Consider the following 60,000-nt stretch of genomic DNA (forward strand, 5'->3'; position numbering starts at 1 on the left):
CAAAACAAACACAGACGCTCAGAGCATCGACCATTTTGACTCACTGCACTCTTTGGTAAAGTTTGGAACAATCAAAATGGACGGAGCGACTGAGTTTGGTGGAAAACAAAGCTCCTCTTGGACTCTCGTTTTCCTGACTTCATTACGTAGCGTTTGACGGAGGATAATGCTGGAGATATGCTCAGAAAGCCACAAGTCTTTAGCCCGATTCATCAGATGGTTTCACTTGGTGTAAACCGTGTGACCTCGCAGCATTAGGATTCGTTCGCTCGACAGTAGGCAGGTTCCATATTTTCCGCACTATTAGTCGCTCTGGATTATAAGGTGCACTGTCATTAAATGGTCTATTTTCAAACTTTTTTCACAAATAAACCGTGTGGGACTTTAAAGGAAACCCAACAGTGTGTGATGGGTGAGTGGTTTTGTTTGTTTGTTCGTTCACGGTGACTCTGGGCTTTGTTCAGTTGTGGCGTGTAGGGAGGGTGCTGTCTGGGACCAACGGATTGTCGGCGTGTTCGCAGTGACTCAGTTGTTCAGTTGTGTCTAGAAGCGGCACGTTGCGCTCGCTTTTTCGGTTTGTTTCTCCGTTCCGTTCCTCGTCGGCGTGGAGTGATGAGTGTGTCTGTGGGTGTGTTTCGCTGTGCGGTCGCTGTCTGCTCCATGTGTGTTTGTGTGTTCTGTGGTTGGTGCAGCTTTGTAGTTTACTGAAGTCGTGCTGGGACACCTGAGTGGATTCGTGTTTAGGCCACTCTGGATTGTGGTGCACGGTCGTTTTTGATGGGGTTGGAGGCTTAAGAGCACGTCTGATAGCCCGGAAAATACGGTACTTTTTTAATTTAACCAATTGCTTGTGTTTGGTCGTGACAAATCGTCTAGTGTATTCTGATTCCTGACGTAGTCGCTGGAGAGAAATTAAATTGAGTGGAGGCACTAGGTGGCGCCAAACTGACTATCAAGTCTTATCTTTCAAAGGAAAAAAGTAAGTTTCTATCTTTTATGTGCTGTTTGGAATCATCTGGAGTTTGGCGCCTCGTCTCTTCTAATGGCATGTACTCGGTGCGCTCTGAGTTGTGTGTCAGTGGGGAAACGATGGAAACTGAGGGGTTGTTGGAAATGTCGATGAACCGAACATAACGGAACGCTACGATGACATGGAGATTCCTGACTTTGTCGCTGGAGAGAAATGAAATTGAGTGGAGGCACTAGGTGACACCAGACTGGCTATCAAGTCTTATCTTTCAAAGGAAAAAAAGTAAGTTTCTGTCTTTTATTCTTGGAAAGTAATGCGCGGTTATTTAAAACATATTTGCCGATCTGTAAGTGTGAGGGGCTGACGTGTTTGAGATGGGATTGAAATAAAAGTATATCATCTCAACGCATTATTATTATTTCTCGTTTTGCTCTCTTTCAGAATCACGTGTACTCGACCGTCTCAGTTCCTCCTCCTCTTCCTCCAGTGACCATCTCTTACTTCAGGGACCCATCGGACCCAGAGAACCAGGGCCCCCCGTCTGTGCTGCAGTGAAGCCGTCGAACAGAGGCTCCGAAAGGGAAGAGACACTCGCACCTCACGCCCCCGCCCGCCTGACCTCCACAAACACTCCGACTGTTCACTATAATGCGCCATGATTTCAGCAATCAACAGCTAAACCGCGTCTCTACAGCTTTCTCTTTCCAAAATCTTAAAAACAGTTTGATTTTATAGAAACTGGAAGCTTAAAAAAAGTGAATAATTAAGTGCTGAATCTGCAGTTTTTGCATCATCGTCTTTTAGCAAACCCAACCTCTCTGCGTCGTCCATTTTCTCTCAAATTAACTTAAAGTGCATATGACAGGTTAGAGTACTTTTTCATTTGAACACAGTTAATGCAAATATATTTTATATTTTATATATTAAGATTTTACAAAAAACGGGCAGCAGATGTGACATAAGTAAAGGTAATTATAACTTTTACCGAGCAAACTTAATGTAAACAAAAGCCAAAATCTCTCTAAATTACGTAATAATTGTGACCAGATTCATACAAATAACTGACAACATCTTTATTTTGTTAAATAAATCGTAAATCTGTCAAAAAATAAAAATAAATCTGTGTGTGTGAATTGACCCTGCAGTTTTTTTATATGAATTTTGAGTGTTGATGACAAAGGCAGGTGGATTTTGTTTTTTAAGTCAGAGCTACTTCATGTTTTAAAGATGCAAAAAAAAAAACAAGGCACTCACTGGTTAAAATAAAATACCTTTATTAATTTACGGCATGTGTCAATGGACAATTTACAAAGTCCCGACACGTTTCAGCCTATGGCCTTTCTGATTCTGAGTGAACCATGTGCGTTAAACACAGGAAACTCACCAACAGGACTCAATCCATGTGTCATTCGTTCATTCATTTTTCAATATAAAACCAAAAATAAAAACAACAGTTTTCTTTATTATTTGTCTCCAAAACCAAACTGAAAAAATGGATAACGGCCGTCTCCTGTTTATGTGACTTCCGTGACTGTGATGCTGGACTTTTGCGCTGCATATGGACTGAACCAGGACTGATCCAGGTCCGGGACCAGACCGGGACCAGACCGAGACTGAGCGACTGAGACCGAGAGACCAGACTGGGACCAGACCGAGACCAGACCGGGACCAGACAGGGATTGAGACCGGGACCAGACCGGGACCAGACCGACACTGAGCCCAGACCGGGACCAGAGCAGGACTGAGACCCAGACCAGACTGGGACCAGACCGAGACCAGACCGGGACCAGACCGGGACCAGACAGGGATTGAGACCCAGACCAGACCGGAGGCTCAGTGCCCACGGCAGGGCCGGAGCTCGAGGCTGAGGCTCAGACCCTGTGGAGGCTCAAAGTCAAAACTCGGAGTCCACTCTGGTCCCGCTCTGGTCCTGGTCTGGTCCTGGTCTGGTCCCGGTCTGGTCCCGGACCTGGATCAGTCCTGGTTCAGTCCGTATGCAGTGCAAAAGTCCAGTATCGCAGTCACGGAAGTCACGTAAACGGGAAACGGTCGTTATCCGTTTTTTTCCATTCTTCATTTAAACACAAAATCAAAAACTGAAAAAACAAATCATTATCTGTTTTTTCATTTTGGTTTTGGAGACAAATAACGAAGAAAACTGTTGTTTTTTTCACTTTCTTATTTTTTTGGTTTTATATTGAAAAACGAATGAACGAATGACACACGGATTGGGACTGCTCCACCTGGAAGAGATTCAGCTGTGGACACGACCTGAGACACACCACAAGAGGGCAGTGTTAGACCCGTGGGAGACAATAGAATATATAAAACACTAATGTTAACTCCAGGGGGTCCCATGGTTGTAACACTGCCCTCTTGTAGCGTGTCTCAGGTCATGTCCACAGGTGAATCTCTTCTTCTTCCAGGTGGAGCAGTTCTGTTGGTGGTTTTCCTGTGTTTAACTCACATGGTTCAGTCAGAATTCGGTTTGTCCCCTGAGGAATTAAGACATGCCGTAAATTAATAAAGGTATTTTATTTTAACCGGTGAGTGCCTTGGGTTTTTTTTGCATCTTTAAATTGACTTCCCTTCCCCAAAGAGCAACAATGAGTTTTATCTACTTTGTATTTTCCTCTTGACCTCGCTCCTTTTGAAATGTTTTTATACTACTTTCTGTTTTTTTTTCCCCACAAACTGCCACTTAACTTATGTGAAATTATGATAAATTTAAAACACAGTTACTCTTCACCAAACCAAGTCAGAATATGAAAATCTGAAAACCTGTCATATGCACTTTAATATGTTTTTAAATGTCTGAACGCTATGCATTTGTTCCTCTAATGTATTCACATTTTTATACATGCATTTAATCTGGATCTGACTTGGATCGTCGTCTCTTCATTCAGAAACAAATAATTCTCTAAAATCTACAAAAATGTGTCTACAGGTTAAATAGCTCATGAGCTAGTCATATAATCTGCCACATCTCGGTGAAAAACATATTTAGGTATTTTCTTAAAGCTGAACTAGAATCTTTCACAAACATATCTACATCCATGGAACTTTTGGAGTTACAGGTAAGAATGCACGGTTTTGTTGTGTTCTTCAGCGCCTGTAATTCAACAAAAGCGAGATAAATATGTTTAATGCTGTACTGAGAAATATTCCAAGCAAAAATAATAACATCTTCATGGAAACAAGGACATGGCAGACCCCAGAAACCAGAAAAGTCACATAGTGGTGGTAGAAAGATGTTCATTGTTCTGAAAGACTTTAAATGTGACTTTTTACCTGGACTCATATCACACTCACACTGTTCACTGTCTGAATGTCACGAAATGTTCAATATCGTCTCGTACGCTGGAATTCATCCTTGTTCAATCTGAGGGATCAGTATGTTTCAGAAATGTTCCCAAAGTTGTTTAAAATAAAAGTTTGTTTACAAAGTTTGACCTGTCTGTGCTCAAACTCACAGCCTAAACAATATTATAAATGTCACTAATCAACACTGTTTTATAATCAACATTTACTTAAAGTTTTACGTGTTTACTCTCTGATACATGGACAGGCCGTTCTGAAGACTTGAGGCAGCACGAGGAGCTGCAGGTCCTTTGGTTTTGGGAGTGAACGTTCAGCTTAGGCAAAAAAAGCTGTCAAACTGGTCACATAACATTATAACATTATATATAGTAATAACAGCCTGTAGCGTAAACTGCTTGTCAAAAATGACCGTTCAGTATTTTTCTAAACTGTACTGGGCCCATATTTAATGAAAGGCCTCTACAATATTTATATTTTGATTAATACATATTTTCACACATATACACATACAGGTACAGAGACAGATACATATTCCATAATTATCAAATTGTATTTACCGTATTTTTCAGATTATAAAGCACACCGGATTTTAAGGCGCATTAAACAAAACAAACGGACGACACTTGAGACTTGAGACTTTTTTATTTCCTACGAGGACGACTCAAATATACATTGAGTAATAATGTGTTTAATGCAGCTTTGCGCACATTTGTTTACATTTTACAGAACTAAAATTTAAAACCACAAGTCTCATTTGCATAAACTATAAGTGATAAAAAAAGAGCTTGCTCTTTGATGTGGTTCAGCTTCTGTCAGACTAAAGATACGACTCAGTGGAATATGTGTGAAAATCTGTTTGAAGTTAGTAAACACAACCAGAATTAATACATAAGGCGCACTGTCTATAATCCAAAAAATACAGTACTGCAATTTTTCAGATCAGACCTGGGCCTTGTCGAGCTCCGGGCCACATTTGGCTCTTTGTTCAACTCTGACTGGCCTGTTTAATCTCATTTGAAATTACAAAATAAACATATTTTATCATTTTACCTCATGCACAGACTAACTCTGTGTTGCTTGTATTTTTTGTAAGATGACCGCTTTTTCATTGTTTAGTCATAAGACAAACTCTTCCCAGTCTGAGCATCTCGTCAAAGCAATATGATTAACTACTTTTTTTAAATAAAGAAATACAATAAATATTATGCAGAATTGAGTTAAACAAGGGGTGTCCAAACTTTTTTCATCAAGGGCCACATCTCTAAACACAGATGAAGCAGAAGGGCGATCGAGGGCTGTAGACTGGCACTCAGTACAGTGAATAATTGAAATATGTGCATGTTTAACACATTAGAATGAGCCGTCAGTCTTTATTCATGCTAAGATCCTTAAAACCACACACTAAATATTAAATATTAGCTTTATCAAGGTAGATTTTGAAAAACCTTGCAGTAAAAAGTACATTTTTAATTGATGTAAGGTAATTTGGGCCAAGTCACCTGGAAGCCTGAGGGCCAAGAAAAAATTGTCAGAGGGCCGCATTTGGCCCACGGGCCATAGTTTGGACATGCCTGAGTTAAACAGTTTGGCCTCCACAATATTTTCTGTTTCTCATGTGGCCCCATGGAAAAAATAATAATAGTATATCCTCTGCAAAAAACAAAATAACAGTAGTTTAGACCTTTGTTCTACAAACATGTTCTGAAATACTTGGGATTCTTATATTAGTTTATGAGTTCATATTTCAGTCTTCAATGAGCTCCGAACAGAATTCTACTAACAAATATCGCAAATCTAATCGAAAAATCACACTATTTGTCAGAAAGATCTCAGTTATATTTTCTTCCCGACTGGTGCAACTCTAGTTTATGATGTAGTTATATTTTCTTCGTGAATGGTGCGGCTCTAGTTTATGATGTAGTTGATGTAAAAGAATCTTACACAAGACTCCCGTGCTCATTCTGACTCATCTTTATTGACAAAGTTCATTCACACATTCACATGATCCTGCGTATGGACCCGACCCTGGGACTGACGCCTCCCCACTCGTTGAAGCGGCGGTACTGGCCCGGGCCCATGAGGTACTGGCGCCCCCTGTAGTGCGGCTGCTCGTAGAAGATCCAGTGGCCCTCGTTCACGGTGCACGAGTGGATGTCGTTGAAGTGGAAGCGGTCGTAGAGGGAGGGGCAGTCGTCCGTCAGCTCCATCATCTGCCCCCCGAACTCAGGACGCTCGTAGATCTGCATCCGGTGAGAGCCCTGGTGCTGTGGAGCAACGGAAATTGTTTGAAATTAGGTTTAGTTATTATTTCAAACTCAATTTCACTACTAAGGAATAGACTTGACACTAGGGCTGAATGATCTATCGTTTTCAACTGAAAATTGCGACCGCAGACAACATGATTTTGGGAGTGTTAAAGCCGCTGTTTTTTGCAGTGCTCCTTACTGACCCAGGTTTTTTTTTCTTCAACATGCATCATCAACACCCCTCTGCCACAGAAAGAACACAAATATTCCACTGAGTCGTGTCCTTTAGTCCAACATCAGCGCACAAGGAAAGAGTTGTTCTTTTCAGCGCTTAAATTCTATGCAAATGAGTCATGAGGTTTTAAGTTTAGTTTGTGTAAAACGTAAACAAAAGTGTCAAAGCTGAATTAAACACATTATAATGTCAAACAGGCTGATGCGGTTCTATGGTGGTGATGGTTTATATGTTGTAAAGTTGAGTTTATTTATGTAGATTACTAATAGTAATAATAATGATTATCATTTTAATATAAAAAATATTAATAATTAATCAAAGACCTGGTTTAGACCTGGTGTAGTCCTGATTCAGTCCTGGTTTAGTCTTGTTTTAGTCCTGGTTTAAGTTTCTGTGATGTTTGCAAATGTTCATGTGCACTGAAACTTGATTTGAGAAAAAAAAAAAAATCATGGATGAAATCGAAATCGCAACATCTGTCAGAAAAATCGCAATTTAATATTTTCTTAAAATCATTCAGCCCTAGTTGATACTCAGTACTGATTCCGATATCACGATGATAATAAAAACACTCTTTCTTTCGACAGTATACTGTGATTTTCCACCTTATATGGTACAACTTTCTTTTCTATTCCCATTTGTCCTTATATCTGTGTGATCCCTCAGTTGTCCAGGGAGGTTCCATATTGGTCTGTGGGCGTGTACTAAACTTTGTGCTCTTAAACTTGTTCTGATTCATCTCCAGATCATTCTAAAACTGTTCAGGAAAGGTTCTGCTCTGTCCTGTCAATGGAACTTTTTTAGTATCAGTTTATCTTTTAGGTCGGTGAAAGTGTTTGGAGTTTAAACACGTGTGAATGAAACAAAACACAACCCTCCTGGATAAATTCTCTATGAAAAATCCCGGTACATTTGCGCTCGTCACTCACGCTGGGGATCATTCTGCAGGAGCGCACGCAGTCGTTGAAGCCCATCCACCTCTGGTAGTCGGGGTACTCCCCTCGGCGCAGGTAGTACTGGTACCCGCTGTAGTTGGGGCGCTCGTAAACCATCCAGGCTCCGGAGTCGACCCTGATGGAGTTACAGCGGCTGAAGTGAGAGTGCAGGTCTGAACACTCGCTGCTGCACTCATAGTTACGCCCCTGGAAGTTCCTGTCCTCGTAAAACGTGATCTGAAAACAAAACAAAAAAAAGCATCAGTAATCAGTTTCATTTTATAATAATTTTTCTAGTGGAGGGACCGTCACCTGCTCATCTCCACGGAAATGTTAAAGCTTTGTCTAGAACAGCAGTTTTCAACAGGTGAAAACAGACTGAACCAGGACTAAACTAGAACTAAAACCAGGGCTAAACTAGGACTAAAATCAGAACTAAAACCAGGTCTAAACCAGGACTAAAATCAGGTCTAAACTAGGACTAAAATCAGAACTAAAACCAGGTCTAAACCAGGACTAAAACCAGGTCTAATCCAGGACTAAATCTAGGTCTAAACCAGGTCTAAACCAGGACTAAAATCATGACTAAAACCAGGTCTAAACCAGCACTAAACCAGGACTAAATCTAGGTCCAAACTGGGTCTAAACCAGAGCTAAAATCAGGACTAAAACCAGGTCTAAACCAAGTCTAAACTACTAAACCAGGACTGAACCAGGACTAAACCAGGTCCGGGACTGAGGCCGGGACCGAGGCCGGGACCAGACCAGAACTGAGACCGGGACTGAGACCAGGAACAGGACTGGGACTGAGACCAGGACTGAGACCGGGACCAGACCAGGACTGAAAATGGTTTATTCCTGGTTTAGTCCATCGCAGTTTAAGTCACGTAAACGGGAAACGGCCTTTATTTGATTTTTCCATTTTTCATTTAAACACAAAATCGAAAACTGAAAAAACAAATCATTATCTGTTTTTTCATTTTGGTTTTGGAGACAAGTAATGAAGAAAATAGTAGTTTTTTTCATTTCCTTATTTTTGGTTTAATATTGAAAAACGAACGAACGACACACGGATTCATCACAAAGTGGAACAGAGCGTTTGGAGCTTTGGAGATTTAAACAGAATAATAATAAAGAGTTACTCAAACGTGAATGAAACAAAACACAACTCCAGCTCTGTTTTTGACGAGGAAATACGAATATAACATGTTTTAAAGCTCACAATCAGTCAATTTTACGTCATGTAGGAGCTTTAACAAAATCAGAGACATGTAATTAAACTAAAAAAACAAATATACGGATAAAAAAACTCGCTTTTTTAGTCTTACCTTGCCCATGTTTGTGTGTGCGCTGCTCCTCTTGCTCGGCCCCTGCGCACCTCCTGCATTTATAATCCTCCTCTGACCTGGGGCCTTTGTGGAGCTCAACAATCAGCGCTCTGGTCAGCTCTTTCTGCCTCTTTCCAAACCGTACTGTACATCTGCCCTCGAATCAGCTCTTTTCAAACGTCCACCATTATCCCACGTGAACTCACTGACTCACCCTATCAGGCTTTGTGAAAAAAAAAAAAAAAAATCATGATATCAGTCCGAAGTTTCAGGCGCTGTACCCGTCGTGAAAACGTGAAAAACTCAACTAGTGGGCAAATGGGCAGATGACAAGAAAGGAATAAAAAATATATATATGGAACATTCTGCTGGTTCCAAGCAAGAAGCAATAACCAAAAAATGGATGAGTGACAAACTACCGAACTTGGAGGACTGGATTAACATTGTCGAAGACGTTTGGGTCCGGTCAAGCGGTAAGGGAGGGAAACAGGGGCAAATTTTTGACATTCAAATAGCTCTTATTCAGAAACTAGAGGGACTATTGAAATAAGTAAAGTATCAGAATGTAGGAAAGAGTGCTTGCTGCCATGGCAACACAATGTAAAAGGGGTGTGGGCGTCAGAGTTTTTTAATCACAAATGTGTATGCCAAATTTTGTGTATCTATGACAAATAAAACATTATTGTTCTATTCAAATTATCTAGGGGGCGCTACTGAACCCATTTTTGTATTATTATAATTTTTTTTCTACATCAGTCTGTTCAGGGTCGAGGTATGAACCCACGATTAAAATTTTAAGTTTGTACGATTTGTTGATTTTCTTTTCAGATGTGAATAATGTATTTTTGAAAAAAAGCCTCATCCAGGCCCAGAGATTTTCACCAAAAAACAAATCTAAACTTCAGAATGATTTCAGAACATTTTCAGTGGAGACAAATGTTTTATACCAGGAGTGTCAGACTCATTTTGGTCCGGGGGCCGTATCCAACCGACTTTGATCCAAAGGGGCCGGATCAGAAAACTCATGTCATATAAACCCCAAAAATAACAATAAGTTCAAATATTTGTGCAGAGAAACACAAATCTATTACAGAACTCTTTTTTAATTGATGAACTCTTTCTTTTACAAAATATTATAATATTATGAACAACCTGAAACTTTAAGAAAAATACAATTTCAACACAAAGTTTTAACATGAACTTGTTTAACATTAACTTGTATAAATAGGAATAAGTCCATTTTTGTTGTAAAATCCTGCACTCGGCTCCACTTTTCTCATGTTGGACATTTTTCTGATGAGGGTGTCACGGTCAACAGTCAAAACGATCGTCCTTTAAGAGCGTTTGGAAAGAGACAAGTCTTCATTTGTGCTGCTCTGGTGGGAGGGGCCACGTACAGAGACGCTGGAGACGCTGCTGTGATAAACACCACAGAAAATTAACAAGATTTTAATAAAAAATTGAATTAAAATATTTGAGTAGAAAATCAGCCAAGGGCCAGATTAAAGGTCTTGGAGGACCGGATCTGTATGTTTGACACCTGTGTTTTATACCATAATGTAGAATATTACAGGCAAAGGAACAACATCCATGAGTCAGGTTTGTGGAGATGCAAGCCCTCTCACAGTAAAGATGCTTAAAGATGCTCTTGATTTGCTTATTTTTGGCTAAACGTTACTGTGACTTTAATCGAACATGATGATAATGTTCCTTTATGTTCCTCTGCATAATTTAAAACTGAATATTGTCTTTATATCAGCAACATCAAAAGATACAACAGGTTTGTATTTCAGCTTTTATTTTTTAATTTTTAATCCACATTTTTACAACGTTTGCTCATTTGTTTTTCTTTGTCTCAGCAGTTGTCGGTGATCCTCCTGATGGAGCTGATCCGGGTCATGTTACCGCCCCCTATGTCCCGGAGGTTGCGGTACTCCCCCGGGCGCACGTACAACTGGCGCCCCCTGTAGTTGGTCTGTTCGAAGAGCAGCCAGTGCCCCTCCATCACGTGGCAGGACTGGCAGTCGGACATGTAGAATCGCTCCTGCAGAGACTCGCAGTCGTCCATCAGCTCGTGCATCTGACCCAGGAGGTTTTCACGCTCGTAAACGCGCATCCGGAACTGACCCCTGTGCTGCAAACGTAACGGGAAAATCACACTAAACAACAGAATCATCCACAAGAATTCTGTTTTATTTACGTCACACAGAAAATTCTCCAAAAGTTAAATTCACAAATGTTGAACCTGATCATTTCTACGAGTGACAACACGTAGAAATCTGAACCATTTTAACCATTTGCTTCCCTCATGTGTTTTAAATGTTATTGTCCTTTAGAATCTTGTGATGTCGTTTGAACCCAGAACACCTGAGCTTGGACAATTTCTGCACAAAACTGAATGTAAATAACTAGAGATGTAACAAAAACTGGAATATTGTGATGTTGTATCATCAAAATTCGCTCAATAACATCGTGGACCATCACAATTTATCGAATCACAAGTCTCTTTGCTTAAATTAAGAGTTATGGTGCAGCAATAGCTACAAAAATACAGAGGGAACTACATAGACCATGATCCTTTGCTCCATTTCAGTGTAGACTATAATACACGCATCACGAACTTTGGACTTCCAGTCATTGCGCAATTCATACTGGGAAGGATTTTCTGAAAAAGTGAGCATCAGACCTCCATGTTTGTTTTCCCAGTGGGATGTGTGGATCTTTTCAAGTCTTTTGAACCATATCACTTTTGTTTCTGGTTCTGATATTGTCATATTTTAGTTTTGGGATTCAGACTTCGTAATTGTGTGGTTGTTGGATCCTAACAGCGGAAAACGACCAGAAATTTGTTTGTGAACTCCATAAATACAAAAGTGAATCAGATGTGTGTGACTCAAACCTCTGTTCAAACTGTTTCTCTTTCCAACGGAATTGAAAAATAGTGAAAGGTGAATTTGATGGGCAGGATTGATCCACAGGAAGGACCAAAAAGGAAAACTTTGCCGTTTCACAAGTTGTTTTCCACTGTTAGGATCCAACAACCACACAATTAACGATGTCCGAATCCCAAAACTAAAATATGACAACATCAGAACCAGAAACAAAAGTGATATGGTTCAAAAGACTAGAAAAGACCATGACATGGAGGTTTGATGCTCACTTTTTCGGAGAATCCTTCCCAGTATGAATTGCGCAATGACCGAAAGTCTGAAATTCGTGATGCATCTATTGATAATAGAAATAACAGTTCTAACACTTTTAAGTCTTAGTTCTTTGGATTAAGTTTTGCCTCCAAAAAATATCAAAATAAATATCGTACTGTGAGATGTATATTGTGAAAATATCCTACTGAGACGTGAGATTTGGACATCATTACACTCCTATAAATAACTCATTGTGCAAAATGTTCAAATATTCTTCTTCAGGTGACTGTAGGAGCTGTTTAACGGGGAGATCAATTCAGTTTAATATCACATTTTACACCGTTTTGCAATTTTCCCATGTATTATCCACCACCTGCTTGTTTCCATGGAGATGTAATTGCATTTTCTGAAAAAAATCCACAGTATTGCATTAAATATGTCACGTTTTCAAGGTAATTTCAAGCCACACTGTGAGTTAATCCATGGAGAACAGCAGAGAAGTTACATTGTGCACCTTTAAGGAGAAAAGTATTGTGAAAAAGTATTTGCTTCAAAATCAGTGTTTTGCAATTGACTTTTGAATTATGACTTTGCTAATTAGACAGTAAAGGAATTTGAAAACTGTCAGTAGAGGTGTAACGATATCCAAGTCTCACGATACGATATTGTCACGGTATGAACCTCACGGCACGATATTTATTATGATGTCGTGGGAAAGCTCATGATATGTTGGGGAGGCTCATGATTAGAGATGTAACAGTATTCAAATCTCACAGTACGATATTTATTCCGATATTTTGTGGAGGCAAAACAGCTAAAACTGTGAATATTCTACTTTTTCCTCTTAAAATGCCTTGACAAGACTTAATCCAAAAAACTAAAACTTAAAAGTGCTTAAAATTGTTATTTCTTCTTGTAGTCTGCACTGAAATGGAGCAAAGGATCATGGTCAATGTAGTTCCCTCTTAAAATAAGTAAAGAGACTTGTAATTCGATATATTGTTATGGTCCATGATATTATTGTGAGAACTTTGACGATACGACATCACGATATTTCAGTTATTGTTACATCCCTACTACATACTACACTACTATAACTGTACTATATACTGCACTACTACAACTGTACTACATACTACACTACTATAACTGTACTATATACTGCACTACTACAACTGTACTACTACTACTACTACACTACTATAACTGTACTATATACTACTGCACTACTACAACTGTACTACATACTACACTACTACAACTGTACTATATACTACACTACTATACTACTGTACTACTACTACTACACTACTACTGTACTATATACTACACTACTACAACTGTACTACATACTACACTACTATAACTGTACTATATACTGCACTACTACAACTGTACTACATACTACACTACTATAACTGTACGATATACTGCACTACTACAACTGTACTACATACTACACTACTATAACTCTACGATATACTACACTACTACAACTGTACTACATACTACACTACTATAACTGTACGATATACTACACTACTACACTGTACTACATACTACACTACTATAACTCTACGATATACTGCACTACTACAACTGTACTACATACTACACTACTATAACTGTACGATATACTGCACTACTACAACTGTACTACATACTACACTACTATAACTGTACGATATACTGCACTACTACAACTGTACTACATACTACACTACTATAACTGTACGATATACTGCACTACTACAACTGTACTACATACTACACTACTACTGTACTACTATACTACTGTACTACTATGTACTACATACTACACTACACTACTATAACTGTACGATATACTGCACTACTACTACTACTACTACTACTACATACTGTACTACTACTATAACTGTACTACTATACTACACTACTACAACTACTACTAACTACTACACACTACTACTACTATAACTGTACTATACTACTACTACTACTGTACTATATACACTACTACACTACTACTACATACTACACTACTACTACGTATATACTGCACTACTACAACTGTACTACATACTACACTACTATAACTGTACTATATACTGCACTACTACAACTGTACTACATACTACACTACTATAACTGTACGATATACTGCACTACTATAACTGTACTATATACTACACTACTATAACTGTACGATATACTGCACTACTACAACTGTACTACATACTACACTACTATAACTGTACGATATACTGCACTACTACAACTGTACTACTATACTACACTACTATAACTGTACTATATACTGCACTACTACAACTGTACTACATACTACACTACTATAACTGTACTACATACTACACTACTATAACTGTACTATATACTGCACTACTACAACTGTACTACATACTACACTACTACAACTGTACTACATACTACACTACTATAACTGTACTATATACTGCACTACTACAACTGTACTACATACTACACTACTACAACTGTACTATATACTGCACTACTACAACTGTACTACATACTACTACTACACTACTACTACTGTACTACTACTACTACTACACTACTACACTGTACTATATACTACACTACTATAACTGTACTATATACTGCACTACTACAACTACTATTACTGCACTACTATAACTGTACTATATACTGCACTACTACAACTGTACTACATACTACACTACTACAGCTGTACTACATACTACACTACTACAACTGTACTATATACTGCACTACTACAACTGTACTACATACTACACTACTACAGCTGTACTACATACTTCACTCCTGTAATGTCCCTGTTTATCCGTTACCATAGGAACGATGCGACAGGAGCGGATCGTGTCCATCTGAGTGGCTCCTCCCATCCCGCTCTGACTCCAGATCCTCTGCACGTCGGGATACTCTCCTCTCCTCAGAAACACCTGCGTCCCGGTGAAGTTGGGTCGGTCGTAAACCACGAAGCAGCCGCTATCCACGCGAACCGAGCTGCAGCGGCTCAGGTGAGAGAGCAGGTCCGAGCTGTCGCCGCTGCTCTCGAACGAACGGCCCTGGAAGTGCCTCTCCTCGTAGAAAATGATCTGGAATTACACCAAAATACTACAGGTAAACATGAGGTAAGTGCGTTTATTATTAAATTATACAAATGTGGAGAATTGACAGAAACGGAAAGTTAAAACCAAAGTTCGGAACGTTCTCCACAGAGCTAGATAAATTTATGCCATACTGTATAAAATATTAAAAAGTTTGAATAAATTACAAAAAATATAAAAAAAATTCGAAATTGGAAGTTTAATTAAAGGACATTATTTTTTAAATTCTAAGGTTTAATTTAGTAAAGAAAATTTGGAGATAAAATAAAAATAAAAATTAGAAGAAGTTACAAAAAATACTAAGATTTAATTTAATAAAGCAAATTTGAAGATAAAATAAAAATTTTAAGAAAAAAAAAATACTAAGGTTTAATTTAGTAAAAAAAAAAATTATACATAAAATAAATATAAAAATTAGAAGAAGTTAAAAAAAATACTGTGGTTTAATTTAGTAAAGAAAATTTGTAGATAAAATAAAATAAAAATTAGAAGTAAAAAAAAAAACAAAAACGGTTTAATTTAGTAAAACAAATTTGGAAATAAAAATAAAAATTAGAAGAAGTTATGAAAAATATTAAGATTTAATTTAGTAAAATAAATTGAGATAAAATAAAAATAAACATTAGAAGAAGTTATGAAAAATACTAAGATTTGATTTAGTTTAAAAACATTGGAAATAAAATAAAAATCTAAATTATAAGAAGTTCCGAAAAATAATAAGATTTAATTTAGTCAAAAAAAAATTGGAGATAAAATAAAAATAAAAATTATAAGAAGTTCCAAAAAATACGAAGGTTTAATTTAGTAAAGAAAATTTGGAAATAAAATAAAAATAAAAATTGGAAGAAGTTAAAAAAAATACTAAGGTTTAATTTGAGGTAAGTTATAATTAGACTAATCAAAGTTCTGTAATATAAAGTTGATATTTAGTACTATTATTACCACTTCTACTAAAATGCAAATGGATATAAAATGATTGAGGCCCGTTTGATTGTTATTACCCTGCCCATGGTGTGAGTTGTTTTAGCCGTTGCCGATGATGCTGCGCGAACCCTGTGTGTCTTTTATATAGACTTTATACAGCTCATGGCTTTGCTAACGTCTGTGCAAAACGACCTGACTCATCACAGACGCACGTGGATCTATTCATTTCTACTGTAGGGCTGTTTGTACAGGGGTCACACCGGGTCACAGCGCCCACTTTTTATACATTCTGCTTAGTAATACAAGGCCGAAGCGATCTAGAAAATACACCGGGAGTCTGTGTGATCATTTGAAATAAACGGGAGAAGCCAGAGTCAGTCAGTTATGAAGGAAAGTTATAAAGAAACACAATTATTGGAGATTTTACAATATACTCATATATAGATGGGGCTGGTGTCGTTAAGAAGCTGCCGATACGATTCATATCTCGATACACACGGTAAACGCAGGGTCTTAAAAGTCTTAAAAAGGTCTTAAATTTCATGTTCCTAAATTAAGGCCTTAGAAAGTCTTAAGTTATGTTGTCCAAGTCTTATTTTTTTCACAAACGTCTTAAATTTTATATTGTTTTGTTTACTCAACCGGTCTGTAGTGCAAAGTTAAATGGAGAGAGGAAAACAACAACGTGAAACAACATAATGTGAATGAACGTCTAATTTGGAGGATGCACAAACAATACTTTGGCTTTTGTGAGTTGGTTTTGAGTGAGTAAACAATCAGTTCCGTCTGCACTGGTTTAGACCTTGTTTAGTCCTGGTTTAGACTTTGTTTAGTCCTGGTTTAGACTTTGTTTAGTCCTGGTTAGACCTTGTTTAGTCCTGGTTTAGTCCTGGTTTAGTCCTTGTTTAGTCCTGGTTTAGACCTTTTTCAGTCGTGGTTTAGTCCTGGTTTAGTCCTGGTTTAGTCCTTGTTTAGTCCTTGTTTAGTCCTGGTTTAGACCTTATTTAGTCCTGGTTTAGTCCTTGTTTAGTCCTGGTTTAGTCCTTGTTTAGTCCTGGTTTAGACCTTGTTTAGTCCTGGTTTAGACCTTGTTTAGTCCTGGTTTAGTCCTTGTTTAGTCCTGTTTTAGTCCTGGTTTAGTCCTTGTTTAGTCCTGGTTTAGTCCTTGTTTAGTCCTGGTTTAGTCCTTGTTTAGTCCTGGTTTAGACCTTTTTCAGTCGTGGTTTAGTCCTGGTTTAGTCCTAGTTTAGTCTGTGTTTACGTGTGGTCCCTGAGAACATTTGGATTTGAATAATATTGGGCCGTGTTCTTCTGTGATCGTAAAAGTCAATGATTGACTCGACTTTACGAGGAAGCAGTGAAACTTGAGAGGGAAGTGTCCGTCTGATTCCGTAAAAATATGTTTCATTTTGGAGAATGATTCAGAACACAACGGATACAACCACTGCTCAAAGGTACGTCAAACCAGGACTGAACCAGGACTAAACCAGGACTAAACCAGGACTAAACCAAACCAGGACTAAAGTTAGACCTAAAGAGGGATGAGGGATAAACAAGGAAGCCAGTGTAGTTCTATAAAAGGTCTAAAATGGGACTTGAATTGGGTTAACAAGGGATGACAAAAGATGGACTAAACCAGGACCAAACCAAGAGCAGGACTCAGGTCTAAGCAAATTCTGTGTCAAAGCTAAAGCAACATTTGTGTAACAGGACCAGGATATTTAAACTTCACTAAACCAAAATAAACAGAAACCTGTCATAAATCTATCAAGAACATCAAGACTTAATCCTGGTTTAGACCTGGTTTAGCTCTTTTTTTTTGGTCCTGATTTAGACCTTGGTGAGTTCTTGGTTTAGTTTCTGTCTGGGGCTTGTTTAGTTCTAGTTTAGATCTGGTTTTGTCCTAGTTTAGTCCTGGTTTAGTCCTGGCTCAGTCCTGTTTTTTTCTTCTTCCTTCCTTTTTTTTTTTTTTTTTTTAAATATAATTTTACTTATAGAATTACACAATAAAACTAAACTTTGCAGTAGTCCTTCTATAGTCCTAGTTTAGTCCCTAGTTCAAACCGGGTTTAGTCCTAGTTTCCCCCTGGTTTAGTCCTTCTTCAGTCCTTAGTTAAGTCTTGGTTTAGTCCTGATTAGTCCTTCTTTAATCCAGGTTCAGTTCTGGTTTAGTCCTGGTTCAGTCTTGGTGTAATCCTGGTTCAGTCTTGGTTTAGTCCTGATTTTATCTTAATTTAGTCTTTGTTTAGTCCTGGTTTAGTCTTAGTTTAGCCTTGGTTTAGTCCTGATTTGGTCCTTCTTTAATGGTGGTTCAGTCCTTGTTAAGTCTTGGTTTAGTCCTTATTTCTTTAATCTTCTTTTATCCGGATTTAGTCCTGATTTAGTTTTAGTTTAGCCTTGGTTTAGTCCTTGGATTAGTCCTTGGTTTAGTCCTGGTTTAGTTCTGTTTTACTCCTGGCTAAGTCTTAATTTAGTCCTGATTTAGTCCTTCTTTAATCCTGGTTCAGTCCTTGGTTCAGTCCTGGTTTAGTCCTTCTTCAGTCTTAGTTTAATCCTGGTTTAATACTTAGTTCAGTCTTGGTTTAGTTCAGTTCAGCCCTGATTAAGTACTGGTTCAGTCCTTGGTTCAGTCCTGGTTTAGTCTTGATTAAGTCTTGGTTTAGTCCTGGTTAAGTCCTGGTTCCTCCCATTCCTCCAGATGCCGTACCTCGTGCACTCAGCTCAGGCCCAGCTCGGAGTCTTCCCCCTGGGCCTGGTGGGCTGGACTCTCCTGGCCATGTCCGTGGGCCTGGTCCAGTGGCGCGTCTGGTTCTTCTCACCCACGTTGCCCGATTCTTCCGGCATCGCTTGGATCGGGATCTGGAGAGTCTGTTTTTACTCGCAGGAAGAACCCTCCCCTGGACTCCTGATCATGCGCTGCTCCTACATCCGCTTCCACGACGCCTTCACGCCTCCGGAAATCGCCGCCGCTCAAATTTTAATGTTTCTCTCTTTGGGATTTGGACTTTTGGGATTCGTATGTGGAATTTACGCTTTACGGAACACCTTTTTCGGGATAAAATCGCTCACACGGTTTGCGTTTTGCCTCGGAGGCGCGTCCACACTTCTGGCGGCCGTTCTGGCGCTAATCCCGCTCCTGTGGAACCTCGCCGCCGTCTTGACCGATCACCCGATACAATTCCCGGGCGAATTCAGGATCCCGGAGTCCCCGAAGGCGCAGCGGGTGGGCGGGGCCGTGTGGGCGGGGCTGGTGGGCGTGGCTCTCCTGGTCGTCACGGCGGCGATCAACATTTCCTACAAATTCCCGAAAGAGGAAATGGGAAGTTTTAAGAAGAAAAGAGAAGGCAAAGACAACCTGGCATTTGAGTTTGATGAAGTGCGGCTTTAAGAAAAGACGCCCGGGGTTGTTTACCTGTCCCTGGCCCCGCCCACAAAACCTCTGAGCCAATCGAAAAGCTCAAAACTTTTCTATAAGCTGTTTACTGAACTGTTTAAAGTGGTTACTGAGGTGAATAAAGCGAAGTTTGATCTGCTGTTTTCTGAAAAATGAGCCACAACCGCAAAGAAAAAAACTTAACTGAGCTCTGGACTGTCTGGAACTTTTTGGATTGACGATGTTTTTTCTTTTCCTTGAATTTTCAAAATGTAAATGATCTAATTTGTATTTATTTAACTGCAGATGTTTACTGAAAAATATGGATGTTTAAGACGAGGGACGTAACAATAACAAAAATATCGTGATGTCAAAAAGTCTCACTATAATATCGTGGGCTGTCACAATATATCGAATCGAGGCCTGTAACGATATTGGCGATATCAGTAAAACTGACACAATATCGTCACGGTCTCGTCTCGTATTAAACTGTGTGTCTTTAGGTAAAAATAAGAATTTTCAGTCGACTCTGGTGGCGTACAGTAAACTACATGGACCATAATCCTTTGCGGCCGCGTCATCGGTCTGTACGCCTTTAGAGGGCAGCCACTGGGTCTTAACAGTCTTAAAAAGGTCTTAAATTTCATGTTCCTTAATGAAGGCCTTAAAAAGTCTTAAATGATGTTGTCCAAGTCTTATTTTTTTCACAAATGTCTTAAATTTCATTCCTTTTTTTGTGTACTCAGTCGGTCTGTAGTGCAAAGTTAAACAGATGGAGGAACAATAACCACATGAATGAACGTCTAATTTGGAGTATGAGCAAACAATATTTTGTTTTCTGGCGCCGGCGGCAAAGAGTAAACAATCAGTAGAGGAAGATGTTGGATGGATCATGGCTCTTGTATTCTCGATATAATAGTTGGTTGGTCATTATTAGAACTGGATGCGATGTTGGTGCGATGTCGGCCTTAGTTTTCGTCTTTAAAAAGTCTTAAATTTGGAGTAGTCAAACCTGGGGACACCCTGTTTTAAGTCTGAGGTCTAGAAGCGTTTTGTTTTTGTCTTGACACAAAACAAGAAAAGAGAAAATGTGACGGACAGAGTGTAGACACAACGCAGTGTGAGGTTCACCTCGAAAAAAAACTACAACATCAGAAGTCACGTGATAAACCGACATGATGAAAATGTTCAAGAATGTGTTCAGAAAATCAAGTCGGGACAAAAAACTCTACGTGAAGCTTTTACAACAGAGAAATAACCAAATACATCACAGAAAATAAAGAGAGTGATTTGCATTTTCCACAGTGACGCCGTCGGGTTTAAAAGGTCAGAGGATAAACTGGAGCTGAAATATAAAATACCATCATGTTTTTTTATTTCTCATGAGGAGCACTCAAATATACATTGAGCAATAATTTGTTTAATGCAGCTTTGACACATTTGTTTACGTTTTACAGAAACAAAACTTTAAAGCACGTGGCGAGGAGAAAATTCAGTTTGTTGACTGGACAAAAGTTAGTTTGGTTGAAGACGTTTTGCAGCAGCTCGTCCAAGCTGCTTCTTCAGTTCTGGAGCTGTTCATGAACTGAAGAAGCAGCCTGGACGACTGAGGGATTCTTCACACTTAAAACCACATGACTCATTTGTATAAACTATAAACTCTGAAAAATAAAAAACAACAGCTCCTCCTTTTGCGCTGATGTGGTTCAGCTTCTGTCGGACTTTCTCCGTGAGGCTCCTGACGACTTTTTTTACAATTGTTTATTTGTTACTTGAATTTTACCCTTCAACTTCAAAGACTTTTCAGTCTGTTCAAAATGTCACTGATATGAAAATGACAATAAATGTTTTACCAAATGATGCTCAAAGTATTTATAATGTCACTCTTGTTATGTAAAATATCATAATATCGTGAGCTCTCCCACAGTATCATATATAAATATCGTACTGTGAGGTTCATACTGTGTCGATATCGTATCGTGAGACTTGGACAGTAGTGAACGAACTTTAAAAACACAGAGGAGCACTTTTGGCTTACCACATGATGATGTCACAAGGTGGGAGGATTGCTCAAACACACATGAGAGAAACAAACCACAACCCCACATAAGTTCTAAGGAGCTGAAGCGACAAAGGTCAGTTTTGAGATGTGTGACAGTCTCCATGGAGACGAGCAGGTGACTCCACCTGACCAGTTATAAAAACGTCTGTAACTGAAAAAATATAAGATAATTTGGTTTATTATCACACACTGGAACATTCAAAGCAATAACAGTTTTATGACACAATAAAGTCGTAATAAAGAAATGTTACGCAAAAAAAAAAAAAAAAAAAAGTCTACTAAAAAACTAAAACTAAACTAAACTAAAATCTGTGTTGTATCTGTATAATTTGATATTTCTTTTCCCTCGTTTCAGTTTGACTTTCAACTGATCTGACTCGTGTTTATTTCATGATTCTCAAAAATACCTCATTTTCAGTTTTTACAATTTGACAATGCTTTTGTTTTTCCCTTTCATGAAATCGTTAAATAAATAAATAAGTAGTAGTAATAACAGCAGTGACATCATCCTGGGGGTGTACAACATTTATATCTAAGGTGGAATCTTGAACAGTTGACTATTGACAAACACTGTTGCTAAAATGTTATAACCGTCTCAAATATAAGACCTTGTGCATATTTTTCACCCTTTTCTAAGAATAACGACTCGAATTTAATCTTATCAGAATAAAATGAAATGTGAATGCACCAGACCAAATGTGGGGCCTTGTTTCTGTCATTTGAATGTAATATCAGTAATATCAGTATAATCCTCATTTGCTCACAGAACTTTACTATGAAATCCTATTTTAAATCATTTTTTCTTGTTCCCCAAGTCCTATTAGCCTCATCCGCCGGTTTCACTTTCTCGCAGCATTAGTATTCGCTGTTTGGTCGTGATGTATGTAATGCTCCAAATCCCATATGAAGAAGGACAATAACATCTTTCCTCTTGATAAAATTCACCATATATTCTCTCTGTTCCGGCTTTAAATCCTCGGGGATCTGGGGAATCGTTGCCGACACAGAATGTCTGTCTTCGTCTACGTCCATCTCCACGCAACGTTTACTGTTGTGCTGAAACACAAAAGGGACACAGACAGACGCCACGACCACCACGTCATGACTTCACAGATCACAGCTGATTGGTCAGTATGAAAGTGGTGTGTGCACGAGTGGTGGTCGGAGGGACCGTTGGCGCCAATTGGCTTGGCAGCCGTGCTTCTGTCAGTCTGCCCCAGGGCAGCTGTGGCTACAACAGTAGTTTACCATCACTAGGTGAATGAATAATGCTCTGTAAAGCGTCTTTGTGACAATATAAATGTTCTAAATAAATAAATAAAGACTAAATTACAGCGGCAGGACCAGAGTGAGCGTCATGTGTGAGACCTTCTCTTTCGCTTTATTCTGTTTTGTAAAAATGTGTGTTCTTTATAAAGGCCATTGACCCTTTTGACAACTACTGCCCTCTAGTGATCAGTGTGGAACAAAAAACAAGCCACTGTGCAGGACTAATGCTCTGAAAAGAACTGTTCTGTACGGAGTTGTTACAGTTTTAATAGATTCTAGTCTTTTCTGTTTCCGTCTTTTGTTGATTATTGAAAATGTTGAAAGCTTTATCAGTATCGTGGCCTGTGTATCGAGGTATCGTATCGGCAACGACACCAGCCCTCGTCTACAGTTCACTTATCATCAAGAACCACTAAAACCCTTTTTTTTTTTTTTTTTTTTTTTGTAGTTTTGCATATTTTATTCCAAAAGAACAAACAGCTCTGTAATTTCAAACCATCTGCACCGACACATGCACAAGTCAGAGTCAAGACAAGCTCATTTAATCTGCAATAAAATCAAAGTTACTCTTTTACTTTTTTACTATTTCAATGGAGCTGGAAAAGTTCCTCATTACACTGTTGTAGAAAGATTAAGAAACGCTGGAGTATTTTTAGAACATTTTGAAAAATCTGGACAAAAACTCAAATTACTGTAGGGGTCTGAAACAACTTTCTACTATAAAATAAATGCGTTTACTTGAGTAATTATGGATTTTTGGCCAATTATTGCTTTGAAATTCATCCACACGCCTCGAAATGTGTCTGAAATTGCAGATTAATAAAAAGTTTTGCTTGGTCCAAGACAGATCTGCGGGTTAACTGTGGTTTTTGAGGCAATTTTTTTCTCCAAAATAAACGTCTAGCTTTAAATAAATGACGACATACAAAGTTACATGAGAAATTCTGTCTAATACTATCACACATATACAGGTAATACAGTTAAAAAGCGACCAGAGTTGAATAGACATTATAAATACACAGATTTGTACAGTTCGATCAATGCAGTGTTGAAATGGAGCGAGATGGCACTTTACAATGTACAAAGTCTCCCGGAAAACCAGCCGATAACGCGAGAAAACCCAACATAAAAAGGTTTTGGTTTTTTCCGTGTAAATTTCATCACAATTTTTCAAAACAATACGCCGACTTTGCAGCCAAAACAGAAATGAAGTAAATACATCCTGAAATATGAAGATTATAACATCCCCGATTTAAAAAACAAACAAAAACAAAGTGACAAAACTGTAAAAACTAGCAGCGACCTACAGAATGAATATTACAAACAGATTTGATTTTATTCCATAATGTTATTTTAATAGGTAATGTTGAAAAGCAAAGCCCAAACAGTAGCACTAGCAGCCAGTTTACCCGTTTTTTTAAGAAAGACAGAGGTACGGCGACAGAAATCTGGGCTTTAGTTTTGTAACAAGAACTATCAAAATCATTTTAAAGGAGAAGTTGGATAATTTCACGAAAATCGCAAATTAAAGGCACTGTACCTGATTTTTTCGACTCCGTTCTTGCCGTGAAAACGCTTTTATAAACTCCTTTTGGCGACAAATTACAACGAGGAATAAAATTGGACCACTGCGCCGACGGTTTAAAACGTTCTAGCTCCGTTTTTCACATTTTGAAACAGTAAAAAAACAGACACAGCGCCTTTAAAGTCCCGACGATTTGGGCAAATTCAAATATTAAAAACGCGGAAATTCGTACTTCTCCTTCAAAACGTCATGAGCGATTTTCTAAAAACTAAAACATTCTATCAATTAAACAACACAATAAAACAACACGTGATTATTATTGTCGTTTTTCTTCCAGCGACACGTCTGAGAAAGCAACCCGGGACAGCAGTCTACAGTCCAGAAGGTGAGGAAGTGTCTTAAGAAAAATGCGTGGAGGAAAAATGTATTGCTTGACTCATCCCTTTGACGTTTCTCTTTCTCTTTCTTTCTCCAGAGCCCTGACCGGCGGCGCGTGGATGCAGATGGTTTGAAAATAAACAAAATAAAACATCGTAATACATACAAAATAAAATACAAAATTAAGAAAAAAACAAAACAAAAAAAAACAAAAAAAGAGGTGGGGAAAAGGTGAGGGGGGGAATTAATTGTTCCAGAGTCCGCCAGTCTGTTCCTGATAAACCTCAATCACGTCTTCGTCCTCCATCCCCAACTGCAATGAGACAAAAGAGAAGAAAGTTTAATCCTCTGTTCCTCCTGATCTTCTCCTCCATTTCTCAGACCCTCTCCTCTGACCCTCTTCTCTGTTCATCTGTTCCTTCTGACCTTCTCCTCTGTTCCATCTGATCCCCTCCCCTGCTCCTCGGTTCTTCTGACCCACTCCTTTGTTCCTCTGTCCATCTTCTCTGCTCCTCTGTTCCATCAGACCTTCTCATCTGTTCCCCTGCTTCATTTGACTCTCTCCTCTGTTCCTCTGCTCCATCTGATTATTTTTTCTGTTCCTCTGACCCTCCTGACCCTCTCCTCTGTTCCATCAGACCTTCTCATCTGTTCCCCTGCTTCATCTGACCCTCTCCTCTGTTCCTCTCTTCCTCTGCCCTCTTCTCTGAATTCTCTACCCCTCTGACCCTCTCCTCTGCTCCATCAGACCTTCTCAACTGTTCCTCTGTTTCTTCTGACCCACTCCTGTTCTTCTGCTCCTTCTGCCCCTCTCCTCTGTTCCTCTCCTCCTCTGCCCACTTCTCTGAATTCTCTACTCTTCTGACCCTCTCCTCTGCTCCATCAGACCTTCTCATCTGTTCCCCTGCTTCATCCTGACCCTCTGCTCCTCTACACCATCTGACCTTGTTCTGTTCTTCTGCTCCTTCTGACCTTCTTCTCCGTTCCTCTATTCCTCTGCTCCTTCTGACCCTGTCATCTGCTCCCATTACTCTGATCCTCTCCTCTGTTCCTCTGAACCTCCTCTGCTCCTTCTGACCCTCTCCTCTGTTCCTCTATTCCTTTGACCCTCTCTTCTCCTCCTCTGACAAACTTGCTCCCAAACCTTTACAAAAACAAAAATAGAAAACAACATACGACATGCTTTTCTACCAGACACTCACCTCTTTTGGAGTCTGGTTATCTGCGATTCTTTGCCCTTCAAACAAAAATCTTAACGCGCTCGCTGCGACGCCCTGAGACAAAAAACACACAAAAGCACAAACACACGGTCGGTCAGTGAGATGAAAACACACATAAAACAAGAAATAACCACGTTTTTAAACATTTAATAAAGGAAATTGTACTGGACTTTAGATTCTTAACTATTTAATTTAATACCAAACGAAATCTCTCTTCCACCAATAAGTTTAGTCATACCAGAGCTGTTGTTGTGTCACTGAGGTTGGGCTGTGCAATTAATAATCAATTTTTAATCAGGATTGAGATAAAGTTATTTCTAATAGTCAATGATCAGCTCGTGACCGGAGCCGAGCCGCTGTCAGGAAAACAAAACAATGTGGTTTGGAGTTTAGACTTCGGGGAAAGACATTTTTATGGCATTCATTATAAATCTATCTTGGTTATTTATGATCAGGAAATAATTACTGAAAGCAACAAAACAAAACAGAATCAAAATGTTGATTAATAGGAGATTAAATCACTGAAAAATGTTTTGTCACATCCTCTGGTCTTACTTTGGGCCAGAGTCCTGCACCGGGTCGGGTCTCCGTAAATAGTCACTGAAACGGGCGAGTTTTAATGTTATGGAATTTTACGGGCGAGTAGTGATCACACACGACGAACGGGAGAAAATAAATAAAAATACTTGAGTCTTTTCCTGGAACAATGGACCAGACCGAAAGAGACTTTAGTGTTTTTATTACATGAAACCATCAGCGGAGGAGATCGACTCGGCAGCTGTGCTCCTGGTTTAGACCTGATTTAGTCCTAGTTTAGTCCTGGTTCAGTCCTGGTACAGTCTTTGTTTAGGCCTGGTTTAGACCTGGTTCAGTCCTGGTTTAGTCCTGGTTTAGTCTTGGTTTACACCTGGTTTAGTCCTAGTTTAGTCCTGGTTCAGTCTTTGTTTAGGCCTGGTTTAGACCTGGTTCAGTCCTGGTTTAGTCCTGGTTTAGACCTGGTTTAGTCCTGGCGAGTGGATCGATCTGAAAACTCACCTCTTTTCCCTGGTATTTAGTACAAGCTGTTCAGGTTTTCTTGGTGTTTTTATTGTAGTTTTCACATGTTTTCTGTTTATATGTTTATGTAACTGTTTCTTCTGTTTTGTTGACTTGTTTGTGAAGCACTTTGGTCAGCTAAATTTGTTTTAAATGTGACATATGAACAAACTTGAATTGAATTGACTCTGTGGTTGCGGCGTGTTTATATTTATAATCCACTAATGACATGACGTAGGTTAAGTCCTGATGTTAACGCGTCTCGGCGGGCGCAGATTTAACTTTGATATAAACACGAGTCTCCAAAACTCGCTCCTCACCTGTCTCTGGCTATACGACTCCTTCAACTTCTTTAGATGTGTGGTCATTTTCACCTTAAAGTGGATTTCGCTGCTGTCCTGTAGAAGGATCAGACAAACAAAACAAAAGTCATCCTCAAGTGAAAGAGACGTGACTTAAAATCGCACACGTGAGTCTTTGTTATCAACACGTCGTACCTGACCAATCACTTTTAATTTAATGTACTCTCCGTCCTTCTTGTCCCCTCCGTCTTGGCTGGACGGTTTAGTCTCCTCCTGTCGAAACACACACACAGACGGAACAATTAGTCATTTATTTAGGTTCATTTGGTAAGTTTTTATATATATATTTTATTTTTTTCAGCATTTCTGAAAAGATAAACACTGACATGACACAGAGACAGAACAAATTAGACAAACTGCATCCCATGTTGTAGATTACATTTCAATTTAAATAATGTAAATGTTGATTGATGGTTCATTTTTTTGTAATAGTCTTTTTTCCTGCCGTTAAAAGACCAAGTTTCTTTTGTTGTAAATACTTATTGGACATTTTTGCTCACTGTAAATATTTTTGCACTGTTTTGGGATCTTTTTGCACTTTTGGACACTGGTGCAATAAAACCACCTGCACTTGGAAATTCGATCTTGCCTGAGTTTTTAATAGAGCCACATCTGGTGTCAGAAGTGGGATGAATCGGAGTGTGTGTGCGGGGGTACAGTCACATTTAAGGGGAAAACAGCGCCTAGAATCATAGACGGCTCCATCACAACGCTCTAGAGATATATCCACTGATCGTGTCCGTGGCAGTGTGTTTTCAGGCCCAGGTCCGTCATTATGAAGTCAAGTGGGATGGTCAGATTAAAGACAGAAACACACGTTAACAGTGGGCCTCTTGGCAGCCACAGTTTCTCCAAAACTCTGAATTTCCCTGTGAATAATCGACACTTTGGTTAAGTTTGGTGCTATTAAAAAACAAAAAAAACAACGTGATATACTTTTCCACCCAAATTCTTTCTTTTATGTGATTTTGTCATTCTCCATTGGTGTTTTTATATACATATTTTCCCATTCTTCATCTGTCAGAGCAAAATTACCTTCCCTTTCCTGTTTATTTTTAATATATTTAGTAGAATCATTGGTGAAAATATTAACACATTTATATAATTTTTTGGACATTATTCCCCTTGAAAGTTCTGATTTATTTATTTTTATTGCCAGTAAGTATGTTTCATAAAGTTACACACAACACAACATTTTAGCCAATTGTCAATATTCATCTGTTGTTGGGCTTTTACAAAAACACCACAAATGACTATTAACGATATCCAAATCTCACAGCACGATATTTATTGCAATATTTTGGCTGATATAATTGTAGATGTGACACTTTTTTACTTTTAAAACACCTTGACAAGCCTTTAGTGTGAATTATTTCCGTCATAATCGCAAAAAACAAGTAAAAACATATATCTTCGCGTTGTCTGCGCTGCAATGCATCACGGGAAATGTAGTTCTCGATGTTTACTAGCTGTTTCTTCTATAAAACCATGCATTTAAGCAAAGAAACGTGTGATTCGATATACTGTGAGACTTTCGACGATGCGATATCACGATATTTTGGTGATTGTTACGTGACTAAAACTACCACATTGTTGAATAAGAGCAAATGGTGATGAACGAAAGTAGCCACACAAGCTTAAAAGTCTAATAACACTAGACAGCGATCAGAAAATAACAGGAAACGTACAAATGCGATTTATATATCAGCTGGGAGTCTATAAACGCTACTTTCTAAAAACAATGAAAGAGTTTGTCATTACAGATTTGCCAGAAGCTGCTGTAAACATGCCGCTGTGCTAAGCTAATAATACAACGCTAGGCCGCGGTAGCACGACCCAACGCGATCTAACGGAAAACGGGGAGTAATTACAGACGTGGCCCGGTCGTGGAGCCTCCGGGGTGGCGTAAAAGCGGATCTTACCGTGTCTGACATTGCGATTCTGAGTGGGTTCGGAGAGGATTTGTTCACAAAAGCCGCAGCGTTAGCCCGAACTGCTCCGCTCCGATGTTATGAAAATTCTACACTAAGCGGAAGTGACGCAGCGACGCAAAAACGGGTCACGACGGCGCAGAGATTTGGCAAAACAAAATTAACACATAAATAAATAAATATATATATGTATATGTATACTTTGACCGAGTGTAGCTGTAACATTCTTAAAGTTGATTATAAGATATTTTATGAATGTTTTTTTTTTCTTCTGTAATAAAATGGTTAATGTGGTTTCCGGTCGAACATCACGTCGTCATGACAACAGATGGTTTGGGGGCGATTTCCGTGGGATTGTGAGCGAGTTAATGGATTTAATAGCCGTTTTTATGTTCACATGTACTTATGGTTATATATTTAAGTTTATTTCTGAGATTCAGTCAATTACCCCAAAATGTAGTTTGTAACGTAATCCATTAAATTACTTAAAGTGAGTAACGTAATCTGAATACTTTGGATTACTTGATTTTCTGTAGAGAAGCAAAGACTCGGATTTCTTCACATAAGAAGTTTGTCTGCTAAAAGAAAATGAAAAGCCCAGACTTCACTCAACCAAATTAAAAATAGTATTGATAGAAGACGAGGAGACACGTCCACACAGCAGGATTTAGTCCTGGTTTAGTCCTGTTAAACCCTGTTTTACTCCGGTTTTAGTCCTGGATTAGTCCTGGTTTAGATTTAGATTAGACCTGGTTTTAATCCTGGTTTAGTCCTGGTTTTAGACCTGTTTTAGACCTGGTTTAGACCTGGTTTAGATCTAGTTTAGTTCACTGAAACAGTAACTGTAACCGAATACAGTTGCTCATAATTTGTACTCTGATTACTCCGGTACATGTAATCTGTTACTCCCCAACACTGGAGAGGGTTAATAGATTCCAACCTCTTTTTATGTTCACATGTACTTTTGGTTAAACATTTAACTTTATTTCTGAGATTCAATCAATTTTATTTTTATTTTTAGATTTGAGGTTTAAGGGGAAGCGTTTCCATCTTCACAAATGAGTTCACAAATGGAGCCAGCTCGTGTACGGTTTGGTAGAAAACTGGTTTACGGTGGATTATTAAACTGTAATGACTGTAGTTTGTGTTAGTGATGACTTTTACGCTCTTATTTTGGCGTTACTTCTTCCAGTCGTAAATGTCATGTCAGCTTGACGCAGCTGGAGGCAGCGCGCAGCGAAGCTCCACAGTCACAAACAAGCCTCAAAAGTGCGTCCAAATGAGCGCTTAGGTCCCGCTCCGGCCTCGCATGCCCGCCCGGACCCCCCCAGACACTCGCCCGGACCCGTCGGCACCCCGCTGCGGCTCTGTCCTGGAGGATTATAGCCGGGTGTGAGCGTCCACGGCTGGGCCTCTCCGTCGTGGCCCAGCGGGACTCGAGTGAAGTTCGGGGCCAAACTTCTGCTTCTGTGCGCGGCTGCGTGCGCCTCTGTCCGCGGGGCCCGGGGCCTCTGTCACCGGCCCTGTGGATGAGGGATTAACGCGCAAACCCACACAACATCCAGGTAAGTGCACGCAGAGTCCGGACGCGTCTCCAGATCTTTACGCGCGGTCGTTTTGACGCTTTTACTGCCGTTTGTTTAGCGTTAGCATCTTTAGCTTAGCCTGACAACTTCCCTGTATACGGAACTCAGATTAGCCGCTTAGCTCGGCGCGTTTGCTCTGTTTCTGCTCATATTTCTCAACCGTACGTGATTTGCTGAACGCGTACGTGCGCAGTGGAGGTGAAATGCGTTGTTTAGTGGTTCTGGCGCGGTGTCGGGGGAGTAAAAACGCGTCACGGAGCGGTAATTGGGCGCTAATGAGGCCGGGACAAGTGCAGTGTTTGTGGCTGTCAGTCCGCGGAGAGTGACGGGCCGCTGCGGGTCACGCTCCGGCCTCAAGACCCGAACAGCACCGTCCAACGCGCTGTCATACGGAACAATGTCACTGTCACGGATTTGTTTAGAGTTTGCCCCAATCCGCATCTGTGTCAGCGTTCTGATAGTGTCATAAAACGTGACTAATTTGGGGTCCAGACGTTTCTGTTTACCCGGGGACAGTCCCACTTTTGAGCCCTATGTCCCCTGTACCAAAAGATTTATCCCAGTTTTATACAAGAAATGTCCAAGGTGTCACTATTTTTGACCAATATGACACCTGCCAATAATAAAGAGAGACAAACAGTAGATAAAATACAGAAAAGCTGCTTAAAAATGACCAAAACACAAAGAAAATGTGACTACACTGACTCACATTAGTGCCGAGTCCATAACTCAATTATTACCAACCATCACAGTCCAAAGACGTCCCAATTTTTATTTTGAAAATCTGGTCATCCTATACTAATGCTATAAAATGCGCCTAATTTAGGGTCCAGACATTTCTGTTTACCCAGGGACAGTCCCACTTTTGAGTCCTGTGTCCCCTGTCCCAACAGATTTATTACAGTTTTATACAAGAAATGTCCAAGGTGTCCCTATTTTGGACCAATTTGACACCTGCCAACAGTAAAGAGAGGCATAAATTGTCATTTGTTGAGGTAAAAATACAGAAAAGCTGCTTAAAAATGACCAAAACACAAAGAAAATGTGACCAAACTGACATATACTGACTGACTCACATGTTAGTCATGAATGAACCGAGTGCAGAACAGTTTACTTAATTACCACTCGTTTCACAATTTTATTATTCCTAATCACCACAAACCAGGGACATCCCAGTTTTTTATTTTAAAAATCTTATAACCATAGACTATTGCCATAAAATGTGCCTAATTTAAGGTGACCAGACGTTTCTATTTACCTGGGACAGCCCCAGTTTTGAGCCTGTGTCCTCTGTCCCAGCAGATTAGGCCCAGTTTTATACAAGACATGTCACTATTTTTGACCAATTTGATCCCTGCAAACTGTAAACAGAGGCTTACATTGTCATTTGTTTAGGTAAACTATAGGGATGAAACAATAACTAAAATATCGTGATATCGTCAAAAATCTCACAATAATATCCTGGGCTGTCACAATATATTGAATTACAAGTTTCTTTGCTTAAATTCATGGTTTTATAGAAGCAACATCTTATAAACATCAGGAACTACATTTCACATGATTCATTTCAGCGCAAACAACATGAAGAAATATGTTTTTGACTTGAATTCTTGGGATTATGACGGAAATAATTCACAACAAAATCTTGTCAAGGTGTTTTAAAAGCAAAAAAGTGTCTCATTTACAAATATATCAGCCTCTTCAAAATATCACAATAAATATCGTACTGTGAGATGCATATCGTGATGATATTGTACCGAGAGATTTGGATATCGTTACATCCCTAGTAACATACAGATAAACCTCTTAAAAATGACCAAAACACAAAGAAATGTGACTATACTGACTCACATTAGAGCAGAGTGCAAAACAATTTTCTTTAATGACACACTTGTTTCACAGTTTCATTTTTACCAGCCACCACAAACCAGGGACGTTCCAGTTTTTATTTTGAAAATATTTGAACAGCTCTATGCTATTGCCATAAAACACGTCTAATTTAGGGTCCAGACGTTTCTATTTACCTGGGACAGTCCCTCTTTTGAGTCTGTATCCCCTGCCCCAACAGATTTATCTAAAACCACAGATTTATCCCAGTTTTATACAAGAAATGTCCCAGGTTTTATGTATTTTTGACCAATTTGACACCTGCCAACAGTAAATAAATTGTCATTGTTTAGGTAAAACACAGAAAAGCTGCTTAAAAACGACCAAAATGCAAAGAAAATGTGACTGTACTGACTCACACTTTCGTCATGAATGGACAGAGAGCATAACATTTTTCCTTAATTACACACTCGTTTCAGTTTTATTATTATTAACCACCACAAACCACGGACATCTCAGTTTTTTATTTTGAAAATCTGGTCATCCTACGCTCTTGCCATAAAACGTGACTAACTTAGGGTGACCAGACCCAGGACAGTCCCAGTTTTGAGCCTGTATCCCCCGTCCCAGCAGATTTATCCAAAACCATTCATTTGTCCCGCTTTTATACAAAAAATGTCCCAGGTTTTCCGTATTTTTGACCAATTTGACGCCTTCCAACAGTAAAGAGAGGTATACATTGTCATTTGTGTAAATAAAATACTTAAAAACGACCAAAACGCTAAGAAAATGTGACTGTACTGACTCACATGTTCGTCATGAATGAACCAAGCGCAGAACGATTTTCCTTAATTACGCGCTCGTTTCGCAATTTTATTATTACTAACCACCACAATCCAGGGACGTCCTAGTTTTTTTAAATTTGAAAATCTCGTCATCCTATTGCCATAAAACACGTCTAACTCAGACCTGACCAGACGTTCCTATTTACCCGGGACAGTCCCAGTTTTGAGCCTGTGTCCCTTGTCCCAACAGTGTCCCAGTTTCATACAAGAAATGTTCCAATTGTCCCTTTTTTTTTTTGACCAATTTGACAGTAAAGAGAGGCCGCTGATCACACACGTGTTTTGGAGTTACCTGAAAATGAGGGTATATTGGGAACAATTAAACACAACCTTAACGAGTATTCTGGCATATGGAATTCTGAACACATGTCTGGTGATGTATCTGGGAAATATCTGATGTAGTAAGGAACGAGGACATGTATTTGACAAAAATTGTTTTAGCTGCATCTAAAAAGGGAATTACAAAGAATTGGATACAACCAGATCCACCTGCACAACGAGACTGGATCAAGATTGTGGGGAATATCCCAGTGATGGAAAGAATAACATATAATCTTAAACTGAAAAGTACAAATACGATGAGCAATGGGAAAAATGGAATGTATTCATAAATGACACCAGGAAAACAACATAATACATAAAAATGTCAATACCAAATGCATGTTTAAATAAGAACCTGTAACTCCAGACTGTTTTTACGTTGTTTTTGATTGTATATAGGTGAGTTTCATAGTTGACAAAAGTGCGTGTTGCATGCTGGGAATTATTTTGGTCAGCGGCAAGAAACACTAATTCAACATGACGGACGGAGCGAGAAAACACGTAAAGGGTATTGATCCCGGTTATTTATCCACTCGAACGGCAGACGACCCAAGACCATTTGACCAGAAATTGGTCATAAGCATTGATGGACGACAAATCTCCCTTTTCAACCCCGACAGAGCCTGGACCAAACCAAATTTCTGGTCAGAATCTCCAACTACCTGGACAAATATTCACTTGGGCGATATCCACAATGACTTGGTGGAAACTCCTGGGCCATTCACAGCAGAAAAGATGAAAACCTCCAAGAGTCTCGATGTGTTGTTGAACTTGTTGGAGTCCACGGTTTGTTAGGATCTTCTACGTTTGCTCTGCGGATGTTTGAAAGTCGTTTAATTCACCGTTAGTGGTTCTTTTCACTCGGAATACGAAAAAGACATTTTCCTTCTTCCGTGCTTCTATTTGTGCATCCGATAATGCAGCAGGAATTTACCATTATTGGGGATAAATACAGGAGGTTACGCACTGTGTTTGACGCTACCGTGTTTCTTGCCTCCGACCAAAATATTTCCCAGCAGCAACGCGGGCTTTTAATAACAATGACGTCAGCTGAAACTCGCCTATTGTTTTTGTATGTTTTGAAATGTTAATTAAAACCAATAAAACAGTTATTAAAAAAAAAAAGAGAGAGAGAGAGAGAGGCAAGCAGTAGTTAAAACACAGGAAATTTGCTTTAAAAACGACCAAAACACAAAGAAAATGTGACCGTGCTGACTCGCGCGTTAGTCATGAATGAACCCAGCGTGGAACAGTTTGCTTTATTACACTCGTTTCGCAATTTTTTTTATTTCCAACCACCAATCCCAGTTTTTGATTTAGAAAATTTCGTCACCCTGGTCTAATTTTAACTCTCTCTGTGATGATCGACGTGTGATTATGGGATTGTTGTGCCAGTTTTATTTATTACACCCACTGTTTCCCGTTAATTGAGAAGACTAAAAAGGAGGTGGTCTAAAAAAAACAAAACAAAATGAGCCAAAAAACGGTAAAACTAATGATACTTTATGCTTGCAATGTTGTTATAAATGTATAGAAGTAACAATATTTAATCTATAATCATTGCTTTTCTGTTCAGTAGAGGCTATAATTGACATTTATACACCAAAATATTGTAAATTATGGATTATTTATGCCACCAAAATCTCACCGTATTATTTTATGGTCAGATTTTACACCTGCTTTACTTTAGTTTTGCAGATGCAGTGTGGAAACCCTTTTATCCACTTGAACGTCTTTTGAGTTTACGACTTTACTTGTCTTTTATTCGACCGGTAATTTCCTTATATGGTCATGTACTGTCTGTCGATGAGTCAGATAAAAAGGGGGCGTGGCAAAACCTCAACTCTGACCTTTATCTGTTTATCTGACCCAAACTGCTCTCATAAAGATTACAAACGCCTTTTATTTTTCATGCCAAAACAAGTATTTACTAGGAAACGGTGTATTTATATAGAGACAGAAAGACAGAAACCTTGTGAGTCATGAGTTTAAAATACAAAAAAAAAAAAAAATCTTCAGCTAACTTGGTCGCTTACTTCTCTTTTCTGATCAGTCGGGCTGAAAAAAGAGCGGAAATACCTCAAAATTGTCAAAATTAATGTCACAATATATCGAATTGCAAGGTTTTTCACTTAAAATAAAAAAAAAATGAGGCAACTACATAATTTTTGGATGCATTTATGTTTTTCTATACTTTATTTCATGTTCAAAGTTTATTTTGTGTTCATTTTATGTTTTATACGTCGCAAAAATCTTCTAAGGTTCAGATTTGTAGCCTGGATTTATTTTCAATTTGAAAGTTTTGCGGAAATTATCGATAACAAAGTGTTTTTTTGAGAGAGAAATGCTGAATAAATGCATCGTGTTACTAAAAAATAATCGTGATAATGATTTTTTTTCCATAATCGAGCAGCTCTATGTAAGGTAGCGCTGTTAAAGTCACACTGTGGAACATTCCAGGCAGAGTAATGAACGACAAATCCACAGAAACAAGAGGATGACGGATCACAAAACCAAAAAGTTACACAGTACAGCTTTAAAAAAACCCAAATATTGCCATAAATCTGGTCGTGTGAGATTTGGATGTGGAGCTTTATGTCTGTGTTTGTTTGTTTTTAGTGAAATTAACGTTTAATCTTCTGATCTGAGGTTTAGTTTTTGACGTTTTGCCGTTTTTGTTTTGGTGTGTTTCAGGAGACAGGATCCCGTTGATGGGAGACTCCTCTTTCCTGGAGTCCTGGGTCAACCGCTGTTCCACAATGATGGGTAAGAACACGGATGTGACCTTTATCAGCTAAAAAAAAAAGTCCTTTTAAATTATTCTTTATTAGGATTAAGTTAAAATGTGCAAAATTAAACATATTCCCAAGAGAAACACTCATTTATATTTCTACCATTTTCATTTTCTGTTAGATTTATGCTTTTATCTAGTGAGTCTTATTGAAAATTTTGGTTGAATAAACGCAGACATTTTAAGTATGTCTCAGAAATCAACAATACTAATGTTACTCTACAGTGACAATCGGAAATAACATAATAAATTCTTGAGTAAATAGTCCAGAAGAATCCGTGTATCATTCGTTCATTCGTTTTTCAATATAAAACCAAAAATAAGAAAATGAAAAAAACAACTATTTTCTTCATTATTTGTCTCCAAAACCAAAATGAAAAAACAGATAATGATTCGTTTTTTCAGTTTTCGATTTTGTGTTTAAATGAAAAATGAAACAAACGGATAACAACCGGGGCTGAGACCGGGGCTGAGACCGGGGCTGAGACCGGGGCTGAGACCGGGGCTGAGACCGGGGCTGAGACCGGGGCTGAGACCGGGGCTGAGACCGGGGCTGAGACCGGAGGCTCAGAGCCCACGGCAAGACCGGAGATCGAAGCTGAGGCTCGGAGTCAAAGCTCGGAGTCCGCTCTGGTCTCAGTCCCACTCTGGTCCCGCTCTGGTCCTGGTGTGGTCCTGGTGTGGTCCTGGTGTGGTCCTGGTCCTGGTGTGGTCCCGGACCTGGATCAGTCCTGGGTCAGTCCATATGCGGTGCAAAAGTCCGGCATCGCAGTCACTGAAGTCACGTAAACGGGAAACGGTTGTTATCCGTTTTTTCCATTCTTCATTTAAACTCAAAATCAAAAACTGAAAAAACGAATCATTATCTGTTTTTTCATTTTGGTTTTGGAGACAAATAATGAAGAAAATAGTTGTTTTTTTCGTTTTCTTATTTTTGGTTTTATATTGAAAAACGAATGAACGAATGACACATGGATTCAGAATGCACAGGAAAATTCATGCAAGAAAAAAAATCTTATTGCACAACAGCAATAATAAAAATAAACAGAAAAGTTACACAGGTTACATTAATTAAGCTCGTTGTCAAAACTAGAAAACGCGCTCCGTCTCTGTTTAAATCCCTGTTATTCATGTATTTATTTATCATTAGTTTAAATCCCTGTTGTTGATCTTTACCTCTTTGCTCGTGTTTGTGTTTCAGATGAGCAGGAGGTGCTGAAGTCGATCATGCAGGACTTGGCTGAACTGCACCGCTCCAGCCGACCTGCCATGTTCCTGTCCGACCTGGGCAAACCCAAGGCCTCGTCGCCCAAAAACCAGGTCAGAGAAAACTAAACATCTCCTGAGCGCAATAGTCCAATAAGGTTCATTTTGGTTCTCTGATCATTTATGTTATTAGGTTCTTTTTTCAGACCAAGAGTTTGTTTTCACTGCGCTCTTCCTCACAGTCTCGCGATGTTTCTGTGTCGTGTCGCTCAGATGATTTAAACAGGTTTTGGCGCTTGTCTTTCTACCGGTGGAGGCAGGACGACAGCAACATCACGAGACTCTGAGGAAGAGCGCAGTGAAAACAAAGTCTTGGTCTGAAAAAAGAAATTAATAACATAAACTAAACATCTGCTTTAAAATAACATCCTTATTGTGGAAGTCATTGTAAAACTCTCTTCTATATACTTCAGCTTTTTTTACCAACAGAATGTCTAGAAGTGAAATTAAAATGTTTTTGTGATGCACTTTTAACTGCTCTTATCGGGATCCAAAATAAATTAATAAATCAAAATTCATCCAAGTAAAAGTTTAAGCCCCAGTATGAAAGTATGTTTGTTTTATTTTGTTTTTATTGGCCTGAAAAACGTGTGTATTTATTCTGAGCATAACCACAAACCCGACTCTTTTTTGTTCTGGAGTACGGCCTTCTCCTGCTTGTCTCCGTAGAAATGTTGTTCCTGTCTTGCTCTTATCTTTCACAGTGTGACACAAAACATATCTGTCTCCGTGGAGAATGTTCCAAAGTATGTTTTTCTTTTTTAACATTCTATTTCCATGGAATCAGGCAGGTGATGTGCCACACCCAGAAAGTTACATATTGTTGCTTTAAAGCAGAGGTGTCAAACTCAAATTCACAGAGGGCCGATTAAAAAACTGGGACTAAGTCGTGGGCCAAACTAAATATTTATTGAACACCTGCATGTTTTCTCTTCTTTCGAGATCTGTAATGTTAAACCTTTTCTTATTCAAATAAATGTTTAATAATAGTTTTGCTTAAACACTGAATCCAGAACAAGCAAAATGTAAAATAATAACAACATTTTAAATAAATAATGTCTCTATAGTCTGTCTGTGTGCGTTGGGCAGCTCTAATACAGATTTGATATGATCTCGTGGGCCAAATATAATTATCGCAGGCCTAATTTGGCCCCCGGGCCTGAGTTTGACATGTCTGGTTTAAAGTCAACCACCCAAGATAATTTATCGATAAAATAATGTAAAAAACTGTATTTGTAGCATGTTTCATTATTGCCCTAGTCAAATAAAGTTATTTTATTCTGCATTTTTCTCCAGAACGATGTTCGGGTAAAGTTCGAGTTCAAGGGGGAGAAGAGGTGAGATTTTGAGACCTGCTTGAAACATTTAAAAGCATTTGGGGTCAGGCCCGTCTCTGTGACCTTTTTAACTTTTAAACTTCGACCTCTGTTTGTGCAGGATTCTACAGTTTCCTCGACCGGTCAAACTGGACGAGCTCCAAGACAAAGCGAAAGTGGCTTTTGGTCAAAACATGGACCTTCACTACACCAACAACGAGGTACCACAGTGTTTATATTATGATCTGTTTTATTTATTTATGAATAGATGTTATTATAAGTGTCATTATTCCTGTAGAAATGTCGATAGTAAAGGTGTTTTTTTCCGTTACAGTTGGTGATCCCGCTGACGACGCAGGACGACCTGGACAAAGCCGTGGAGCTGCTGGACCGGAGCGTTCACATGAAGAGTCTGAAGATCCTCCTGGTGCTGCAGAACTCACAGGTTGGCAGAGAAATACATTCACATAAATAAAACATGTTTCTAAAAATCACCGGACAAAACACAAACCTTACTTTGTGTTTTGTTTTTTTTCCCTCCAGAATTCCCTGTCGAACATGGAGCTGCTGCCGTCTCAGGAGGAGCTGGACAACACCGGCTTCAGAGGCACAGACAAAAACATGCTCGCGCTCATCGGTGAGAAATACACCACTTCTACAACAAATAATAATAAATTAATAATAACACATGGATTTAAATTAAACTGTCAAAAGCCAATAATGTATAAATGTCAAAACAGATATTGCGGAAGGTGCAATTTTATGAGTTATAATTCTGCTTATAAATTGCGTGCATTTGTTTTGTCTCCAGATTGATAGATCGATATATTACTGTATTTTTCGGACTATAAGTCGCTCCGGAGTATAAGTCGCACTGGCCAAAATATGTGTAATGAAGAAGAAAAAAACATAAGTGACACTGGGGTAAATGTATTTTATAAAATGAGAGATCAGGAGCCGACATTTCCTGTGTAAAGTCAAGTTGTAGTAAAAACAATAGAAGAGAGAACAACAGACTGTTGATGTCACATTTTACACAGTTCTTCAGATAAACTATAACATAAACAACAGAACAGAACAAGTTTAACCAAACTCTCCATCTCACTCCAAATCACTAAATCCATTCAATTCTTCATCCTCTGTGTCACTTCTGAACAACTCGGCTTCGACCTCCGGAGGGAAACAGGGCGACACAAACTCTTCTGTGTCGCTGTCGTCAGACTCAGCGTCAGTTCCAGTTAAAATTATTCTAGCCTTTCTGAATCCTGACAGGATGGTTTCAGTGTCACTGAAGGACCTCGGGTTAGACCTGGATTAGACCTAATTTAGACCTGGTTTAGACCTGGTTTAGACCTTGGGTTAGACCTTGGGTTAGACCGAGTTTAGATCTGATTTTGACTCCAGGTCCTGATTCTGATTATGGTTAGTCCTGGTTTTGATCTCAGTTAAACCTAGACTTGGTTTAGGACAGCTTTCAGTTCAGGCCTGGTTTAGTCCTGGTTTAATCCTGGTTTAGTCCTGGTTTAGACTTTCGGTTAGACCTTGTTCAGACCTTGTTAAGACCTTGTTTAGACCTGGTTTAGTCCTGGTTTCAACCTTGTTCAGACCTTGGTTTAAGCGGAGGCTAGACCTGGTTATATTTACCGAATTATTCCGGGCTTTCTGAATCCCAACAGGATGGTTTCAGTGTCACTGAAGGACCTTGGTTTAGATCTTGGTTTAAATCTTGGTTAAACCTAGTTTAGATCTGTCTTTGACTTGGTTTAATCCAGGTCTCAATTCTGATTATGGTTAGACCTGGTTTAGACCTCGGTTAGACCTAGACTTGGTTTAGGACAGCTTCCAGTTCAGACCTGGTTTAGACCTGGTTTAGACCTTGTTTAGACCTTGGTTTAGACCGGGACTAGACCTGTTTATATTTACAGAATTATTCTGGTCTTTCTGAATCCCGACAGGATGGTTTCAGTGTCACTGAAGTTCAGACTTTGTCCATCCATCCAATGACTTCAGGAAAGTTTCATGGTGCATCCTCCCGGTGTCACAAGTTTCTCTCTCACTCCAAACTTTCTTTCTGCCGCTCGATTTCCATTTTCAGCTGCAGATTTTGCGACTCGCAGTTTGTAATCTGCAGAATCTGATTTAGTTTTTGGGGGCATTTGTGTTCAGTCTTCTGAATGAATCAAACTATTTCATTTGTGTTTCTGCTGCAGGTTCCCAGTCGGATCGCAGCTCTCCTCCTCCCGGTTACATTCCCGACGCTCTCCAGCAGGTGGCGAGAAACGGCTCCTTCACCAGCATCAACAGTGAAGGAGAGTTCATCCCAGAGAGCATGGACCAGGTAAAGACATACACCGATGAGATAAATAATGAAGTATAAATTTTGTAGCTGAATTTGTGTTTTGTTCCTCAGATGTTGGACCCTCTCTCGATGAGCAGCCCGGAGAACTCTGCGTCTGGAAGCTGTCCGTCATTAGACAGTCCTCTCGACAGGTCTGGACTGTTTAGAAACCTCTGGATAAACACAGACAATATTACTATTATTATTATAAATGTGTTTTATTTCATGCAGTGATTATCCAAAGTCGAGGATGCCACGAGCGCAGAGTTACCCGGACAACCATCAGGACTTTCCAGGTATATTTTCAACTAAAATCATAGTACCGTAAATTCCAGACTATTGAGCGCACCTGAATATAAACCGCAAATTTTAACAAAATTTTAAAAGTGTACATATAGAGACCGTACCTGAATATAAGCGGCAGGTGTCCACGTTTTCAAGTTCAGCCTTCTGCTTTTATTGCCTCTGAAAGTTTTTGTCGTCTTGTTGCGTCAGTTCGTCACGCTGCCGTCGCCAAAATCTCACCATCGACTCACTGGCGTCGAGTTCACGTGCAGCAGCAGCTCTGTTTCTTTCTTCCGCAGACACATCGATCGATTTAACTTTAACTTAAAAGCTGCATCATCTGTGTTTCTTTGTGTTTTCCATGAGGAGGGTTTGTGTATGAATCACAAAATAACTGTTCAAAACACAGTTGAACTAGAAACTTCCTCGGCGTCTCTCCCTGCTCATGTCTCCTGCAGAAAGAGCCTCTGTTCTGTCTGTATCATGTCAGTGTGTTGGAGGATTTCAGCAGATTTCAGACTCTCTCGGGGGCGGGGACAGGTGTATGGATCAGGTGTGAGTGGATGTTCGGGCTTCTGATGTTTGAGACGTTTCTTCTCGTCATTTACACACACGGTTAAGACGTGTGCCCCTCACTAATGTTCATTTAGCATCAGAATTTATTTTATCACACAGAGATAAACTGTTTGAGAGCGCTGACGATATCGCGAGCTCATGTAGCACAGACAGCGGTGTTTTTTGTACTCAGGCTGTGCATATCCGCTGTGTTTCCAAACCATAAACCGTTTATATGAAGGGACAATGTGCCAAACAAAGAATCCGTCCTTATATTCGCCGCATCGTTTTATTCGCCGCAGAGTTCAAAGTGTTAGAAAAAAAAGTAGCGGCTTATAGTCCGGAATTTATGGTGGAAGGAAATATGGTAGAATAAATATTACATGAGGTCAGCGCCTTGAACAAAAGAGAATAATATAATAATAAGAAGAATGGGTTTGGATAAATAAGACCTTCTGCATGGGATTCTTGGAGTCGTTTCACAGTTGATTTTTCAGTCTTGAATTAAAAGTATTTTGAGCCTATTCTTTTGTTTTGTTCATCTCCTTCAGAGTACGACATCCCGGTGTTTGAAAAATCGGGGAAAGGAGGAACATATCCGCGGCGCTACGGCGTTCCCTTCAGCCCTCAAGACTACAGCGACGGTAAGACGCCGCCGCCGCCGCTTTCCTTTGAGATTGAGATTTATGTGTTTATTTTGGGCAAGTAAGAAATGTACATTCTTTTACAATGGAACATATAACATTAATGAAATTATAACAGAAATAACAACAACAAAACATTTTAAAGTGGCCCAAAAAGGAGTGGGAAGAAGAAAACTTATTTAATCCCACCACCAGCTAAGTGAGCTAAGGGTAGTTTTATTGTTTTAGTTTGCACGGTTATAAAGATCAAAATGTTGCAGGTGTATTTAGGAAATGTTTTGCCTTTTGTTTGCTTAAAGTTATAGCAGAAATAGTTTTATATTTTGATCATCACTGCCTTAGTGATACGCAAGAATCAATCAGGCTAAACACAAACTAAAGAGACTTTTTGTGCAGATTTAGTTGCAGATGTGTTGACCTGGTTTGTGGTTTATGGTTCATCCACCCATATTTCCTGGGCCTAACCACATGAAACAGAAACTGTCAGAAAGTTCAGCCTCTTCTCTGTCAGGAGAAATAAAGTCAAATGATTTTTTTCACAGTAGCTTCAGAAAATGGAGCCATTATGAGAGTGTTTCAGCTTTAAACTTTAAACCAAAAGATTAAAATGACGAGACAAATAATGAGAAGGTTCAACATTTGTGGAAAATAAGTTTCTTTATAAACGGTGAATCTCCCATAGAGTTCTGCTCCTGCCCTCCATCTGAACCTCTGACCTGTTCTAGTTCTGAGATGTGAACTGATGAGTAAAGTTCTGCGTGTCGTGTTTTGTCTCAGGGAGGAAAACTTTCCCTCGAGCTCGGAGGACTCAGGTTCACGGCTTCAGGTCTCCGGTGAATTTCAGCCCCACAGACCAGTCCCCGAGCACCAGCAGCGGCAGCAGCGTGTTCAGCCCCGACGCGGAGGACGGCGCCTCCCGCAGGACGCGCAGAGGAAGCGACATCGAACCCAACACCAGCGCCGCCCCCACGCTGTCCGTCATGGACATCAGCCCGCCCAGCCGCTGTGAGTGTCCTGGACAAAACACCAAAACATCACAATCACACGTAACAAGAAAAAGAAACGTGTACTTGTGGGGAAGCTGACCCCACGTGGTCAAAGCAGGAGGCAGAAGACAAAAAAGTGTCTTTGACCAGACAAAATTTATTTTAAAACTGACTTCTGGAGTTAATGCAAAAGAAATACAAATAAACAGAAAATAAGAGACTCAAATCAAAAGCACCAAACAATCTGCACAGAAGTCTCTTCTGTAATTGCCCACACCTGTTTGCTTTATACCCCCCCAGCAAGAAGTACCTCCCCCAGGTGACTCTCCAGGTAACTTTCAAAGCAAAGCGAGCATTTCTTTTCCTGGGCCCAAGTCCCTTTTCAAAATCCAAATGTTTAACATAAACTAATGTGAATTTAAAACGGGACAGAGGCCCTTTTTGTCTGAACTAAACTGCTGCATACAGTAGAGATATTATTTGGTGCACCTTTACAAAAATTATATTTCAACACAGAGTGAGTGTTACAGATCTGTTGGAGGTGAAGTGCACAGTAAATGGCTCAAATCACACACGCCACAGAAAACCCGCCCTCTGCAGACAGACGCACGGGCCTCTGCGCAGACACCTGGGCCCTCAGCGTCTCTGGGAGGGCACCATCTAAATAAAATATTGAACGTTCTTATGTGGCTTCCTTTCCGCTCTGTCTGAAGTGGACATTTACACAGTCGTCCTAGAGGAAAGCAGTGAGAGTGAAGTTTGTACCTGTGACACACGTGGACAGTTTCTCCTGTTTCCACTGGAGTCAATGCAAACGGGCAGTGCTTTTATCTCCACATTCACACACATGAACTGACACACCGCTTTGCCTCATAGATACCACTGGGATGATTTAATGAAATGATACGCACTTTAAAAAAAACACACGGCAACATTGGCCACTTGGGAAATCTTTTAGGAATGAGACAAAAACAAACTATTAAACATTAAACATACAACATTTAATCTGACATCACTGTCAGCGTTAAACTCCAGTTTCCAGTGCAGTTTCCAGTGCAGGGTTTGAAGTACTGACGTGTGTCCTGTGTCCTCAGCTCCTCGCGCTCCCACAAACTGGCGTCTGGGGAAGCTGTTGGGGCAGGGCGCGTTCGGTCGTGTTTACCTGTGTTACGACGCAGACACCGGGAGAGAGCTCGCCGTGAAGCAGGTGCAGTTTGACCCCGACAGCCCCGAGACCAGCAAGGTGAGAAAGACACACAATCAGGACACAACTATTTACTTTAGTAGCAGTAGTAATAGTTGTTGTAGTATTAGTAGCAGTATTGTTCTCATTCTCTTTGCTCTGTGTCCTTCAGGAGGTGAGCGCTCTGGAGTGTGAGATCCAACTGCTGAAGAACCTGTGCCACGAGCGGATCGTGCAGTACTACGGCTGCCTGCGCGACTCCATGGAGCGAACTCTCTCTATATTCATGGAGTACATGCCCGGGGTCAGTACTTCTCTGTGTATTCTTGAAGTACATGCCCGGGGTCAGTGCCATTTATACGTCCCTAGCAGTGTTAATTTCTCAACAATTTTAGTCAATGTCATATTTTTTGGACTGAAACATAATTTTAAAAAAAATGTAAGTACTAAGAATTAAAGTTGAAGCTCAAAGTACTGATATAATAAAATAGGAGTTTGCAGGTTCTCCCTGTGTCTGGGTGGGTTTGAGATGAATGACCGGAAACCAGATCCAAACCCTCCATCCAAGATCTGCTCATCTGCGCTATCACACATGATTTAAGTTAAAATAAAAATATTTATATTATGTGCTGATTATGATTATGTGCTGAATCAGGACTGAACGAGGGCTGAACCTGGTCTGAACCTGGTCTGAACCTGGTCTAAACCTGGTCTAAACCTGGTCTAAACCTGGCCTAAACCTGGCCTAAACCTGGTCTAAACCTGGTCTAAACCTGGCCTAAACCTGGCCTAAACCTGGTCTAAACCAGGACTGAACTAGGACTGAACTAGGACTGAACCAGGACTGTTGGAGGATGGGAGGGTGTGACATTTTGTTTGACTAAAACCAGAAACAATTGATAAAATCTTGACCAAAAACTACAGATAATTTTTGGCAAAAAACTAAAACTAAATAAACATTTGCACTTGCACTGTACTTGGTGCATTTAGATCCAGAAAAATCCCTAGATAAACTGACATTCTGACTCTGCGATGTCGTGCATGAAGACAGAAAGGTTTAATGTCACACTGTGAAGAATGAAGCAATAACATCTCCATGGAGACCAGCAGAAAAGTCGCACATTATCCCTTGTGTGTAACTCTGCTGTAAAGAGTAAACGTTTCTAATGTCCTCGTGTGTGTTTCAGGGCTCGATAAAGGACCAGCTGAAGTCGTACGGCGCACTGACAGAAAACGTGACGCGGCGTTACACCCGACAGATCCTGGAGGGGGTGTCGTATCTCCACAGCAACATGATCGTGCACAGGGACATCAAAGGTCTCCACGCAATTTATGTTTTTTAAATTAGGCCTGGCAAGAGGACGGAAACATTTTACTACTACTACTACTGTTATTTTTACTAGATTTACATCGACCTCAAGAGTTGTTTACACGTTATATCTCCACCGAGGCAGGATACGTTTTGCTCAAATAAATGGAAAAGCATGTTGGGTTTAGGCTTTTGTAAGAATTTCCGTCTGGTATTTATTTATTTCCTGCAGCTCGTGTTTTTAAATCAGTTCCGGTTTTATCATTTTTATCATTTGTTGTGTGTGTTTGTGTTTTTTTTTTTTTCGTAGGAGCGAACATCCTGAGAGACTCTGTGGGGAACGTGAAGCTCGGCGACTTCGGGGCGAGTCGGCGTCTTCAGACCATCTGTCTGTCTGGAACGGGCATGAAGTCGGTCACCGGGACGCCATATTGGATGAGCCCGGAAGTGATCAGCGGAGAAGGCTACGGACGCAAGGCAGACATCTGGTACTGACCCGCTAACGTTCTGTTTTATATTCTGTTTATTCTGATGTTTTTGCCCGTCAAACCCTTTACAAACACATCTGGTACTGACTTTATTGACATTGGCACAGAGCAGCAGTAGGACAGCACCCACAGAAATCTCCAGGGGGCGCTTCAGGTTTCAGAACATTTTTGGAAACGAGATGAAATTTTTCCATCGCAAAAGAAAATTGAAAACTGGACAAAGGTTTTTAGGGGTGAATACGTTTGTCCACTCGTCCAAGAGGCTGCTCCAGTTCTGACAGTCTCGGGCCGCTCCCCTTCAGTCAGATATAAGATATAAGATTCTCCTCTTCAGTTCTGACTGGAGCAGATGAGCCAAAAATTCTTCTTCTTAAACCCTTTATTCCTGTGACTGAATTAAATGTTCTTTTACAAAGGCTCCCCCCTCTGGACAAATGAGGGATTACACAAAAACACAAAAAGATTTTCAGAAGAGCATTTTACCACAGATCATTTTGATTTGAATCATTTAATCTCATACCATTTGAGTGTTGAGTATGAATTACATTTATTGCTGTATTTAATCTTTACACAGTTCATTTTGTCCAATATTGCTCTTTTTAAATGTTTTTTTCAGTGCTGTCAATCGATTTAAAATATTTAATCATGATTAATCTCATGAATGTCATAGTTAATTGCAGTTAATTGCAAATTAATCGCACATTTTTGTCCCTTGAATAATTTTTTTAAATACTCTTCTCAATATAGAAAAATGGATCAGGCTTTGTGGAAATGTTTTTTGTTGCGACCGTATTTGTTTGTTCCGACGACATCGTCTCACAGCGCTGTTTGTTTACATGTTTGTTTACATGTTTGTTTACATGTTTGTTTACAGCAGTGGCCACAGCTTATGAAAAAACTAGTTCGCAACAAAAAGTTAATGCCGTTAAAATGATTTTGCATTAACGAGATATTTTTGACAGCACCAGTTTTTTTTTTTTATATATATATTACAGTGCACAACAAGCGTAAGTTTTGCAATGATAATGTGTGGTCCAGGTTGTTTTTAGAGGAGGCACATAATCTAAAGCAGACATGTCAAACTCAGGCCCGGGGGCCAAATTTGGCCCACGATATAATTATTTTTGGCCCACAAGATCATATCTAATCTGTATTAGAGCTGCCTGCCGCACAGAGATAGTCTACAGAGACATTATTCATTTAAAATTTTATTATTTTATATTTTGCTTGTTCTGGATTCAGTGTTGAAGCAAAACTATTATTAAACATTTATTTTAAGAAGAAAAAGTTTAACATTACAGATCTCAAAAGAAGAGAAAACATGCAGATGTTGTTGAAATTTTTTAATAAATATTTAGTTTTGGCCCACGGCTTTGTCCCAGTTTTTAATTTTGGCCTCTCTGAATTTGAGTTTGACACTCCTGATCTAAAACCTGACTGTGTACTTCTTCTTCTGCAGGAGCGTGGGCTGCACCGTGGTGGAGATGCTCACGCAGCGCCCCCCGTGGGCAGAGTTCGAGGCGATGGCGGCCATCTTCAAGATCGCGACTCAGCCGACGAACCCGGTGCTGCCGCCGCACGTGTCCGACCACTGCAGGGAGTTCCTGCGGAGGATCTTCGTGGAGACCAAACTGAGGCCCTCCGCCGACGACCTGCTGCGCCACATCTTTGTACATTAACACCGACTGTAACCTTTGACCTTTGACCTGCAGCCTGCCCCGAGCCGCCTTGCTCCCACAGCGCCCCCTATGGATCAGGAGCCGCTACTGTCAGGAGGAGGTGCCTCTGCTACAGGCCTGTCACAACCGGACCAACGACGAGAAGGAAATGATAATGTTTATGTTTATAACCCAAAGAGAGTCCGTTAAAAACATGTGGGCTGGGTGAGTTTACGCGCACGCAAAAAAATCTGATCATTGTCTGATTTCTGGAGTTATCCGATTACAGAAATACCATTCTGACGTGAGGTACCAGATTTCTTTCTTATTGTTCATTTCTGTGCAGGTTTGGACAAGGAAAATTATGCAAAAAGGATAAACTAATATGCCAAAAACAAACAAGAAAGAGGAAATGTTAAACGCTGAAAGAGTTATTTAAAATTCTTCGTACTCTGTCTTCCAAATACCACAGTTACTCTTAAAAATCCTCTTGCGTTTTTGATGATCAGATTTCTCCTGTGCCGTAAACACACACCAAAATAAGATGGAATTATCAGGATTTTCCCAGGCCGTGTAGATGTTCCCACTGTCCCCATCTCGCAACGGTCCACGGACGTCCGACACTTTTACGTCAAATGCTCAGATGTTGTTTCGTGCTGCCCTCTAGTGGCCGGTCTGATTGTGACAGGCCTGTATTCCCTCGTCTCTATTTGTCTGAGACCGCCATAGAGAAGATATTTTAAGATATTTTTGACCTTCTTCGCACCTTAATTTTAGACCTGGAGGAGTTCCGCGCTTCTCCAGAAAAATCAGAATCTCCGAAATGTTTGGTTTTTTTTTGTATTTTGTCTTTTCCTCTCTCGTCTCGGCGGACCTACGTTTCCTGTGGCCGTTCCAGTCCAGAATGTAAAACTCCTTAAAAATCTATAGCTGCTAAAAAAAACAAAAAGGAGTTGACCAGATAGGAAATAAGGGGTATGACGGAAGGAAAACTATTTGTTGGTGTCAAAATTTTAAAGGCCCGTATTACACGATTATTGTCTGATCTGTGTTCTAATGTCGTTTCCTCGTCAAAAAAAGACCTGGAGTTGTGTTATTTGTTTCATTCACACATGTTTAACGCACAAATCTGCACATTTAAGCTGAGTTCTTCTCTCAAACTGATAAAAAACACTCTCGAGATGTCATCAGGGTTCCCACGGTCATGGAAATCCTGGAAAAGTCATGGAATTTTAGTGTCTCTTTCACGCAGTTACAGAAAAGAAGAAGGAAAAGAAAAGAAACGACAATAATTAGGGCTGAGTATCATTAAGAAGATGTCGATACGATACATACCTCGATACCTCGGACGCGATACGATACATATCTCGATACAGTGCACTTTCGGTACGATACGGTCAAACAAAACGATAACTTTTGAGTTAAATTAAAAAAATAGAGCAAAAATATTCAGTTCTCAATGGATAAAAATGCTCAAAATGGTACCTATAAACAAGGAGCTCAAATCCACGAAAAAAAAAGAGTAAAAAGAGTGGTTTTTCTATAAATATTTGAGCTCTGTTTAAGAAAAATAATTAAATATGAGAATGAAGTAAGTAGAGATCGGTGGGCGTGTATGACCAGGATTTTTGAAGCAGCGGCGTCTGGAATCAAGGAGAACAACAACGACGATTATATCACGATATAAAACATGTCTCCTTTATGAAACGGCGGTTGAAGATCTAAACTGATCTGACTCCGCTGCTGTTGTCATGGCGATAAAAGACCGTACAATAAAATATAATAATTGGGGTAAACCAGCCGGGATAAATATTTCAAATCGATTCGATACTTGTTCAATAAAAACTAACGGCTAAATCAAGTCTGTGATACTGAAAGTCTTTGTTAAATCACGTCTTGTGCAAAGTTAAAATGAAACACAAACATTTTAATCATCAAAACTGTGAAAATGTCTGATTCATGAGTCGGTTTCACTTTGTGGAAACTGTGTGACCTCGCAGCATCAGGATTCGTTCGCTCAACAGTAGACGGGTACTTTTTTTTAATTGAACCAATCGCTGCTGTTTGGTCGTGACGTTTGTAATGCTCCAAATCCCGCAGGAAGAAGAACAATAACGTCTTTCCTCTTGATAAAATTCACCAAACTGTCTCTTTGTTCCGGCTTTAAATCCTCGATATCGGGAATCGTTGCCAACACAGAATGTTTGTCTCTTCTCTGATTGGCTGGTGCCTGAACTCGCACTTCCGGTGTTCTCCCAAACCGTCTAGTGTTCATCTAGTCACTGGAGAGAAATAAAAATTGAGCAGAGGCACTAGGTGGTGCCAGACTGACTAGAAAAAGTCAAATGTGTCACATAAACAGGTTTCCTTCATCTGAACAAACAACAAAACTGTAGCTGTAACAAAATAATTTAGTAAAATAAACCAAAAAAATCCTCTTGGTGATATATCGATACAGCAGCCCACGATATCCATCCTGTATCAGCACATTAAACGATACGATATATTGATATTTTGATATTTTTGCAGGCAGTGAGTGGAAAGAGTTCACATTTCATATTTGGACCTAAAAGTCAGATCGATTCTACAAATGCAGGTGCCGTAAAGTCATGGAAAATTCACTTTAGGTCATGAAAAAGTCTTGAAATTTTGTCAGTAAAAAAAAAAGTGGGAACCCTGTGACAGAAAGTGCTCCACTGTGTTTTTAAACTCCATAAACCTTCACTAGATTTGGATAAATTCAACTCCTAAAGGCAAAAGGAGCTTCATGACATCACAAGGTGGAACAGAGCGTTTAGAGCTTTGGAAATGTAGACAGACTCATAATAAAGAGTTTCTCAAACGTGTGAATGAAACAAAACACAACTCCAGCTCTGTTTTCTGAGGATTAAACGACATTAGAAGACGACTTGAAGCTCACGTGAGTCCGTTCTGTGTAATATCGGACCTTTTTAAATATCGTTTCGTTTAGATTCACACAAATGGGATTCCAAAGTTCAAACGCCCCGCGCTCCCTCACTCTTTTAAACTTCACACGGACGCGTCTCCAGAGCTGGAGGGTTCATAAACAGGTTCTTAACTTGATAGTTGTGGATAAATTCCTTGTGGAGCTTGTTGGTTGAAGATTTGGGGCAGATTTATGAAGCTGCCGGAGAAAACGACACATTTACACAGAAAACCAAAAACCAGAAGTTCCTCAAAGCTCCAGGGCGAGACTTCCTCCGGTCGTTGTGAAAAAGCTCTATGGTACTTAAAGAAATCTCCTTCAAACTTCTCTAAAGCTTCTGTAAAATGTTTTGGGCCTCGTCTCGTTGGATTCCTCCAGCTCTACTGACCGTCCGTCCTTCCTCTCCACTTCCTGCTTCTTCTTCTTCTTCTTCTTCCTCCTCGCACTCTTTCTTTGTGCCTTTTTCTGTTATTTAAATGCAGTGTTCAGAACGTAAGATTGCGTCTACAGTTTTGCCTCCTGGATTTAAAGCTTCACTACGTAACTTTTCGAGTGACGGAGACGGAGATGGAGACGTCGGCGCTGCGTCTGGAAAGTTCCGCAGAGTTCCGCATTAAACTTACTTACAAAATAACTCCGCTGGGACGAGCTGCCGGTGACTCCGAGCCACGTTACAGGTCAGATCTGTGGAGAGGTGCCCACACTCACAGTAACGATGCGTGGGTTTAATTAAAGAGTTTAGACTTGGACTTAAGATCCGTTCAGACCGGAGCGTCAGGGTTTCCAGTTTTGTAAAGTCTTGAGCGTTCAGGCGTCAAATCTCTGGACGCGCACCCGGGACGTCAGAAGTTGAAAATGCTGAACTTTGGTTGACGTGATGCGTCTGATGCCAAATCAGGGACGAACATCCAGAGACACAGTGTTACGTCCCCTTTGCTAGGGGAGAAAGGGAAGTAACAAGAAAACCAGGATGTTAAAGGTTTAACTAAAAATTGTGCATTTATTATTTACAGTGTAAGGAAGACAACGAAAAAAAAACAAGCAATTAAGGTGAAAACAAATAGGAGTTAAACAAAACAATCGAATTAACTAAAGAGCCCTAACTAAACACAAAGTACCAAATCTACTCAAAATTTCTGCGAAACAAAACAAAGGTGTCCCAACGAAATAAACAAGGCAACAGCCGGCAATACAACAAAAATGAGACAATCCAATGTTAAACAAAGTGGCGAGCTGGCCGCAGTGATCCAGCCGCCTCGAGCAGGCGGAAGATGGTCCTTTTCAATCCCCGCTATTACAGGTGGCATCCGCGGATTGGTGGAAGCGCAGGGATGAAGGGCCAATCGCTGACGCGCTGCGACGCCAGCCTCCGTCCCACGTCGGGTACTCCCGCGCATCCGGGTCCAGGGCTCGTGGACCGGGAGCATCATGCGCCGACAAAAGCAATTAGGGAAGAACAGGAGTACTTAAACAAATAACAAAGGGCCGGGGCCCGTAACACACAGCGACGTTATGACCCGGAAGAAGAGAAAGACCCGGGAGCCACAAGCAGTAGTGGAGTATAAATATAAACACACCACAACCACCGAGTCAATCGCCAGGACGGGACTGGGACACGACTGGGACACGACTGGACACGACTGGGACACGACTGGGACACGACTGGGACACGACTGGGACACGACTGGACCAGGACTGGACCAGTGTCATTAGTGGAATATAAATATATACATGCCGCAGCCGCCGAACTGATCATCAGGACTACACCAGGACTGAACCTACGCCGTGTCATTAGTGGATTATAGTTCATAATACCGATCGTCAGAACTGGACCAGGACTGCACCAGGTCTAAACCAGGTCTAAACCAGGACTGAACCAGTGTTATTAGCATAAATATATACACACTGCAACCGTTGAGCAAGTCACCAGGACTGGACCAGGACTGGACCAGGACTGGACCAGGACTGGACCAGGACTGGACCAGGACTGGACCAGGACTGGACCAGGACTGGACCAGTGTCATTGGAAGATTACAAATATAAACACACCGCAACCACAAAGCCAATTGCCAGGACTACACCAGGACTACACCAGGACTGAACCTGTCTAAACCCGGTCTAAACCCGGTCTAAACCCGGTCTAAACCCGGTCTAAACCCGGTCTAAACCCGGTCTGCACCAGGACTACACCAGGACTGAACCCGGTCTAAACCCGGTCTACACCAGGACTGCACCAGTATCATTAGTGGAGTATAAATATAAACGCGCCGCAGTCGCTGAGCCGATCGTCTTCGCTGATGGTTTCATGTACTAAAAACACTAAAGTCTCTCTCGGCCTGGTCCATCGTTCCAGGAAATGTCTCTTGTTTCCAGGGCAACGGAACCTGGACACACGTCAAGTATTTTCCTCCCGTTCGTCCACAGCGACCAAGACGCTCCTTGGGGGGCGTCAAAACTCAAATCCAAAGGCTCCAACTAGACGCTTTTTGACGCTTCGGTCTGAACGGACAAACTTTATTGATCCACAAAGGAAATAATTTGGACACATTCGCTCAAATATCACAATAAAATATAATAACAAAGAGTAAAAATATAAACAGTAATAATAAATTCAAAATAAGTCGCAAAACAGAACAAGAGACAAGTGTCGTGTGGTATTAAACACATTTTTATTCAACTTCAGCTTTATTTATTTCTCAAAAACATCTTTAAAAACACTTCCTTCTTCTCAAATCTGACCTGTGCTTTGGCTCGGAGACTCCAGCGAGACTCTTTAAGTTTGTGGCTTCACCGCAGAACATCCGACGAGCAGCCGAAGGACTCTCCGCCAGAAAAGTTCCTTAGTGCGTCTTTAAAAAAAAACAAACAAAAACAACTGCCTTGCACCGTTTTGCCCGGTTACAGCTGAACTCCACTCAGCTCCTTCTGCCTTCAAACAGAAACACACACCGATATAAAAAACCCTTTGCCTTCGCGGTACTCGGAACGACGCGCTTCATCCTAAACTTGATCACATCTCCACGACTGTACAGAACCATTTTAAACCCGATTTTAAAGCCGACTGGCCGTGTTTTTTGTGGCTGCGTGACGCTTTAGTCCAAACGGAACCCGGTTTAGAAACGACGACACACGAGGTACGACACGATACGACTGTTCCAGCTTCATCCTCTTTACATTTGGAGTTTTTTATGCACTTATCAAACGGAATCGACGAATAATGACCAAGTTAAAGCTACAGTTCGGTTTATTTTTATGTTGTTTTTTAAATAAACTTGTCCCCTCCTCTCTTCACTTAGCAATTAAAAACAGAAAAGTTGGATAATTTAACTTAACAATCTAATCTTACGCTGTTTTCTGACGTAGTTTTAATGTCGTTTCTTCTTTGCAAACATACCTGGAGTTTTGTGTTGCTCCACTGTGTTTTTAAACTCCACACAGCTTCAGTAGAATCGTTCGGAAAGACTTCAGCTCTGGACTTAGACTTGGACGAACTTTATCGATCCACAATTGTAATTATTTGGACACAAGAGCTCAAACATCACAAAATAATGTAATAACAAAGAGCAAAAATATAAATGGTGATAATAAATTCTAAATAAGAAGCAAAAATGAGCAAGAGACAAAAACTCCAGGTTTGTTTTTAGGAGGGAACGTCACTTAAAGCTTTTAGGGGTGTAACGGTTCAAAAATCCCAGTTCGGCACATCACTCAGTTTTGACGTCACAGTTTGGTTCATTTTCAGGAACAAAACGTAAAACCGTTTGTGTGTTTAATAAGAATTGTAATTTTCAGTCCCGCTCCCGCCCGCATCTGTGATATTTTGTCCCGCTTCCGCCCGCAAATCCTGCAAGACGTGGACGTTGGCTTTAAACAACAGATTTAAACACAGAGAAGTGGAAAGGAATTGACACGTCCACAAGTTTTGGCTGCTTAAAATGTTTTTATTAATGCCAAATTAAATCTCCAGCACAAATGATGTATGACAGACAAACATGAATCATTTGTATATTTTATCTCACAGTCAGATTTAGTTTGAGGTAGAGCCTCCTGTGTATCAGCGTGTCTCAGTTGCCGGGCGACGGGAGCGGCTCCGTAGATGCACCTGTCACATTTCGGCAACAGTTTTTCAGTGCACGGAGGCCAGCTCCAGGGCTGCGCTGGGGTCGGGACGCAATCCATTTCCAAAAGCTGACAACGCAATGTTTGCATTCTCAGAACAAACACCGGCTCCATGTGGACGAAAGACCAAAACGAATACAAACTTCACAGTATCAACCAAAAAACGTTGTTGTGTGGACTTGCGGACGTGATCTAATCTCATGCACATTTTAGACAATTACTTTCCACTGTTCTGTGTTTAGAGCTTTAGAAAGTGAACATCCACGTCTGGCAGGATTTGCGGGCGGGAACGGGACAAAATATCGCAGATGCAGGCAGGAGCGGAACTGAAAATTACAAATCTTTGCAGACGCGGGCGGGAGTGGGACTGTAAATTCTGTCCTGCGCAGACCTCTAGTTTGCGGGACTGCAGTTTATCCTCTCACATCGTGTAGTCCCGCTTCCACCTGCGCCGCAATGAGCTTTCGAAATGTGTCCCGCGCCGCACTGTTTTGTGTCGGGTCCCACGGAACCAAACGCCCAATACCGAAACGATTCTGGACGAATTCATGAAGCGTTACACCCCGAGTAGCTTTAACAGTCCAGCGTAATCGTCCTAAAAATCTGTACGTTTGATTCTGAAAACGTAACACAAGTGTCAGAAAAATCTCTTCTTAAATAGTTCGTAAAATAATCTCGTATTCTTCGTCCGTCACTAACAAAAATCACTCCAGAAACGACGACAAAACTAACCGGTGAGCACTCCAGATCCACTATGCACCTCCGTCACGACCGCACTCATCAGACTGTATTGAGTTTTATTATTACTGCGGAGGATTGCGCCCTCTGCTGGCACTGGTTTGACCTCGATACCATTATGCACTATCAGAGAAACGCTTCGATTCCTCCACTTTTCCTTTGCACATTTTTGTATTTTTGTTTTTATTTTTTGGTACGGATGAGTTGTGTGTTCGATGTTTTCACGTTGGCGTTTTAGGCTCGATCTTGCCTTTTTTCTAACGATCTTGTCCTCATGAAAAGTTGGATTTTATGAATGTAAAGTGTTAATTTCACCGTCAAATTGCCTGATTCTGAAAATTGCCATGACAAAACTGTTCAACGGTTCAAGTTCTCAAATGTTTTGTTTTTATTTTTTTTTTTTTTTTTTTTTGTGAATGAATGTTTCCCATAGACTGTTTGAAAGAAAGAACCAGGGACTAGACCGGGGACTAAGACCGGGGACTAAGACCGGGGACTAAGACCGGGGACTAAGACCGGGGACTAAGACCGGGGACTAAGACCGGGGACTAAGACCGGGGACGAAGACCGGGGACGAAGACCGGGGACGAAGACCGGGGACGAAGACCGGGGACGAAGACCGGGGACGAAGACCGGGGACGAAGACCGGGGACGAAGACCGGGGACGAAGACCGGGACTAGACCAGGACTAAAACAGGGACTAGACCAGTGACTAAGACCAGGACTAAACCTTGGAATTATCCAGATGACAAATTTGAACCAGGACTAGACCGGGCCTAGACTGGGCCTAAACCGGGACTACATCGGAACTAAATTGGGACTAAACCTTGGAATTATCCAGACGACAAAACTGCACGAGGACTAGACCAGGACTTCACCAGGACTTCACCAGGACTAAACCTAGGAATTATCCAGACGACAAAACTGCATGAGGACTAGACCAGGGCTAGACCAAGACTACACCGAGACTACACTGGGACTAAATCAGGACTAAACCTTGGAATTATCCAGACAACAAATCTGAACCAGGACTTGACCAGGAATAGACCTTGGAATTTCCAGACGAAATTGAACTAGGACTTTACTGGGACTGGACGAGACCAGGACGAGACCAGGACGAGACCAGGACGAGACCAGGACGAGACCAGGACGAGACCAGAACGAGACCTGAACTAAACCTTGCAATTAAACTGAACCGGGACTAACTCGGGACTAAACCGGGACTAAACCTTCAAATTATCCAGATGAAGAAATTGAACCAGGACCAGACCTTAACCAGACCAGGACTAGACCAGGACTGAAATTGGGTCTAAATCGGGACTAAACCTTGGAATTATCCAGACGACAGAACTGGACCAGGACTAGACCAGGACTAGACCAGGACTAGACCAGGACTAGACCTTCGAATTTACAGAACTTAAACTAAACTAAACTAAACTAAACTGAACTACGACTAGACCCGGGACTAGAACCGGGACTAGACCCGGGACTAGACCGGGACTAGACCCGGGACTAGACCCGGGACTAGACCCGGGACTAGACCAGGACTAGACCAGGACTAGACCAGGACTCGACCACGACTCGACCACGACTCGACCACGACTCAACCACGACTCAACTAGGACTCTACTACTAACCTTGGATCCAACCCAGACTAGATCAAGACTAGAACCGGGACTGGACCAGGACTAGACCAGGACTCAACCACGAATCAACCACGACTCAACCACGACTCAACCAGGACTTTACTACTAAACCTTGGATCTAACCCAGACTAGATCGGGACTTGGACCAGGACTTGGACCAGGACTAGATTCTCTGCAGACGGTTTAGTTCTGGATGGAAACGTCCGATTTAAATGAATCAAAAATAATTTCCAGATGATTGATCCTGAATCTTAAACGAGTATTATTATTATTATTATTATTATTATATTTTTATCATTATTTTTTTTGTTGCGTCTGCAGTTTCTTTGTTTTGAAACGGTCTATGGCGGGTGAATGCTTTTAACTGTAGGAACTGAATATATGAAAAAAAAAGAATTATAAAAAAAAAAGCGTGTACAGATGTAAAAAGTGAAATTGTACCCTCTTTTGTTTTTTAAAGAAAAGTCTAAATCTGATGTTGTGTCTTGTACGAGAAGCCATTTATAATTCTGATTGGTTTGTGACCAATGCACCTGTTTATATGATCTGTATATCAGTGGTACGCATAATTTTTTAATATATATTTTTTATTTTCTTTTTTTAAACGGGAGGTTTATGCACGACACGATGCAGCGGTGCATTTTAAAGGTTAAATGCTGTGTTTTGTTTTCCTTTCGGCAGAAGTCTGGAGGATTGTGTCCAAAACGACGATTACAATGGAAACAATAAATATATTTATTTGCAAATAAACTGTTGTTCAGTCCTGATTTTAGTCCTGGATTAGATATGATTAAGACCTGGTTTAGTCTTGGTTTAGTCCTAGTTTAGACCTGGTTTAGTCCTGGTTTAGTCCTGGTTTAGTCCTGGTTTAGACCTGGTTTTAGACCTGGTTTAGTCCTGGTTTAGTCCTGGTTTTAGTCCTGGTTTAGTCCTGGTTTAGTCCTGGTTTAGTCCTGGTTTAGTCCTGGTTTTAGTCCTGGTTTTAGTCCTGGTTTTAGAGTCCTGGTTTAGTCCTGGTTTTAGTCCTGGTTTAGTCCTGGTTTAGTCCTGGTTTTAGTCCTGGTTTTAGTCCTGGTTTTAGTCCTGGTTTTAGTCCTGTTTTAGTCCTGGTTTAGTGGTTTAGTCTGGTTTAGACCTGGTTTTAGTCCTGGTTTAGTTGGTTTATCCTGGTTTAGTCCTGGTTAGTTGGTTTAGGTTTAGTCCTGGTTTAGTCCTGGTTTAGTGGTTTAGATGGTTTCCTGGTTTAGTCCTGGTTTAGTCCTGGTTGTGTTAATTTTCAGCTCTGGGTTAAATCTGCCAAGTTTAGAATTTCTTTAGTAATAAAATGAACTGGCACAAAATGTCATTGATTTAAAAACACATTTAAAAACCATTTGAAAGTTTGTATTTGACCCAGTTTATCGAGTAGTTTGAGAGGATTTGACCCGGATCAGTGGGCAGAGCAAACAGACAAAAAGAGAGAGAAAAATGTGATTTTAAACGACCTGATCTGTTTTGTTTTGTTTTTTATTGAATATTTCACCAGGTACATCAGCTGATATCGTCTCATTTACAAAGTCAACCTGACCAAGAGAAAAGCCTCACACCTGAACCAGAACATGAAACAGAACAGAGACTCGTGACCCAGTGAAACATTTACACAATAAAGATTTAACAGTGTTAAATTGTGTGTAATGATCCTGACAAAGACTCTGGAGGGAGTTTTTAAAAGTCCACAGAGAGAACATTTTTACTCAACAAATAAAGTTAAAAGTTTAGAAAAGTGTTCAAGTTACAGTTTAC

At 40.2% G+C, this 60,000-nt stretch overlaps 5 protein-coding genes across 7 annotated transcripts; 2 read left to right on the forward strand and 3 right to left on the reverse strand.

The window, feature by feature from the left end:
- Positions 1–6,288: 6,288 nt before the first annotated feature.
- On the reverse strand, positions 6,289–9,044 carry LOC110165683 (gamma-crystallin M2-like). 2 transcript variants are annotated; one of them, XM_055165907.1, is made up of 3 exons: positions 9,036–9,044; positions 7,702–7,944; positions 6,289–6,549 (listed from the first exon to the last, which is right to left on the reverse strand). In XM_055165907.1, exons 1-3 carry the CDS (start codon positions 9,042–9,044, stop codon positions 6,289–6,291), a joined length of 513 nt encoding a protein of 170 aa, XP_055021882.1. The 2 variants fall into 2 exon arrangements, with proteins under 2 accessions (XP_055021882.1, XP_020786526.1); XM_020930867.1 differs by having other exon boundaries at positions 6,289–6,555.
- A 1,846-nt stretch (positions 9,045–10,890) lies between these two features.
- LOC110165684 (gamma-crystallin M3-like) lies at positions 10,891–20,765 on the reverse strand. Of its 2 annotated transcripts, none has more exons than XM_055165895.1 (3): positions 20,739–20,765; positions 15,013–15,279; positions 10,891–11,169 (listed from the first exon to the last, which is right to left on the reverse strand). In XM_055165895.1, exons 1-3 carry the CDS (start codon positions 20,763–20,765, stop codon positions 10,891–10,893), a joined length of 573 nt encoding a protein of 190 aa, XP_055021870.1. The 2 variants fall into 2 exon arrangements, with proteins under 2 accessions (XP_055021870.1, XP_020786527.1); XM_020930868.2 differs by lacking the exon at positions 20,739–20,765 and adding an exon at positions 16,293–16,301.
- On the forward strand, positions 17,567–19,603 carry LOC110165677 (claudin-34-like). The gene is made up of 2 exons (XM_020930862.2): positions 17,567–17,669; positions 18,914–19,603. The coding sequence occupies exon 2, from the start codon at positions 18,914–18,916 to the stop codon at positions 19,601–19,603; it is 690 nt and encodes a 229-aa protein (XP_020786521.2). The 5' UTR covers positions 17,567–17,669.
- Positions 20,766–23,439: 2,674 nt separating the features above from the next.
- On the reverse strand, positions 23,440–29,500 carry sumo1 (small ubiquitin like modifier 1). The gene is made up of 5 exons (XM_020930871.2): positions 29,362–29,500; positions 27,575–27,652; positions 27,398–27,475; positions 26,025–26,096; positions 23,440–25,135 (listed from the first exon to the last, which is right to left on the reverse strand). Exons 1-5 carry the CDS (start codon positions 29,371–29,373, stop codon positions 25,067–25,069), a joined length of 309 nt encoding a protein of 102 aa, XP_020786530.1. The 5' UTR covers positions 29,374–29,500; the 3' UTR covers positions 23,440–25,066.
- A 950-nt stretch (positions 29,501–30,450) lies between these two features.
- Positions 30,451–58,968, forward strand: map3k2 (mitogen-activated protein kinase kinase kinase 2). Its single transcript, XM_020930872.2, has 17 exons — positions 30,451–30,935; positions 36,644–36,715; positions 37,942–38,060; positions 39,303–39,343; positions 39,444–39,543; positions 39,657–39,767; positions 39,866–39,959; positions 41,533–41,660; positions 41,733–41,812; positions 41,892–41,956; positions 43,052–43,144; positions 43,922–44,149; positions 45,225–45,373; positions 45,486–45,617; positions 46,501–46,630; positions 46,933–47,110; positions 48,570–58,968. The coding sequence occupies exons 2-17, from the start codon at positions 36,661–36,663 to the stop codon at positions 48,787–48,789; spliced, it is 1,923 nt and encodes a 640-aa protein (XP_020786531.1). The 5' UTR covers positions 30,451–30,935; positions 36,644–36,660; the 3' UTR covers positions 48,790–58,968.
- Positions 58,969–60,000: the final 1,032 nt, after the last annotated feature.

Source organism: Boleophthalmus pectinirostris, unplaced genomic scaffold (assembly GCF_026225935.1).
Source record: "Boleophthalmus pectinirostris isolate CB_2022bp ecotype Guang Dong unplaced genomic scaffold, ASM2622593v1 HiC_scaffold_11, whole genome shotgun sequence".
Lineage (NCBI taxonomy): Eukaryota > Metazoa > Chordata > Actinopteri > Gobiiformes > Gobiidae > Boleophthalmus > Boleophthalmus pectinirostris.

What these genes read in the sequence shown, in the direction of transcription:
- LOC110165683 (XM_020930867.1), bottom strand. An exon ending in CCTGCAGAATGATCCCCAGC is followed by an intron (nt 6,556 to 7,701) that starts GTGAGTGACGAG and finishes GTTGCTCCACAG; the next exon opens with CACCAGGGCTCTCACCGGAT.
- LOC110165677 (XM_020930862.2), top strand. Translation starts at nt 18,914, where the DNA reads ATGCCGTACCTCGTGCACTCAGCTCAGGCCCAGCTCGGAGTCTTCCCC.
- LOC110165684 (XM_055165895.1), bottom strand. Translation starts at nt 20,765, where the DNA reads ATGTCGGTTTATCACGTGACTTCTGAT. An exon ending in TTTATCACGTGACTTCTGAT is followed by an intron (nt 15,280 to 20,738) that starts GTTGTAGTTTTT and finishes GTGTAATTCCAG; the next exon opens with ATCATTTTCTACGAGGAGAG. An exon ending in CCTGTCGCATCGTTCCTATG is followed by an intron (nt 11,170 to 15,012) that starts GTAACGGATAAA and finishes TTACGTTTGCAG; the next exon opens with CACAGGGGTCAGTTCCGGAT.
- sumo1 (XM_020930871.2), bottom strand. An exon ending in AATTAAAAGTGATTGGTCAG is followed by an intron (nt 27,476 to 27,574) that starts GTACGACGTGTT and finishes ATCCTTCTACAG; the next exon opens with GACAGCAGCGAAATCCACTT. An exon ending in AGTCGTATAGCCAGAGACAG is followed by an intron (nt 26,097 to 27,397) that starts GTGAGGAGCGAG and finishes TTTTTGTCTCAG; the next exon opens with GGCGTCGCAGCGAGCGCGTT.
- map3k2 (XM_020930872.2), top strand. Translation starts at nt 36,661, where the DNA reads ATGGGAGACTCCTCTTTCCTGGAGTCCTGGGTCAACCGCTGTTCCACA. An exon ending in TGGTGCTGCAGAACTCACAG is followed by an intron (nt 39,768 to 39,865) that starts GTTGGCAGAGAA and finishes TTTTCCCTCCAG; the next exon opens with AATTCCCTGTCGAACATGGA. An exon ending in AAACATGCTCGCGCTCATCG is followed by an intron (nt 39,960 to 41,532) that starts GTGAGAAATACA and finishes TTTCTGCTGCAG; the next exon opens with GTTCCCAGTCGGATCGCAGC.